Raw genomic sequence first — 72,089 nt, 5'->3', positions numbered from 1 at the left:
GGTTGAGAGACATAAAAATATAGAGAGGGATAGAGATTTTGAGTGAGAGAGAGGTTGAGAGAGAAAGATCATGAGTGAGGGGTTGTGGGACAAAAAGAGAGAGGGGGAGATAAAGTTAGAGAGAGAGTGTTTGTCAAAGACAAAGATAGAGACAGAGAGGGGGGTTGAGGAGAGCAATAGGGAGAGATAAAGAGAGAGGTTGAGAAAGGGAGGTTGAGAGAGAGCTCAAGAGAAAGTGATAGGGAGGGGGAGAGAGAGAGAGCGAGGTCGAGAAGAGAAAGAGGGGAGATAAAAGTATAGGGTGGAAAGAGAGGTAGGTAGAGAGAGGGAGAGAGGAGATAAAGAGAGTAGGAGGGAAGATGAATGGGTAGAGATAAAGGAGATAAATAAATAAAGGGAAAGGGGAGATACAGAGTATAGATAGATGGGTAAGTAGAAAAGTGGAGAGAAGGAGGGAGGGATGCATGAATAGAGAGAGAGGGTGAGATAAAGATTTATTTAGAGGAATAAAGATCGATAGGAAAGGAGGGAGATGTATGTATAAATCTCTTTCCATCACTATCTACTTTTATCTCCCCTAACTCTCTACCTCCTTCCCTCCATTATACTATTTATCTCACCTCACTCTCTCTCAAGATCACCCTTTATCTCTCTCCATACCTCCTTCCATCTCCATACTCTCTCTCTCTAGATACTTATCTCTATGTACCTGAGCTCTCTTTGAATACTTCTCCTTCTTTTCCTCAATCCAAGTCTCCCCTCCACTTTTGTATATCTCACCTATCTCTTTCTCTCTCCTTCCCTCTCCACCTCTCTCTATCTTTTTCCCCCTTCTCAACTTATCATTATCTCCCATCTTCCTCTCTCTCTTTCTCTCTCTATATATATCCCTCCCTACAAGACCTCTATTTCTATCTTTTCTTCCATCTCCCAAACCTTCCCTTACCACTTCTATCAATATCACTTTGTCCCCACTCTCTCTCACTATCACCTTTGTCTCAACCTACATCTCTCTCCCTCCCTCCCTATATCTCTACCTCTCTCTCTTTTTGTTTCTCTCTAATTATCTATGTCTACCTACCTTTTTTGCACTCCCCTTGTAAACAATTTATCTAAATACCTAGATAGAGAGAGAGAGAGAGGTGCAAAGAGAAGGAGAGAGATATAGAGAGGTTAGATAGATAGAAGTGGAGGAAATATTTAGGGCAAGGGAGGGATGGAGAGAGAGAGTATGAAGTGAAGGAGGTAGAGAGTTAGGGGAGTTAAAAGTAGAGAGGGATGAAAAGAGAGGTAGGTAGAGAGGAGGGGGGAGATAAAGAGTGTGAGATAAAGAAACATAAATAGGGAAGGAGGGAGGGATGAAGTGATAAATATAGAAGTAGAGAGATATTTATTAAGATGAATAGAGGTAGGGAGGAAGGGAAGTAGAGGTATGTGGAGAGAGGGAGAGGGGAGATAGGGAAGTAGAGAGAGAGAGAGAGAGAGAGAGAGAGAGAGAGAGAGAGAGAGAGAGAGAGAGAGAGAGAGAGAGAGAGAGAGAGAGAGAGAGAATGTGTGTTACGCATTTAGAGAACAAAGGGGAGACATAAAGAAGGGTGAGAGAGTGAGATAGAGATATGGGGAAGAGGGGGAGTGATAGGAAGAGAGATAGGTCTAGAGATGGAGGAAGATAAAGAGAGTGAAATGGAGAGAGAAAGAGAGAATGATAATAAGAGCATAGTGATTACTGGAATTTGATTATGTTTGAGAAATTATAAGATCTAGAGCTTGGGGAGAGAGGAGAGAGTGAGATAGAGAGAGGTGAAGAGGGGAGGAGAGAGATAGGAAAATAGATAGGTCTAGAGCTTAGTGCAGACAAAGAGCGTGAGATAGAGAGATAGCAAGTGAATGATGATATAAGCCCATTGATTACTGAAATTTGACTAAGTTTAAAAAATTATAAGATATGTTAAAATCTAGAATTTGCATTTTGACTCCTAGAGATTTGAAACCACTCTCAAACATCCTTACAATATATACATAAAATATAACTTAGAGTATAAGAAAGATAAAAGACAAAGAGAAAATATGACATAATTTATGTATATATATTGCTAAAAAAACTAAGGGAATGCTAAATGAAATGCATATAAGTTCATGTTACTAATCTAACTTTATGTAAGCAAAACGTGTACGCATTTTCCTTACTAAACATAACGTGTACACACTTTTCTTATTAAATGCATGTTTTTTCCTTTTTAAAATGTGTATGATTTTTTAATTTTATTTTTAAAAAAATATGTGTTTTTTATTTTTTTAAATGCATACGCAGTTTGGCTTGGATTTGAGCTCAGTAATGTGAGCCTTAATGTGAACGGGTTATTTAAATTTAAAAATAGCCCGTTCGCATTAGTAGTTTTTAGAAGTTTTTTTTGAGAGGGTGTCCATTTTTTTGCACAACAACTTTGTGCATTTACCCCTTGAACTAAATTATTTTTTATTAAGTCTCAGGACAAGAAGTAGTTAGAAGACTAAAGCAGACCCCAACACTAAATCCTAACCTTTTTAAATTTACTTCGCTTCTTCTTCTTTCTTCTTTATTTCAATGATGGTTCATAAAAACATGATAAAAGCATTTGCAGACATCACCATTAGATCCTAACCAACTTGCATACTCTACCACCCCATCCTAACCAAGTTAGGAAATACTGTCAGACTCTGCCATCTCATCCTAACTAAGCGAACTTCAAAATCACTTTCAACACTTTGTCTTGAACCTGATGCTCAACTTCCAAAGATAAAGGTGGACACTATGATGAGTTATAGAACTCATGTTAGACTTCGACGCCACAACCTAACTATTGAAGCAACTCATAAAACTTGTGGCCAACTCCACTGCTCCATCCTAATTGAGTGTAACATTGCCATGTCAGACCGAGAGGCCACTTTCAAAACCAAGTTTGGAACCTAATTTCGGACTCCAATGCCTCATCCTATCTCATATTAACATTAATGTGTCAAGCCATAATGAAGTTAGAAAACTATGGCATACTCTGGCGCCACGTCCTAACTAGGTTGGGAAACCTTGTAATAATCTAAACTAACTTTCCACACCAACTTTAAAATCTGCTTGATGCCTTAATAATTTGTCTAATTGTTGAATTACTAAAGGCAAGGGCATGTCTCTAAACCTTTGACATTGTTAGGTCCCAGGGACAACTGAGAGGGGGGGGGGGAGGGGGGGTGAATCAATTGTCCAACAAATTCAAACCAAAAGGACTTAACCAACTTTAATGCTTAATACCGGTAAACCAATCTTTTATGTCGATAGATAGTTTTATCAATTAATTATAGTATCGATAAAGATTAATGCATGAAATAGAAAGACAATAACATCCACGACACATAGCACCAATATTTGTACGTGGAAACCCTGTAAGGGGAAAAACCACAGTGGGAAACCTTACCCACAATCAGATGATACTACTGCAGATAGTACGTGTATACAAATGGGGTCTGCACATGCAGAAAGGCCAAGCACCTAGAGCTCACTGCTCAAACACAAATAGGAGTCACACTGACTACAATTGGATGGTTAAATCCAATAAGGATGTACTGCTCAAATTAGCATCTTTCTATGCTAGATTCAATACCAGTGTAGTTCTGATTGTCTTCACAAAAAACCCTCCTTCAATCTTCAAATGATGTCTATGTGTATAGCTCTGCTTATTCTCGCATATACCTTCACACAATTCTTTTTCGCATTCCACATCCGATCTTACAAATAAGATCATACATTTATATCATAACCTAAGACCAATTTTAGTAGGTCGACTCTAAAAGATATTACAATAAAATCAATTTACAAATAAAACAATGCCTGATGCAATAACCAATTCAACATGTTGGCTTGATGTATTTAAAACAATAATAAGACATCTCCATAGCGTGTTGTGCTCATCTGGAAAAGATAAACATGTCGGTGTATAACCTGGACCTATTTGTCGGTAGTAGAAAATATGCAAATACAAATATGCCAATGAACAAATCTTAAAGATAAAGTGTCCAAACGATGTCTTCGACATAACCAGGTGTTTTCCATGCCATTCCAAGTGTCGATGAACATTATATCATGTCGGTGTACCAGATACCAATGACTGTGCATAAGTCACTTGCTTGCCGATGAATGTTATTGATTCTCCAAAGTGCCAGAGTTGGTAAGTGTTAGTAGGTGTTGACATCAATGACAAAACCATACCAAAATACCAACAATCTCCCCCTTTGGCATTGATGGCAACACAAGATGGAAAAACCATCAAAGTGTCAAAACAGAAATGCCAAATACCAAAAACCAACAATCTCCCCAAAGTAACAATCTCTCCCCCTGGGAGTGACATGTGTTTTTCTTGTGTTTTTCCATACCAATCTCTCCCCCTTTGACATCAAATGCCAAAGCAATATAAAGACCAATTTTTCAGATACAATATACCAACCAATTCACTATACCAACTACTCCCCCTAAGAAGTAGCTTTCTCATCTAAGCCGAAGTAAAAGATTTTTCTGTTAATTCTGTCGGTTGATGGCTATCATCAACTGTCTAAGTCTCTATCGGGGGGGGTATGATGCCAAGATGGTCTCTGAGATATTCAAAAGTCTCCTTAGGTAGAGGTTTAGTGAAAATATCTGCAATCTGCTCTTTAGTATTCACATAAACCAGTTTTATTTCTTTTCCATCAACATTTTCCCTTAGAAAATTAAATTTGATAGAAACGTGTTTGGTTTGAAAATGTAATACTGGATTCTTAGATATATCAATTGTTGCAGTGTTATCACAATAGATAGTAATAGGTTCCTTGCATTTTACTTTTATATCCTTCAACATTTTCTTAAGCCATAGTATCTGTGTACAGTTAGTTGTTGCTGCAACATATTCTGATTCTGTTGTTGATAAAGATGTACAACTTTGTTTCTTACTCAACCAAGAAATTAATCTGCTTCCAAGAAAAAATGCTCCGTTGGTTGTGCTTTTTCTATCATCCACATCTCCTGCCCAATTTGCATGTGTATGCACATAATTCAAAGTTTTCATCTCTAGGATACCATAATCCAAGATTTGTAGTGCCTTGTAAGTACCAGAAAATCCTTTTTACTGTTGATTCGTGATTTTCTCTAGGATTACCCTGAAATCTTGAAACAATACATACTGCATTCATGATATCAGGTCTTGTTTGTGTCAAATACAGTAAACCTCCTATCATAGATTTGTACCTAGTCAGATTAACAGGCGTAGATTCATCCCTTAGTGATAATTTGTCATTTGTAGTCATATGTGTGCTTACCGGTTTAGAGTTCTCCATCCCAAATTTCTTCAATAACTCCTTCAAGTACTTGGATTGACTCAATAATATACCTTTATCAGTCTATGAAATCTGTAATCCTAAAAAGAATTTTATTTCTCCAATTATAGACATTTCAAACTCTTGTTGCATTTCAATAGATAAGTCTTTACATAATCCATCTTCTCCTCCAAAGATTATATCATCAACAAAAACTTCTATAACCAAGATGTCATCATTAGTCACTTTGTAATATAAGTTGTTGTCTGCATTACCTTTAGAAAATCCAATCTTCAAAAGATACTTATCCAATCTTGCATACCAAGCTCTTGGAGCTTGTTTCAACCCATACAAAGCTTTCCTTAACCTGCAAGCCATATCTTTGTTATCTGTCAAAGAAAATCCATCAAGTTGTTCAATGTAAACTTCTTCTTCAAGATCTCCATTTAGAAATGCACATTTAATATCCATTTGATATACTTAGTAGTTCTTGTGTGTTGCAAAAGCCAAGAATAATCTGACTGCCTCAATCCTAGCTACCAATGCAAAGGTCTCATTATAATCGATTCCTTCTTTCTGAGAATATCCCTTACACACTAGTCTTACTTTATTTCTGATTACCTTACCATCTTCATTAAGTTTGTTTCTGAATACCCATTTTGTTCCAATCACATTTTTGTCTTTAGGCCGAGGAACTAATATCCAAGTGTTGTTTTTCTCAATTTGTTCTAGTTCCTCTTCCATAGCTTTAATCAAGTGTTTATCTTCACATGACTCATTAATTGATGATGGTTCAATTTGAGAAATAAGACATACCTCTTCATTTGCCAGTCTTCCTCTTGTCATGACTCCTTTATACTTGTTTCCAATTATATGATCTTCGGAGTGATTCAGTCTTACATACCGAGGTGTCTTTGTTTGTTGCATTTCCTCAGTTACAGTGGAATTTTCAGATGATACCAGTGTAACTAAATCTTCATTCTGTACCGGTGGATTGAATGTAGATTCATTTGTTAGAATTTCTATTGCCGGTTCAGAGTCTATATACCTTGAAGTTCCTTTGAATTGTTCATCAATCTTTACATTTGTACTCTTGACAATTTTCTGCAATCTTTTGTTAAAATATCTATATGCCTTACTCTTAGATGAATAACGAAGAAATATTCCTTCATCACTTCTAGGATCAAATTTGCCAATATACTCATCTCTTCTAATATAGCATTTACTTCCAAATATTCTAAAATATTTAAGAGTAGGAGTAATACCAAACCATAGTTCAAGAGGGGTCTTACCGGTTTCTCCTTTGATGTGAACTTCCTTGAATGTATAGATCGTTGTACTTATTTCCTCTCTCCAATACATATGTGGTAGATTTGCTTCTGATAACATACTTCTAGCTGCATCCAAGATAGTTTTGTTTTTCCTCTCTACAACTCCATTCTGCTATGGTGTCCGGGGTGCTATTAGTTGTCTTCTGATTCCATTCACTTCATAGAATGCATTAAATTCCATAGATATAACTTATCCTCCTTGATCTGATCTCAAACATTTGATTTTCTTACCAGTTTCATTCTCTACCATTGCTTTGAACAGTTTAAACTTCGAAGTGCTTCTGATTTTTCTCCGAGAAAAGTAACCCAACACATTCTAGAGTAGTCATCAATGATTAGCATGAAATATCTATCACCTTGTAAACTTTTAGTTCTAACTGGACCACATAAATCAATATGAATTAAGTCAAGAGCATTATTTGATTTTTCTGGAATACTTTTAAAAGTAGCTCTAACTTGTTTTCCAAATTGACATTCCTTACATATTGGATTGTGAGGTTTGACAATCTTAGGTAAATCTCTAACTGCCTTAGTAGTACTGATTTTTACCATGCAATCAAAATTTACATGACAAAGTCTCTTATGCCATAACCAACTTTCATCAATATGTGCAATCAAGCATGTATTTTCACTATTATTGAAATGAAAGATATTACCTCTAGTTTGATTACCGGTTGCAATTTCCAAACCAGTTCTATTCATTATTTTGCATTTTCCATTCTTGAATTGTAACTGAAATCCTTTCTCAACTAATTGACCAACACTCAAAAGATTATGCTTTAAACCTTCCACATAGTAAACATTGTTAGTATTATGCTTACCATCAAGAGATATTTTACCTTTTCCTTTGATCAAACAAGCTTTATCATCTCCAAATCTCACTAAGCCTCCATTATATTCCTGAAAGTTCAAGTATTTTCTTTTATCACCAGTCATGTGATGTGAGCATCCTGAATCAATGATCCATTCATCCTTAACTTCAATTTTAGCTATCAAGGCTTGTTCTACTGGTTGAATAGTAGGTGTTGGTTGATCTTCTATTATAGCAACAAAAACCCATCCATTGTCTGTCAGATCTTCATCAGAATCATTAGTGACTCCTTCATCAACAAGATAACAAGATTTGTCTTTATTCTTCTTAAATCTGTATCTCTGATATTCAGGATTAGGCTTGTATGTTCTCCTAGCTTCTCCTCTTAGTCTAGCATGTCTATCAAGGCATCTGGAAGCCATATGACCAATCTTATTATAGTTGAAACATTTAAAGGGTTCTTTACCTTCATACTTACTTCCAACTGGACCTTTAGGCATTTTTCTTGCAAATAGTGCTTCAAGTTCTTCAAGTCCTTCATTTTCTCTCCTGCTTTCCTCAAGTTCTCTTGCATAAAAGGCTTTCCAATCAGACTTGTCAAATGATGTTGATTCTTTAAAAGCTAAATTTGTCTTTATAGTAGCAACAAGACCAAATTCCTCAATTTCAAAAGCTGAAAGTTTTCCAATCAATGTATCCCTAGTTACTGATGTATTAGGCATTGTTCTTAACTCATAGCAGTAACCTTCATTTTATATGTCGGTGGCAATCCTCTTAATACTTTTGAAACAATTTCATCTTCACTTAAGGTTCCTCCACAACATTTAATACCCAAAACAATTTCATTAACTCTTTCCATAAAAGCAGAAATCCTTTCATCTTCTTCCATTTTCAGATTTTCATACCTAACCCGGAAGGTTTCAAGTTTTGCAATTTTGACTGTGGAATCTCCTTCATTCAGTGTTTCCAAATGATCCCAAATAGCTTTAGCAGTTGATCTATCTGATAATCCCATGATTTGTTGATCTGATAATGCGCTCAAAAGTGCTTCTCTTGCTTTGCAATCATTTTCTTCATCTTTAGCCAAGTTAGGTGGATTAGGTTGATTCTGAGTAGGAGTAGTATAGCCATTCTTTGTAACATCCCATATGTCCTTTTCAATGCAATTCAAATGTGTCTCCATTCTGATCTTCCATATGCCATAGTTGGTTCCATCAAGTTTAGGACTGTCCTTCCTAAAATAGTTAGTAGACATTGGATCTCCTCAAGCTGTTAAACTTCTACAAAAAGAGGACTAAGCTCTGATACCAATTGTTAGGTCTTGGGGACAACTGAGAGGTGGGGGGGGAATCAGTTGTCCAACAAATTCAAACCAAAAGGACTTAACCAAATTTAATGCTTAATACCGGTAAACCAATCTTTTATGTCGGTAGACAGTTTTATCAGTTAATTACAATACCGATAAAGATTAATGCATGAAATAGAAATACAATAACATCCACAACACATAACATCAATATTTGTACGTGGAAACCCTGTAAGGGGAAAAACCACGGTGGGAAACCTTACCCACAATCAGATGATGCTACTAGAGATAGTATGTGTATACAAATGGGGTCTGCACATGCAAAAAGGCCAAGCGCTTAGAGCTCACTGCTCAAACACAAATAGGAGTCACACTGACTACAATTGGATGGTTAAATCCAATAAGGATGTACTGCTCAAATTAGCATCTTTCTATGTTGGATTCAGTACCGGTGTAGTTCTGATTGTCTTCACAAAAAACCCCTTCAACCTTCAAATGATGTCTGTGTGTATAGCTCTGCTTATTCTTGCATATACCTTCACACAATTCTTTTTCGTATTCCACATCCAATCTTACAAATAAGATCTTACATTTATATCATAACCTAAGACCAATTTTTGTAGGTCGACTCTAAAAGATATTACAGTAAAATCAATTTACAAATAAAACAATGTCTGATGCAATAATCGATTCAACATGTCGGCTTGATGTATTTATAACAATAATAAGACATCTCCATAGCATGTCATGCTCATCTGGAAAAGATAAACATGTCGGTGTATAACCTAGACCTATTTGCCAGTAATAGCAAATATGAATATGCCAATGAACAAATCTTAAAGATAAAGTGTCCAAACGATGTCTTCGACATAACTAGGTGTTTTCCATGCAATTCCAAGTGTCGGCAAACATTATATCTTGTCGGTGTACCAGATACCGGTGACTGTGCATATGTCACTTGCTTGCCGGTGAATGTCACTGATTCTCCAAAGTGCCAGAGTTGATAAGTGTTAGTAGGTGTTGACATCAAAGACAAAACCATACCAAAATACCAATAGACATAAGTGAAAAAACTAATCAATGTCAGAAAGTGACATTCTCCCCCTTTTTCATTGATGGCAAAACTCGTTGCTTGGCAAACCTCTCTGCAAACCAATAGAAAAACCAAACTCATGTCTCTGTATAACACTCCCCCTATGAGCAACAATTATATTTTGCACGATATTTTTGCATTAGAAGCTATCAACTCTTTTCCATCACTCCCCATTTCTACTGTCAATTTAGCTCCCTTTGACATCAACGAGAAAGGGTGGTTGGATATTATACTCGTAGGGTATAAAAAAAAAGAAAGCATTGTCTTACCCCCCCCCCGAGAAGATGCTCCTAGTTGAAAAATTTAAATGAAAGAAATATACCCCCAACTTTCCTCTTAGAAGCTCAAATTTTGCTTTGGGAAGAGGCTTTGTAAATATGTTTGCAAGTTGGTCTTTTCTAGACACATATTCAAGCCTAACCTCTTTATTGGAAACCTTTCCCCTTAAGAAGTGATATTTCATGGATATATGCTTTGTTCTAGAATGCATCATTAGATTCTTTAATATGTTAATGGCATTGCTATTGTCACAGAGAATAGAAATTGGTTTCTTATACTCTTCCTTGATGTCATCCAAGGTCGATTTCATCCAAAGTAGTTGTGTTCAACATGAAACAATGGCTATATATTCATCTTATGCAATGGAAAGTCACACAAATTATTGCTTCTTGCTATGTCGTGAGACCAATTTGTTTCCTAGAAATAATACTTCACCATATTACTCTTCCTATCATCAACACAACCTACCCAATCAACATTTTTATATGCATGCAAACTAAAATCATTGCCTCTAGGTGTAGCGTCCTAAAATTGTGACACTTGCAATTTCGACTACATTTTGGTCTTCACGATGGCGACGCAACACACAACCTGAATGGAGACCCCGAAACCTGATTATGACACTGAAAACTGCATTTTCTTGCACCCTGGCCTGAACCTCCTTTGCACCCTGCTGTCCCGGGAGGTGGGACCAGAGCGCCCAATGCCCTGGTCCTGAAGGACCAAGGCGCCCAGCGCCCTGGTCCCTGGGTCCTATTTTGGGCCTGGTCTCTTTTGGACTTCGGGTCTTTTTGTTTGCAAATTGGAAATTACATTCCCTGGGCGGCCTAAGGTCGGGAAAATCAGTCTATCAGCCCTAAATGACAAGTATATAAACTACATTTTCCTCTTTCATTCGATATGATGGAAAAAGCGTGGAAACTATACTCAAGCATTCCTTCAAGCAATTGATCATTTCAAGTCTCCATTCAAGGCTAAGTGTTGCATTCAAGACAAGGATTCAACCATTGAAGAGGAGATCACATACTACATGCTACATACAACATACTACAACAACATACAACATCTATACCTTCGCACATAAGGATACAAACATCCTTAGAACAAGGTATTAGTACTTGTTTTACAGTCATTTACATTTACAGCACTTGCTCATTTCTTGGTTAATTCCAAAACCGGGGTTTGACCTAAAGGCAAACCCCTAATCCCTAACCCCCCAATCGTCTTCGCTTTTCTGTGTGTAGGTTGCAGGTACGCGGCTGAAATTGAAGATCTGGAATCCTTGTGCAGAGACGAATAGATCCCCCTTCGTTTCGCGGATTTTTCGGAGGACCGTGGCGTCGGGCGCCATCGTCCCGACAACTTTCGCTCAAATTTGCAAGACAGCGTCGTATCGACATTTCACTGCTAATTCCAGGTCCACAGCTTCATACTGTATCCCTATCTCAGTTTATAAGCGAATCTTTCTCACTTTCTATGCATTTCTAGCTTAATTCTTCTATGCACATTCTTTACAAAAGAGGGTAGCCTTGCTGTCATAACCCTTGAAACTCATTTAGCATCCAATCTTGCATTGTGTGGGATTGGATCTTGTGGGTTTCAACCCCTCTTTTGAATGTAAAGTCTCTCCCCTAAGTGAAAACCATCAACCCTAGCGAATCTCCCTTCTCTCTCCTCGGAGTTGGAAGAGGGGAGAGCAACTAGGGTTCGATCGCGATTTTTCGCTTTACATTTTGGTGAACCCGACGTGAACATCCTTTCTGATTATTCATGGTTAGATCTGAAAATTGGATTCCTTGATTACATTTCCATGTTTGATCTTTTGCAAAATTTTAGAGGTGATTGCATAAAAAACCCTAAATTTTCTTTTTAGTAATTAAACTTGTGAAATGTTTAATTGATAATGCTTGTTTCAGATCTACCCTTCTATTACAAATTATCAATTCATATTTGTGCCTTAATTTTGAAAATTAAGTGGTTAAGTGTTAAAACCCTAATTTTTAAAACCCTCTTGAGTCAACCTTTGTCCGACAATTTCACTGATCAAAACATCTCCAAATCAGCTGTAACTTTGGATTCCGCAATAAAATCACAATATCTTTCATCCCTGAAAATTTGGAAAAAAGTTGCGAGGACCGTGTGCACTCCGAGCGCCATCGTCCCCGACATTTTTTCCGAAATTTCGGGAGCTAGATCTTACTGTATTTTCCTGCTAAAATCCAGAATTTTGGCTGATTTTATCAATTATAACACTTTCAAAATTACAGTCAAAGTTGGTCTTGTGATTGCTTGGATTAAGGCTTTTAAACATTCAAAAATCATTGAAACTGGAATTTTGTGTCAAAATTGTGTTCTTACTATCCTAAATCTAAAAAGTGTGTTTGCATTCATTCGAAATTTCAGTGCTTTATTCAAATTCTTGCAATTCGTGACTTTTGAAATTAAGTGCTTAATTACAACAACTTTAATTTCCGCTTTCAAAATTGAATTTTGCGTGAAATTGAGTCAACTTTTGAGTTTCAAAACTTGCATTGCTTTTGACATTCCCTCTAAAATCATAAAATTCAAAATTTCAGTTTCCCTCTCTTTTTCAAAATTCAAATTTTGCATTTTTCGACAATCTTGGTAGGGTTCAATTTCGACATTGCAACTTTAATTTGGCCTACCTACAGATCGTAAAATCACTCAATTTTTTCAGATTAGCTTTAAAATCATCATACCTTTCATCCCTGCAAATTTTGAAAAAAGTTGCAAGGACCGTGTTGCACTCTGAGCGCCACGGTCCCAGACATTTTTTCCGAAATTTCGGGAGACTGTCGTGATTGCATTTAACAGCTTAAATCCAGAAGATTGGCTGATTTTACTGAAAATTGCTACCTCTAAAATCAAAATTTTCTCTCCCTCTCTAGTGCATGAGTTTTACAACGATAAGCCCTACCTACACTATTCCCGTTAGACGAAGCCTTAGAATTAAGTCTTTCCAAGGTTTAATTACTGAGGAGATGGAACCTAATTTGAATGGTCTTTTTAACGAGGACATGGGTAATTCCTCTAATCCTCCTAATGATGAAGAAGCTCTCCATGAGGTTTCTGAAGAACAACTTTCAAAATTGGATAACCAATTTGACGATTTTCGACAATGGATGTCTCAAGAATACCCTGATAGTCAAGCTCTTCCTTTAATTGAGGGTCTAAAACGTATGCTTCAAAGTGATAAGAATGGAATTGATATTTTGCGTGGTATTGCACACATTGTGGATTCGAATGTGATGCCTATGAAGAGTTGTGCTGAAAATTTGGGTTATACACAACCTCCTACCCAAGTCAATCATTCTATTCCTTTGATGACTTCTATTGCTAGCATACCTACCTTTACATCAAACATAATGGCTACTTCTACACAAGACATTCCTCCTATGATCACTAGTCATGGGGGCAATCCCTCTTCTTCAATCAACCCTCTTCCTTCATTTAATCCGACTTCTTCATTCACTCCTTCAATGAGTGTTCCTATTACATCTTCACAAATGAACATGACGCAAGGGGGCAATTCATTCAATCATTCCATTCCTCCTTGTAGTGTTCCTCCTGTCCAATCATCTCGTATGACTAATTATCATAGAGTCCCACCACCTTACTCTTTACCTTCTTTCAATAACATAACACCTCCATCACAATCTAACACGTCTAATATGAAATCTTCGACTGAAGCGACCGTTAACAATCTTGCACAAACTGTCTCTTCTTTACAGCAACAAATTGCTTCTATGAATCAATCTAAGTTTAGTGTGCCCACATTTGATGTTGCGAGCCCACTTTCTCTTGACATTGTTCGAGCTATTCCTCCTAAACATGTTGAAATTCCACATTTGGAACTTTATAATGGTAAAGGAGATCCTCTAACACATGTTAAGACATTTCAAACAATATGTACTGATTTTGCTTATGACCAAAGGTTGCTTGCAAAATTGTTTACTAGAACATTAAGAGACAAAGCCCTACAATGGTATTGCTCGTTGCCTTCCTATTCTATTACTTCTTTCGAACAACTTGCAAATGTTTTCATTCAACAATTTCAAAACAATATAAGTCCTAAAGTTACTTTGATTGATTTAATGCATTGTAAACAAGGTGTTAAAGAAAAAGTGACTAATTTCATTGGTAGATATAAGCATTTGTATGCTCAAATTTCTTTTCCAGTGCCTGACAATGATATTCAAAGAATCTTTATTTCTAATTTACAAAAAGATATTCGAGACAGACTTCTGTTTTCTGAGTTTACTTCTTTCCAACAGTTGTGTGCAACTCTTCACAATTATCAACTGACTGTGAGTCAAATGGAACAATCACATCCTATGGCTCCGAGTGATAAGGGTGATAGCAGTCAACAACCATTTGGGAAGTTTAAACCGAATAGAGATTCCATCAAATTCAATGAAAACATCATCAACAACAATGTGAATGCAGCATCAGGTGTGCCTCCTATTTCTAAATTTTTCAAGAAAGAAAGAAAGTATACTCCTTTGAATGAATCATTGCATAGTATTATGAATAAGTTATTGGAACAAAATGTGCTTACTCTTCCTCCTATAAGGCAAATTGATCCTGCAAAGATTACTTCACCTTATTTTGATAACAAAGCTTTTTGTCAATTTCATCGTCAGCCTGGGCATGATACTGAAAAATGTTTTTCTTTAAAGGGTAAAATTCAAGATTTGATTGATAATAATACTATTTCTGTTTCTGGAGTGAATGATAAAGGCAATACATCTGTAGCTCCTCCTAACCAAAATCTTCAGATTTTCACTGATCCATTACCTTCTCATACCTCTAATGCAATTGAGGCTAATGATTCCTCTCTCTCATCTGATGGTCTTGTGTCTATGACTCCGAATGTGATTAACTTTGTAGAGCAGCAAGAAATCCCTAAAGAACCTTCCATCACATTTGATTCCAGTGAAACCATCAGGGCACCTGATGGTCCTTTATACATAGTTGCAAAAGTCAAGAATACACCTTGCCGTGGAGTGCTTATTGATCCTTCATGCATGGTTAATGTTATTACTGAAGAATTTCTTTTTACTTTGCAATTGAATCAAGTGATATATGACAAAACAGATGTGATTGTGAAACTATTTGATACATTTTCTTCTCCTGCAATTGGTTCTGTTACATTGCCTATTGAGGTCCATAACAAATCCCTTGATGTGAACTTTGCTATTATTCCATCTTCCGAACAATTTTGTGTGAATCTTGGCTATCCTTGGCTATCTTCCATGAAAGCTATTGCTTCTCCTATTCATAAGTGTTTGAAATTTCCCCATAATGGTGAAGTTGTTACTGTCAATCATAGTCTCTTTAAACCAGCTGAAAGAACTTCTAGCGTTCCTATTGATTACTTTTGGCCTAAACAATTCCAATCTCTTCCTCCGCGAAGTGATCATCTTTTCAAATCTTATCAAAAATGGAAAACAGATATGATCCTATCTTTAAGTGAACCTAGAACACCCAAACTTGACATTCCTATCATTCTTGAGAAGGAAGTTCTTCCTTTGAAAGATAAAACTAATGTCTTTCCTCAAGAAGATTCCCAACCCATCCCTATGGATGTGACTATGTCTATATCTAATAAACTTCCTAAAAGTAGACCTATACCTCCTCGTCATGATGGACTTGGTCTCCTTCCTAAACCAAATATTCCTCCCTTATATGGAGCAGTTCCTCCTCCTTCTTTTTATAGAGAGAAGAGACCTTCTTCTTCTCCTATTATTTAGCCTAAGAGACCACAACCTAAACACCCAAGTGATAAAGATGAGAACATTCCTCCTCCTCAATCTTCTTCACTTCCTACTAAGACTAGACGAAATCGTTCTACACGTGAATGCCGACGAAAGCGTCGTCTTAGAGCTCAAGCAGCTGCTTCTCAAACTTTGCAATCTCCAAAAACACCTTCAACAAGCATTATTCCATTTTCTCCAAAATCTCCTAAACATAAGATGCATGATGGTCTTGATCCTGTGCGAGTTAAAGATACTATTTTTATAAATCTTGATGATGATATAGATGAAAATGTTATTCATGATGAAAATGTTACTCCTCTTGCTTTTGGTAGTGAATATGAACTTGTTGATATTGATAACCATTTATCTAATGAATTTTCTAAAGCACTTATCCTAGCTCCTAGACAAGAACAATGTGGCTTGGAACATGAACATAGCCCTTGTTTGGATCTTGTGATAGCTCCATCTGCTGTGTTGGATGTTCCTCCTCTAGCGTGTTCCCTGCCTTCCCGAAACATTGATCAGCAAGATCGGGAGGTAGATGACGTGCTAGACTAGTTACATTAGCATAGCAGATTCTCTCCTCCTCTCTTTTGTTACTTTGTCTATATGTTATTCTCATTCTTCTATTTGTTGTCCTTAGTGTTGTCTACTTGAGGACGATGCAAAGCATTGAGATCTCTTTTGGTCTCTCTCATGTTGACTCAAAAGACACATGTGTTCCCTTCTTCTAGGTCACCTTCCTTGATTGGGGAATGAAGAACCTGCATACATACATATGATACACATGAATTATCATACAGCATACTGACCCCGAGGAAAGCGAAGTCACCTTGTGCTTTGTGTTTTGTGTCTATTATCCTTGGGTTTATCTCACACTTGGGGGCTAAATCCTTGCGATAACGTGCTCCTTTCCCTTCTCATTCTTATATGTATCACTACCTTAAAGCAATCACCCCCGGTGAGGCATGTGTGATCGCTTTAACGTAGGGGGGCATACATCCCATCCATATCTTTTCAAGATACTTGAAAATTTCTTGACAAATTTAGCTTTGCCTTGAAAATTTTTGATATCTTTCTTGCATGACTCATAGTGAGGGAACCTTACTACTGACAGTCATGGTTCTCCCTCGTGATCTTCCCTTTTACTTTGTCAATCGAAGTCGTAAGATCCTTAGTCCACTGGGGGCTTGGTGTGTCTTGCCTCCTTGACGTGGTGAAAGTCTTTCAATGATTGTTCCTTGTACTTTACCGGAAGTATGAGCATACATACTCCCGCTAAAGTGGGGGCTAAATGTAGCATCCTAAAATTGTGACACTTGCAATTTCGACTGCATTTCGGTCTTCACGATGGCGACGCAACACACAACCTGAATGGAGACCCCGAAACCTAATTATGACACTGAAAACTGCATTTTCTTGCACCCTGGCCTGAACCTCCTTTGCACCCTGCTGTCCTGGGAGGTGGGACCAGAGCGCCCAACGCCCTGGTCCTGGAGGACCAAGGCGCCCAGTGCCCTGGTCCCTGGGTCCTATTTTGGGCCCGATCTCTTTTGGACTTCGGGTCTTTTTGTTTGCAAATTGGAAATTACATTCCCTGGTCGGCCTAAGGTCGGGAAAATCAGTCTATCAGCCCTAAATGACAAGTATATAAACTACATTTTCCTCTTTCATTCGATATGATGGAAAAAGCATGGAAACTATACTCAAGCATTCAAGCATTCAAGCATTCAAGCATTCCTTCAAGCAATTGATCATTTCAAGTCTCCATTCAAGGCTAAGTGTTGCATTCAAGACAAGGATTCAACCATTGAAGAGGAGATCACATACTACATGCTACATACAACATACTACAACAACATACAACATCTATACCTTCGCACATAAGGATACAAACATCCTTAGAACAAGGTATTAGTACTTGTTTTACAGTCATTTACATTTACAGCACTTGCTCATTTCTTGGTTAATTCCAAAACCGGGGTTTGACCTAAAGGCAAACCCCTAATCCCTAACCCCCCAATCGTCTTCGCTTTTCTGTGTGTAGGTTGTAGGTACGCGGCTGAAATTGAAGATCTGGAATCCTTGTGCAGAGACGAATAGATCCCCCTTCGTTTCGCAGATTTTTCGGAGGACCGTGGCGTCGGGCGCCATCGTCCCGACAACTTTCGCTCAAATTTGCAGGACAGCGCCGTATCGACATTTCACTGCTAATTCCAGGTCCGCAGCTTCATACTGTATCCCTATCTCAGTTTATAAGCGAATCTTTCTCACTTTCTATGCATTTCTAGCTTAATTCTTCTATGCACATTCTTTACAAAAGAGGGTAGCCTTGCTGTCATAACCCTTGAAACTCATTTAGCATCCAATCTTGCATTGTGTGGGATTGGATCTTGTGGGTTTCAACCCCTCTTTTGAATGTAAAGTCTCTCCCCTAAGTGAAAACCATCAACCCTAGCGAATCTCCCTTCTCTCTCCTCGGAGTTGGAAGAGGGGAGAGCAACTAGGGTTCGATCGCGATTTTCCGCTTTACACTGGGATACCACATATCATAATCCATTGTCTGCTTCAGATATTTGAATATCCTCTTGACTACCTTCACATGTGTTTTCTTTCAAGCAACTTGAAATATTGCTACCATACATATTGCTTGCATAATTTCAGGCCTAGAAGCAGTCACATATAAAAAAACTCTCAATCATGGATCTATACTTTGTTTGATCAGTCAATGGGGATACATATTCTTTTCTAAGCTTACACCCTATCACCATGGGTGTATCAACTAGCTTGCAATCTTCCATCTCAAAAAAAATTCATCACCTTCACATACTTGGTTTGACAAATGAAAATACATTTATTAGACAATGTGATCTGCAAACCAAAGAAAAATGATAGCTCACCTAGCATGGACATCTCAAATTCATTTTGCATTGCCTCGACAAAAAGCTTGCACATCTTATGACTACTCCCTCCAAAGATAGTGTCATCGATATATAGAACCATAATTAACTAATGATATTCTTTACAATTTTAATGTATAAGTTACTATCTAGAACACCTATTCTAAATCCTTGTTATTGTAGGTATGGATCCAATTTGGCATACCAGACTCTAGGGGCTTGTTTCAACCCATACAACACCTTCTTCAGTTTACATATAAAATTCTAATCTTTTGCTAATGTTAGACCTTCTAGTTATTCAATATATACTTCCTCTTCAAGATTGTCATTTAGGAATGCATATTTGACATCCATTTGATATACTTTGAAGTTCTTATAAATTTAGAATGCGAGAAAAAATTTAATTGCCTCTAATCATGCCACATGTGCACATGTATCTTCAAAATCAATGTCTTATACTTGTGCATAGCCCTTACAAACAAGTGTCACCTTGTTCTTCATTACTTCTCCATCATCATTCAGTTTGTTCTTGAACAACCATTTAGTTCAAATAACATTCTTATCCTTAGGTCTAGGGACAAGCTCTCATGTCTTAATGTTGATTTTGATGTTGATGTTGATGTATTATTCACAATCTATTTGATCTCTTCTTGCATAGCTTCAACCCATTTGTCATCTTGACAAATCTTCTGAGAAATTATTGGGTTCAACCATGAAAAGTAGAGAGAAAATTTCAAGTTGTTAATCTTGTGAGTTCTTTGCAATTTTTCTCCTAGTCTAAACTCGAACATCTTTGCCATTCATAATTTGTTCTTCTGGATGGTTTCTGTAAACACTCTTTGAAGGTTCCTTTGTGTCATTCCTTTATGTTTCCTCTTCTACAAAATCAGGTATGAATTAGTTTGGGTTCATCTGAGTAATCATCAGATGTTGAGACACAAAGTGAGTCCCATTCAAATTTCACATGTATGCTCTCAACAATCCTACACAACAGCATATTATAGAATTTGCATCCCTTGCTCCTTAAATAGTATCCAACAAAGTATCATTCATTTGATCTTGCATAAAATTTGCCAAGATTGTCATCATCGCGTGTTATGTAACACTTTCTTCCAAAAACCTTGAAGTGACTAGCAGACGTTATCCTTCCCGACCATAGCTCATATAGAGTTTTGGAATTGTTTGTTCTTAGACATTCCCTATTTTGAATATAAATAGTAGTATGAACTACATCCTTCCAAAACCTATTAGTAAATTTGGACTCATTCAACATGGTTTTTTCCATTTCTTGTGTTGTTTTATTTTTCCTTTCAACCATCCTATTTCGTTGAGGTGTTCTTGTTGTAGAACACTATCTCTTTATGCAAAGTTTTTCACAATATTCTTTGTTGTCACAAAAGTCTACACTCTTGGTCATCAACCTTGTGACACATTGAAACAACCTCCAAGTGTGGGACCTTTCATATTGTGAGGTTGAGTCTTTGGAGAAGGTCGAATTCCTTATCAATCAGATGCAGGTGTTTGTCTAACCTGACACTAATGAATCCTAATCTTTTTATCTGAGGGGGAAAATGGAGAAATAATGGTTGAAGGGGAAAATGAGGTTTGCACGTAGATTTAATTATGATCTTCCCTACCTATAACTGCACAAAACATCAATAAGACTACCCAAGGATGCACAAAATCCTATCCTTATTAGTATCCTAAGGATGAGTGAAGGTTGGAATTCGATAGAATGAAGAGAGAGATTGTATCAATACACATACAACAATCATAGAGGTATCAACACAATCACTAAATCTTAAATAAATAAATGAGAATGCATTCAAACAATAAGTCAACACATTATACAACTTGTCCAAACTGAATGAAGACAAAAGGAGTAGATTTTATTAATGCAAGGCAAGGCAAATTTACATATGTAGAGAAAAAATAATCTTCTATAAAAGAAATAAAGAAGATGATAAAAAAAATTACAAAATTTGCCTTTGTAGTTTGGGCGTAACTTAGGTCGGATTGCAGTTTAGAAACACTAACCCTACCTAGGGTTAGGTTACAAAATATCAGTGGGGAAATCCAATCAAGAAATGATTTGATCTTTCATGTATATCATCTCTGCAAATGTCCTCTTCTACTAGGAAGTAGGAAGAAGAAAAAAATCTTTGCAGATGGAGAAGGTTATGTGTTTATGCATCTGAGTAAGCTTGCAGAGATAAAAATTCTTCAAAATGCATTGAAGAGTTGTAGGTGGCAGTCAAAATTGGTTTGCACATCAAGTCTGGAGTTATGGTGGAGGTCTGAGAGTGGTTGACTGAATTATGGTTGGATACCAAGTGTCGACTAAGAGAAGAAAGAGATTTCAACCATCCAATCAACCATCACCCATGACAAGGATTTAAATACTAATGACTCCTACAAGTTTGAATCTCGATTGTTTGACCCGCCATGTCGCGGATAGATGGTCGCACAAGATATCACCACATAATCATCCAAGGGGCCAAAATGAGTTTAAAACATAGTCATTAGATGCCCTCTTTATGAAAATCCAAGCGTCACCATCGCACCACGTATCGGACCCAACCCAATGAACCAATCACTACTCATGGAAGGGACCCCACCATGGACTATGGCCCTTTCTACAAAACAAGCCATTTCACCAAGATGTTTTTTCGCTTTGTCTCCCATAGGAGGTCTAACCGAAAAGGCCCTCGTCACTCAAGGCCCACCAATCCAAGTATCCACCGAGACCACTTGGCAGTCACTGACTTGTCCACCTGGGATGACATATCATGTAGGACCCTCTACACCCTTCGACCCTTTCGACAAGACATGGATTTTCGGCCAAACACATTTTCACCTTTGTCGCCCTCAATAGTCTAGTTGAAAAGGCTCTTCGCTATCTCTTGTAGGCCAGGTCTCACCATGATCGATGACATGGCCATGACATGTCGTTGGGTCCCGCCATGGACTTCAACCTTTTTGCCAAGACTGAACCTTCAGCAAGACACATTTTCACCTTTATCGCCCTTGGTAAGCTATGCCAAAAAGCCTTGGAGTTCGCCAAGAGGAGGTCATTGTCCTCCCAAAAGACCTAAAGTTTGCCAAGGCAAGGCCTATCGATAAAACTAAAATCTTGCTCTTCCAGCCTTGGAAGCTTTGCCAAAAAGGCCAAGGACCCCGCTTTTCGGTAGGAGGAAAAGAAAAAACCATCCCCGTCATGGAATTAAACTCTCCAGCTGATGGAACTTTAGTGACTTGACCACCTGGGCCAGTCAACGCTCAATTAGAATTTAGAGCCCAAAAAGAATTAAAATCGCTTAAAAGCCTTAACACTTAGGGTTTAGGGTTTTAGGGCTCAAAAAGAGGTTTTCCCTCAGGGTTTTGGCTAATCTGAAATGTCTTAGATCGATAATCTTCAGGGCTAAGGATGACATGAAATTAGTCAACATTCTTCAAATTCATCTGATGTGAATTCTTTACCTCTATCAAACCTTTAACATTTTAATCTTATACAAGTCTCATTCTCAACCATAGGTCTGAAAGTTCTGAATTTTTTAAATGCTTCTAATTTTTCCTTCAAGAAACAAACCTAAGTCATCCTAGAAAAATCATCCATGAAGAGCATGAAGTATCTTTCACCATTCCAATCTTTTGTCCTTATAGAATCACATAACTCAATATGTACCATCTCTAATGCCCTTGTAGTTGAATGTTCTGTGGTCTTGAAACTCATCTTTATCTAATTTCCAAATTAACAATGTTAATACAAGGTGTTCGAAGGCTTTATAATGATAGGCATACCTCTTACCGCATTCTTAGAGCTTAATTTGACAAGACTGACAAAATTCATATGGCCTATCATTTTATGCCATAGCCAACTTTCATCCTTTTGACTCATGAGACACCAAGTCCATTCTTTCCTTTTATCTCATTAAGTATAAACATATGTTCTTTGTGCATCCACAATCACTTTGTCAACCTTCTTAATATCACAACCTTTCTTATGAAATACAACGTTGTATCCATTATCACACACTTAACTAACACTAAGTAGATTATATTTGAGTCCTTCAACAAACAATGCATTTTGTGCAATTGTTCTTCCATTGTCAAAACTAATTGAACCCTTTCCTACTATAGTTGCAAAATCATTTGATCAAAATCTCATTGTTCCTTTACTATTCTCCTTCAATGAAATAAACTTACCATTGTCTCGTGCCATATGATTTGAGCACCCATTGTCAACTTACCAAGTACTATTCTCATTTTGTGTGTGAAATGTTGTTTGGACAAGAAGAGACTTCTCTTCCTTAATGTATTACCTTTTCCTATTCTCATTTCATAGGAAAAAAGAGAACGAAACAATTCATCCATATAAAATATTTAAATATTTAGCTTCATCAATAGCAAAGACTTTTGAGTCTATCTTGAGAGTAGAGACCTTAGTACTTTCTTCACAATCAAAACATCTTTAACTTCTTCACTGGGTCCTCTGATCGCATTGACAACTTCATACACTCAAAGTAGTTAATTTACAATCTGTTCATCTTCTTTCATCTTGAAACCCTCAAATTGAGCTTTGTAATTTTGCAACTTAGCTTACTTTACCTTGTCATCTTCTTCATAGATACTCTGCAATTTTTCCCAAATTTCTTTTGTATAAATTTTGAATTTGATAGTCCACACAATACGACATTCCCTACCTCTGCATTGTTCTCATATTCCTTCTTTTCATCTAGAGTTGTTGGTGATGTAGTAGGAGGTGTGTATCCAATTACAACTGATTGCCAAATATCAAATCCTAATGAGAAAATATAGGATTCCATCCTAATTTTCCCAAAAGCATAATCTGTTCCATTGAACAGTGGTGCCTTGTTAGATAAAGCTCCTTCATTACTAGTCATGTGTTCAAGTCCAAGATCTACCTTTAATGGTTAAGATTATACCTAAGGAACCTTTCTCTGATACCAATTGTTGAACACACAAATATATTAAGAGGGGGGTGAATTAGTATACCATAAAATTCCTTTCTTCTTCTCACTTTTTAATCAGCCACAAATTAGTGATCTTAATATAAAACCATGCAAATGATGAAATCAATCAAACAACCACATAACACTAGGATATACATAAAAAACCCAAGATGGGAAAAAACACAATGAGAAAAACTCCTTGGAGCTACTGTTTGAATCCATCCTCACAGGCAAATCAAATGATTACATTCAATTTGAATGCACCAACCTTTGGGAGACACCAATCCCCACTTATAAGATGATTCAAATTTAGAACACCAATTCTAGGAGAAGACCAATTCTCTTTTACATCAAATAGGAGACCAACCCAATTAGAAAGCAAAAGGCTCATTCAAAATGGAACTTTCTAATTCTACTTTGTCATTTTAGAAATTTGGTTCACACACTTTTAGCTCAACTTTGCAATTTTCTTCCAACCCTACTTAAAAAGATATCATAATTTGTACATGTTGCACTCTTTATTTTGTTTTGCAACTTTCAACTCTTCACATTATACATGCATGCTTAATTCATCATCACCAAAACACCATTACACAATTGACGTATTTATACAATTTTATAGATTCCACTGCTTAGAGGTTGGCCTATATAATTGTATACTCCAACACAGAAGAAAATAAAAATTAGTTACACTGGAATCATACATTGTCAATTCTGGTTCAATTTTGGTTCATTCATTATATCGGCCTACACCAATTTCTTACCTATAGCTAAGCATATCCTCAACTCCCCATAAATCAACTCAATTGGCCCATTCAAAATTAACATATTTTATCATGTTGGCCTATGTAAGTTCTCATAATATATTTTTTGTGCCAACAAGAATTCTTAATCTTAGCCATTTTACCACATTTAATTTGAGCCATCAATATATATTTGACACTGGACATATGTCAACATTTGGTATTGGGCTTAGTTTGATCAATACACTTCATCAATTTCATCCTATGTGGTGGTTGCAAGCGTCACATCATCGTCTTCCTATTTTTCTTTATTTTGTTCCTTATTGACAACCTTGTTAGACTTCTAGCTTCAAATCACACCCACTTTTGAATTTTCATCGGGATTCATTATTAGTTCTCAAACTTGTGATGAACTTCGACATTACTTTTAAAACTTGTGTCAAACTCCATCATTACTTTTAAAACCATTATCAGACCTCGTTGATGCTTTTCAAACTTCTATTGGATTTCAACACCCTTTTTCATACTTGAACACCTTTGCTAAAACATCTTCACTCCAACTTCAAAATAATCTATAAGACTCCACCATCTAACCTCAAACTAAATTATTTTTTATTAAGTGTCGGGACAAGAAGTAGTTAGAAAACTAAGTTGGACTTTACCACCAAATCCTAACCTTGTTCACTTTATTCCCCTTCTTCTTCTTTCTTCTTTTTTTTGATGACGATTCATAAAAACATGATAAAAGCATTTGTGGACATCGCCATTAGATCTTAACCAAGTTAGGAAGTACTTGTGCACTCTGTTGCTGCATCCTAACTAAGCAAACTCCAAAATCACTTTCAACGTGCTAAGTCTGGAACCCAATGCTCAACTTTCAAAGCTAAAGGTAGTCATTATGATGAGTTATAAAACTTGTATAAGACTTCAATGCCACAACGTAATTGTCGAACCAACTTATAAAACTTGTAGTTGTTGTAGACTTTGTCGCTCCATCCTAAATGAGTGTAACATTGCCAAGTCAGACCATGAGGCCACTTTCAAAACCAGGTTTAGAACCTGATGTTATGCTTTGATGCCTCATCCTTTCTTAGGTTAACATTAATGTGTCGAGCCAAAACAAAGCTAGAAAACTATGGTGGACTCTAACACCACATCCTAGCTAGGTTGGGAAACCTTTCTGGAACCCAAAACAACTCCAAACTCTGCCCAATGCCTTAATAATTTGTCTTGTGTTGAATTGATAAAGGCAAGGGCATGTCTATAAACCTTTGACATCAATAAAAAACTAATCAATGCCAAAAATGAACGTTACTTTCATCTGCATTGAAATTATAACTATGACATCCTTGGTGACAATGATTTCCTCCATTCTAGATTGGAGGTTGCTAATCTAACCAATTCTCAGTTAGGTGGGTATTCCATTATCTACAAATAGCACAATAAGTTGAATTGGCCTTTATGGTTTTGACTTCTACATGTAGGGTGGCAATGGTTCTTTATCCTTGTGCTTTATGATAGCCATTTCAAACATGTCCCTCTCGAGAATAGTATGTACACTATATCTTCTTTGCCTTCTTTTGTTGTCCTTTTGCTATGATTTCACTTTGAATGATCAGTTTTTGAATTTGTAATTGGAGGTCCTTGAGAGCTTCTTTGGTTTCATCATTTTTTATCTTCCTTTAGGGTTTTTCTTTAATCTAGTAGGCTATTGTAATTAGGTCTATGTAGGAGTCAAATATTCTTCCATCAAAAAGCTACTCTAATGCCTTTTTGTAACTTGAAAGTAAACCATTCAATTTTTTGTTTCTTTGAGAGTGGTTCTTCTAGTTTGTGACAAAACTAGATTAGAACCTTTTATTATATCAATCTAATTTGTACCACCAATTTTTTTTAAATTACCAAGATAAAATATAAATTAGATCTCTTTAATAGGACATGTCAAGTAATGAACCATCTTTAGTTGATATGAAAATAATCTCTAGATGGGGTTCTTCCCATAATGTTTTGGTTAAGTGGTGGTGTTCTTGTTAGGACCACTAAGATTCAAATTCCCGTTGGGTCATAGTAGTCACACCCACTTAACCTACAATTAATTTCTAGATTGAACTACTTTTTTTACAATCAAGAATTTCAATTAATTTCTAAATTGAACTACTTTTCTACAATAAAAAAATTTCAATTACTTTCTAGATTGAACTACTTTTCTAAGGTAAAAAAATATGCTAACCAAAAATTCATCTTAGTTGTCAAACCAAACAAATTTTAGATGAGAATTCAAACCATTCATACGAAATCCACAATAAAAATTTACACACCATTCATAATATGTGATATTAAAACCATGGTAAAATTTTCTATGCCCTCATATTCTCAACCTGCAGCTTCCTCTTTGAATTCCTGCAGTCTGGTTAGACAAGAGCCTCATTACACTGAGGTCACATCGGACCTTGAAATCAAATTTCATGGATTTTAAGATGCCCATTTTGATTGTCACGGGAAAATCCATCCCTACATTCAAATGCACATCTCCATCATTCTGCTGATCCTTTATACTGGAACTAAGCTCCTTAGGAAAATGTAGCCCATTTGCTGTAAGTCTTGCCTCTAAAGTACTAGTATTCATATGACCCTGGTGAAATCCAGGAAGACTGCCCCTGCACATAACTGTCTCATAGTGGGAGACCCACAAACGATTGCTATTTTTGTAGTCAATACCAATCCTTTTGTTCGGATTTTTCGCTCTGATTATAACATCCATAACAACTAACTCTCTGCTCAAATTGAATTCATGTACTTTAATATCCTCCACAGAGTATTTGGGTATTCTTGGCTGGAAAACTAAGAATAGAATGGCCACAAGGATAACCACTAATACAATTAAGAAGAGAAGAAACCGTAATATCCAGGGCAGGCAAGATGAATGCTTTTTACACCTAATTGGCAGAGAGGCATCTTCAATCTTTCTAGTCCTGGGCCCTGGAAGTCTAAGAACTTGATCCTTAGGTAATTCTATTACATAAACACCTGGTTTTAGGTTATCCTTATGTGATGTATATAATCTTTCGTAACGAGCCATTGATCTTATTTGATCTTATACCAGAGGCAGATTTCCAGCATCAGAAGCCCGTTAAACTAGATTGGGCTTTAGGTGATTCTTATCTTCTGTCGTTCCTGCTCTATCTCCCCACCATTCAGTTGAAGTCCAAGGTCATAAGAATGAATACAATCTGGTAAAGTACGAAGTCACGAGGTCCAGTTTCCATTCAGTTCATATAGTATCAAAGAGCATGTCGTGCTAGTGTCATCAATCACGTTAAAAAGTTTATCTGACACACTGAAAAAAAAAAAAAATCAATTTTATTCCTACGACAACACGTAAATTCAGATTGCTCTGTTACCCAAACAAAATCAAGAGAATAAGATATTATTAACACTAATAAAACTGTACTTTTTTATGTAACAATTAATTTCTGAAGAACTAATGTTTATTTCGAAACAATCCGGACAGGACCAGAAAAAACCCATTATCCTAGTGTTTCTAGTGAAGCCCCAGTAGATGAGAATTACAATCCATCCTTCTAAAATTACCAAGTCTAACTGAAACCCCCAAAATTACAGCAAACAGGCAGGGGTGATGAAATGTTTTGTTGATTTGAATTTGGCTCATCTTCTCCCTACATTGATTTGTTAAATCATGATAATAGTTGTCTCTTCTCTTTCTTTTTAAGATTTTGTATGTGATCATCTTCCTCTTTCTGATGATGGATTGTTAAATGCAATCCAAAACATCATTAAAAAACATAATCTTCAAAAATTGCAGGAAGCAGTGATCAGATGTTTTGGCGATCGGGTTTATCTTTTTTCTTAAATTGATTTATCGAATCATGATAACATCTATCCTTTGTTTTCCAATCCTCTTGTCACTTCCTCCACTACCCTTATTTCATAATTCTAAGATTATGTCTGCAATTCAATTCTTCATATTCCTTTCTGATAATAGATCTTTGAATGTAATCCAAACCATTGATACAAAAGACATATACATAATTGATTACAGCACTGCGAAAAAATTATGCCAACTAATTCAGACCAGCAAATGATCTACAATAATTATTCAAGACAATCTATAAGAATTAGGAAAACAGAAGTTCAAAACCAATTACCAGTTATAGCAATCTTGCAAAGAAGACGTAGTGCTCCAATGTGCTCAAGTCGAGTGCAAGAGCAAGAACAGGAAATTTAGTTAGATGAGAATGAATAAAAGCTTATAAAGAAGAGATTTTGTTGCAAGATGTGTTCCAAGCGTGGATAATGGACGCGGTTTCTTGTTGATATTGTCCATTGCGTGTGTGCTTATCTCTTGACTTATTCTCATGGACTTATTCATTTCATTTATCTTTGAAATAACAAAGAACACACCAATTTCAATTTCTTATGTACATGAAATGACATTAATATGACTGGATCAGCTCTTCCATGCAAGAACCTAAACAAAAACCCATTTTTTTAATATAAAGAAGTCATTTGCCTGCCATCTGCTGTGTTGAACCAAACAGACTTGCTCTTCCTTAAGACCTGCTCTTCTGAAAAATAAAAGACTTGGTTCTGCTATACCATTTTAGGTGGAACTCAAAATTTTTAATGATAGTTTGGTAAGTGTGCTTCGGAGTTTTCATTGAAGTAGCATTTAATAAGGACTTTTATGTACTTGTAGAAAATTATAAAAAAATTCATGACATATTTTGTATGAGTTAATATAAACCTGGTCCACAGTCTTACCTCAACTACCCTATATTTATATCCACTTTTATGAACAGATACGCTCGTGCTTTCAAATATCCAACTTCACAAAAGAATGAATGTGAATCTAGTCCAAGCCATGGAAACTTGCACTTTTATGGATGAATAAGTGTATAAACAAGTATTTTTTTAATGGTATATTAATAAAATATGGTTAGTCAGTACAATGGTATTATATTTTAAGGTAAAGTCTTAAACTAAAGTATTAAAATAAGGAAAATGATGTTAGATATTATATTGTTTATACTATGTAAAAGTTGTTATGATAGAATATTATTTAGTATATGCTAATATTAAAATTAAAAAAATATATAAAAAAATATATGGAAAACATAAAATTTACAAAGCGTGTATACATTATTAAAACCTCGATTATGATTACGAAGGGGTTCTATAACTTTTTTCCGTTTCTGTAATCGTTTGAATTTGAATTGGCTATATGACCACCCTCTCTGGGGAGGTCCTGTCCTCCCTGCAACCAGACGCCCCTCTTGATACCACGATCGGTTCACATGCCCCCGGTTCCGCTTCCTGGGACCCCACTATCTACGAGTCTTACAAAAAAGACTGTCAAGATCAATATTCCTTCTTGCTCTTCATCTTTGGTGCCGACGGAATCTGGTCAGAGAGATGAGGACAATAGATTGGATAACCTTGAAGCAAACAAGAAGAATACACCTCCTCTCAGATCGGAAATTGCTTCCGGTCAGAAGAATGTGGAGAATGACAAAAAAGATTCCAAATCCAACTGGAAAAGTGCTCTAGTAGGGTCCACTTATACGATTATGGAAGCGGCTTTGGCTAACTTTACCCAAACTGACGAAGGAACAAAGATCAAGCTCCCTGATAGTCTCATGGATAAAATCGCTTCATCCCTTCACCTGGCGATAGTTGGATGTTTCTTCTCCTTCAGACCATCTATCGACATGGTTAGGCGATGGGCTAAGGCAAGATGGAAATTAAAGGGAAGCATGGATATCTCAGCTATGCCAGGAGGTCTCTTCCTTTTCAAGTTTATTACGGAGGAAGACCCAATCTTTGTCCTCTCAGGCTCTTGGGCCTATGGAAAAAATATTCTAACTCTTGCTAAATGGAAGCCTGGGTTTGACCCCTCAACCAAACTCAATCGCATGGCTCATGTTTGGGTTAGGCTCCTTGGCCTCCCGCTGGAATTCTGGGATGAATAGATCTTCCGTTGGATTGGGAACTCGTTCAACAATTATGTTACTGCAGACTCGATCACTCTTGCTAAATCTAGGTTGGTTTATGCTCATTTTTTTATTAATGTTGGTATTAACAAAGCGCTTCCCAACTTTTTTTCTCTAAACTCAAAGTGGGGAAAATGGTCCCAAGCCATTGTCTATGAAAATACTACTCTTTTTTGTCAGTAATGTGCTAAAAAGGGCATACGTATGCTGAGTGTAAGACCCCGGTGACTGCAGAACCCAAGCTAAAAGAGAAGGCTATTGTGGATGATCCCATTAGCCCAAGTGCTCCCTCTTCTTCAACCCCTTTGGGGCTACTTAATGTGTGTGAGATCTTTGATGATTACCCCCACACTGATAAGATCCTTGACATTATAAAAACCCATGTTGATCCAGTGAAGAAATCTAGCCCAGTAGCGCCTCTGGAAGATGGAGAAATTCCCCCGGTGATTAGCCTACGGTTATCCCTTGGTCCTTCTGCCTCCCCCTCATTGGCTACGAGTGATGACTACCTCTCCCCTAAGCCTCCTTCTATAACTATGCCCATGACCCCACAACCCCCCTTTAACCTCTGTGGTGTTAAGACCCCCTCGGGTGGATATAAAATGTTAATCACAGCCCCTCTCTATCCCCCTAACAGTTCGGAGATTTCAGAGGGAGTGGCTAAATCTCCCCAGTCGACTCCTAGTGTGAAGTTATCACCACCCTGTTCTCCCTCTGCGGATAATGAAGACTAGTTGACTCAAAAGAAAAAAACTAGATCTAAAAAGACAGATATGGGTATTGATAGTAAAGTTGGAAGACCGACTGAGAGGGTGCTGAGACATAAAGTTATGACAAGGGATATTGCAAGGGGTAGACAACTGACCCTTGATGGAATCAACAGGAATAAGAAATGAAGTTCCTCTCCTGGAAAATAAGGGGACTCAACAACCCCCATAAGAAATTTGCTATAAAACAATATATCTTGGAAATGAAACTAGATATTTGTCTTCTTCGGGAGGTAAAAATGTCCTACCAAACTTTTGCAACCACTGCTAGTAAAATTTGGTCGGGGGCTTCCTTTTTGTGTGTTAAGGCCTTGGGGGTGTCTGGTGGAATTGCTACCCTTTGGGACCGCTTCAAATTCCAAGGAAAGGTCTATGTAAGCACTCAGAACTTCCTAGCGGTTACTTTTCAATATGGTGATCTCTGTTGGCACTTGTTCAATATATATGCCCCCAATTTCAAAGTGGGAAGGCGTTTGGTGTGGGAGGAAATTTTTTAGCTCATCCTTGCCGACCAGAATTCTCATTACATGTTGCCAAGTGATTTCAACACCCCTCTCTACCCCTCTGAGAAATGTGGAGGTCTTGTGGATTTTTCTAATAGCATGGGAGATCTTGCTAATCTTATCAATGCTACTAGCCTCTTTGATCTAGATCTTCAGGGTGTCCCCTACACTTGGTCGAATAATAGAAAAGAGAACCACCTAATTCAAGTCAGACTAGATAGATTTCTTGTCTCTTTCAATTGGGATATTGGTCACAACTCCTATCTAAAGACCCTCCCAAGGACTGCTTCTGAACACAGCCCTCTCCTCCTCCATTGGACTAATAGACCCCCCTGGGTCCCCCCACCCCCCCCTTTCAGCTATGAGATCATGTGGACCTCCCCACATGGATTTCAGAGATCTGGTCAAGGGTTGGTGATCCACCCCGGTCCAAGGGACTACATTGTTCAGAATTGTTGAGAAATTGAACCTCATCCGAAGAGAAGTGAAAGGATGGAATAAGGTGACCTTTGGTGACATCTTCAAAAAGAAGAAGGAACTATTCTCCAGACTTAAACAATTCCAAAGCAGTATGGCCGCAGGTGACCCCCCTCACTCTCTTTTTGTTGAAGAGGAAGAATGTCGAAAGAATTGGAAGGAAACCCTTTCTAAGGAGGAAATCTATTGGAAGCAAAGATCCAAAATTCAGTGGCTGAAAGAGGGCAACAAAAACTCAGATTTCTTCCACCGCTCAGCTAGCATTCACAAAAGGAGAAACTTTATCAAATGTCTAAAAGACGACTCTGGTAAGGAGATCACTGGTGAGTCCCAAATTGGTCAAACTCCACTAACTTTTGCATCCATATGTATTTTGAATCTGGAAGAGGTAATGAGTCCCTCCAGGACAAGCTCTTTAGTAAGCTCCCTAATGCCATTGGGGAGGTCTTCTTGGTTGTCTTTGCGATGGGTGCTTTCAAGACCCCGAATTCAGATGGATTCCCTCTGACGTTCTTCCAGGATTACTTGGACATTGTTAGTTATGATGTCACTAAAGTGGTGAAGGATTTCTTCAAGATTGGTAAATTACTAAAAAAACTTAACAACACCTACATTGTTCTCATCCCCAAGTCTCTGAACCCCAATTGCATGAAGGATTTTTGGCCCATAAGCCTCTGCAATTCTATCTACAAGTTAATCTCCAAGGTCTTGGTGAATAGAATTAAGCCGCTTATAGCTAAGATTATCAGTCTCTCCCAAAAAGGCTTTGTCCCTGATCATCAAATACTGGATGCGGCCATTGCTACTCATGAAATTATCCATTTTTATGGATAGAAGTAGAATTCTAGGTATGGATTTCAAACTCGACATCTCAAAATCTTATGATAAAGTCAACTGGTGCTTCCTATTTAAAACTCTCTCAAAACTGGGCTTCAACCAAAAACTTGTTGATATGATACAAGAAAGTGTTTCTACGGTTCAGTTCTCGGTCTTGATCAATAGGACTCCTAGGGGCTACTTTAAAGCTGGAAAAGGTATTCGATAAGGAGACCCCCTATCCCCTTATTTTTTTATTATGATTGCAAAAGTCTTGGGTAGGAATGTGGTTGATCTGATGGTCAATGGGAGATTGCAGGGATTCAAAGTGGCTTCTATTATTCCCCCCTCGGTGATTCAACAATTTCTTGATGATACCTTTATTTTTGGTATATCCTTCGTGATTGAGGCTAAACTCTAGAAGAATTTACTTGTGGACTATGCCTCTGCTTCAAGGCAATGTATCAACTATGATAAAATTAATCTCTTCTTCTTCAACACCCCTGTGGACCTTCAGACTAAAATCCTTTCTATCCTTGGGTGTAAGTCTAATGCTCTTCCTAGGAGTTACCTGGGTCTCCCCCTCACTGTTAAAGAGGTTACCCCTGCATTATGGAATACTATCCTTGAATGAATACATAAGAAACTTGTTGGTTAGAAGGGAAAATTCCTTAGTAGTGCGGGGAAGCTCCAACTCCTTGCTTCTTCCCTCCAAGGCATCCCTATGTACTTCCTTTCCCTGTTCAAAATATCTAGTGCTATGGGGGACAAGCTTGAGAGGATCCAAATAAATTTTCTTTGGACGGGCATGGAGGAAAAGAAACGCCTCTCTTTGGTAAACTAGGACATTGTTTGCTTACCCAAGACCATGGGGGGTCTCGGTATCAAAAAGATAAATGCCTTGAACAAAGCATTAATTGCTAAAGTGGGTTGGACCCTAATTAAAGGTGAGGTGGACTGGCGTAACATTATCAAGGCTAAGTATTTGGAAAGGGAGCAATTTTGCTTTAATTTGAGTTTCGGTGATCTACCTCATGGGTCAAAATTATGGAACAACATCCTAAAACTTAGACCTGTTATCAGAGAAGGACTGAAGTGGCAGATTAGAAATGGAAGGAAGATTAGGTTCTGGGAGGACTCTTGGTTGGATGACAAACCTTTGGTTGAATCTTGATTCTGCCAAATAATGAATTCCCTAAAGGATCACTTTGTTGATTACATTGTTGACTACATGGTGTGGGGAAGAGGAAGATGGAAGAACGTATCCTTGATCTTTTCTAATCGACATAACCTATTACCCACTGCCCTTGATCTGCAGGATCTTATGCTTGATTACAAGGCACCTTTATCTCCCCAGGAGGACAAATTCATCTGGAAAGGGACCTGGTTGGGGGAGTTCTCGGTCAAGTCTTCTTACAGATAGCTCTTAAGACCCATTGGTGATGTTGAAAGCTGGAGGAAGATATGGAACCCACAACTTATTCCAAAAATTAACTTCTTCTGGTGGTCCCTTATGCATGGAAAAATCTTGACTCGGGACAATTTGAAAAAGAGGGGATTCCAACTTTCCAATAGATGCATCTTATGTAAAGGCGAGAAGGAATATATCGACCATCTTTTCATCCACTGCCCCTTCGTAGGACACTTGTGGACCATTACCCTTTAAAAATGTGGTATTCAATGGGTTTTTCATGATAACATTCATTAGTTTGTTAATGGATGGCCACCTCTCTCCCACCACCCCCTAATTATTCAGCTATGGAGGCAGACCCCTCCCCATATCTGTTGGTGTGTTTGGAAAGAAAGAAATAACAAAATCTTCAGAGATGTTGAAACCGCCCTTGATAATGTTTTTTCTAGTTGTTTCAAAATGCTTATGGATAATATATCAGTGACTAGGTGGAAACCCTCCCCCCCCAATCCTCCCAACCTGGTTGATAAAAGAACTGTTGAACTCTGAAAGCTCCCCCCAGAGTTTAAACTCTTCAATAACACTTCAAATATCAACAGCAAAAGGACCAAATAATTAGCCACAAACCCCTCTTGGCATAAACTCAATTTTGATGGGTCAGCTCAAAATACCTATCAAGCAGGTGGTGGAGTCATCCATGACCATCAAGGGAATACTATAACAGCCTATGCGGGTAGCCTGAAGAACCATACTACCACTCAAGTTGAGGGAATGGCTCTCTTATGGGGTCTGAAATTCACTATTGCTATAGGTATTAGACAACTGGAAATTGAAGGTGATTCTAAAGTTATTGTGGAAGCTATCAGTGTTAGCTCTGTAGCGAGTTGGAAAGTGGATTCTATTTTGAGGGATGCTAATATGTTTCTGGCTAACCTTGACTGTTTCACTATCTACCACATTTTCAGAGAAGGGAATGTGGCTGCTGACTCTATGGCTGATGTGGGTAGGCTGCAAAACAGCTTACGATTCTGGAGGAACACTGATCTGCTGTCAATGACCACTAAGGAGATCTTGGAGAAAGAAAAAACCAAGTCTTATGATGAATCTTTATAATTGTTATTGGATGAAGAGAACAAATTTTTAAATTTTGAATTTGGAGAGGAAACCCGCCCATCATGGGTTGGGATTTTCATGTAGCTACATATGGCCTTGTCATCAACTTCAAGGGAGTTTAGATAATGATGATATTTATTGGTGTAGTACCGATATTGGGAAAGGCAATTTTCTATTTATCATCTGGACGAAAGTCATTGACAGCGATAAAGGCAACAGTTGGGCTCGGCTAAATCACATTGGTTGGATTGATGGTTCACACGAGTGTAATAGATTTCATGATGGGGAAATCTATTTAAACACAACTTGCAATAATCACGACAATTATTGCATGATTTTATTCCAGAATTGGTTGAGTTTTCTTCTTGACTATGCTTCTGCTCTGTATCTTTGTTGCCCTTTTTTTCATTTTCTCTTTTAAGCTGGAAGAAATGACCATGGGGGGTGACGGACTAAGACTGGAACCCAACAAAATGGATGAATTCAAAGTCAGGCCGATGGTTTGGTTTGTTTGCTCAGAAGGTGGCATTGATAAATTCATGGAGAGCATGAAAGGAAATGATGAGAGACTGACAAAGTAGTTTGTGGCCTCCTGGGAGGACAGAAGGGTCACCATGGGTGGTATCTCATTTGAAGTCAATGATGATGTGATTGCTCAGTTGACGGGACTATCCATGGAGGGTAGTAAATGGAAGAAACAAAGCCGCATTTTGGACACCATCAGCCTAAACCAGTTTTTCTGTGATTGGGAAAACCTTGTGAAGAGGGTTGGCGGCTTCAATCGGGAAGAGCTTCCTCCACCTTGGGACGAGGTCTGCTACATCATCATGAAATATTTCACCCTTGAAGGACGGTATGGGGTCTTCTACTACTATCACCTTCCTTTCGTTAACCATCTTAGGAATAACGATCTTATCTCCATTCCTTTTTTTCTGTTGCACTCTATGGATTCTAATGTGAGAGATATTGCGGAAGCCAAGAAGAAAGGCAAGGAATTTACTATTCTCCACCGAGGCCTTATTCTTTGCCTTTACAATTTCCACTTGGCCCTATGCCCCCCTCGCACAATTTTTGTTCAGAATGTGCCTGAAAGCCAATCCCTGGTCGTAGTTGTTAATAAACCTAACAGAAGCCCTCCTCAACTCCCTGAACTTGTATCCTCTAGTAAGAAGAATAAAAAGCACCATTCAAAGGATGTAAAACCCCTCAAGAAAGTGAGAATCCAATAAATTGACTCTGATGTGGAGATTACAGATGAAGCTAACACTCTCCACCGCTCTATGAGATTGGCATCCAAGCCCCCTGAGAATTCCTTAAGGGACCCCTCCTCATCCCATGAAACTGGGAATTCCATCCCCTTTGACAATGTGGCCCCATTTCAATCCACCTCGACCCCCCACTCTGTCAACTCCACCCATGCTTCTAAGAGTCCAAAAAATTCCATGAGCCCAGATGTTGACCTCAAATCCCGAGCAAACTCTCCGTCCCCTACTTTCATGTTTGATAAGATGATGGTGGTGGAGGAAGTGAGCAGCATCAAGGAGGAAGCGAATGACAAACTAGCGGACTTGGAAAGGAAAGTGGAGGGCATGTTTGAAAACCTACAGAAAATTACCAGAGGAATGAAGGCTATTGAGAACAAGCTATAGGACATCTCCAGATTTGCTCTGAATGTAATGCACAGTTCAGCGACCACTCTTTGTCTCCTGCAGGAAAACACACTCAAAGGTAAAGTAAAGGAGGACGAGGACTACAGGGACCTCTTTAAATTCCTCACCAAGGAATGGGCAAGGAAGCTCCTCCCCAAGAGGAGCCATGGCAAAAATAAATAGTTGTGTTTTATATGGTTTGGGTTTCTGGTTTTTTTAATGGCCCTAATGGTCTGTTGGCTTATAGTTACGGTTTCTGGTTATGCTTCGACTTAACTATCTTTTGCCCTGCATGGCATATTTTAATTAAGACTTTTATTTGCTCGGTTAATATACGTAGCATGTTTAAATATTTTGATAGAGGAATGTTTAGGAGGCTGTGATTTTGTTGCTTCTTTGCTGACAGTTGGCTAGCCATTGTTTTCTTATCTGTACCTGGGACAACCCCCTTGTTTTGGTTGTTTTAATATCAAAAATAAAAAAATTAAAATTAAATATGTTGTTACTCTTCTCGATGTGTTTTAAAATTGTGTCTACAACTTAAAAATGAAGAAAAAATCAAGCCTTGCAATATTATGTTTCAACTAAGTCTTTAGTTAGATCACCTACTTCATAAGTTCTTAGCATGCGAGACTTCAATTCTGTTAGGATAACTGGTGAACAACTGAGAGGGGGGTGAATCAGTTATCAACGGATTATAACTTTTAATCCACTTAATAATCTTTAAACATATCAAGTACCGGTAAAGCACATACAGATACCAGTAAACAATACAACTTAACAATTAAACAAATAATCAATGCAAATCAACCATACCACATAACACCATGATTTGTACATGGAAAACTCGGAAAGGGAAAAACTACGGTGGGAAGCCTAACCACAGTCAGATGATACTTCTACATAAAGTATGTGTTACAATGAAGGGCCTGCATATGCAGGAAGGCATACTGCCTAGAGTGTACTGCTCATTACAAAAGAATCTCACTGACTAAATAGAGGCTACAACCATCTCAAGATAAATGGACAACAATCCAATAGAGTGAACTGCCAGAAATAGCATCTACCATGCCTGATTACAGTCCCGGTTAAGCTCAATACTGGAGGCCTTTGACCTCTTCCTTAATCCCAATCCGATCACCTATGCTCAACCAAATATCCTTCGCATATGATATTGCACTCCAAGACCACAAACACTTATTCCATTTCCATAACACACATGCCACAATCTACAATGAGATCTTACATCATTTAATACAAACCCTAAGGCCTAAACCAATTAGGTCGGCCACCTAAAAGATATTACAATAAGATCATTACATAAATCCATATTACAATGATATGCCATGTCAACTTAAGACCAAAACAACAATAAAAAATCCATAAATCGTCTCAAAACATCTCGGTAACGTGTAGAGTACACGTTATCATGATACCAGTCCATAACCTACATAGGTACCAGACCTATTTTGGGTCCACTAAACCAAAGCAATGTCTTCAAGCAGTTAAAGCACGATAAAAGAACATCTTCAACATCCTGAAATCCATGTAGAAGTTGTACCAACACCAATTATGCATCCTGTCAAGATTCCTCAATGAAAGCTTTGTCGGTAAAGCCTTAAACCAATGTCGTTAAGAGTTTACCAGAATGTATGATAGCATCCGATTACCAAGTCAATACCAACTGACCAAAACATGTTCCAAAAGCATGTACCACATGTAACCAAACATATTCCATAGATCCAAACATGTTGGAAGTGTCCAACAGATAGTCTCTTCTGTCGGTAACACTAGATCTTCTATCAATAACCAAAACCTGTCTATCGGTAACCAATCATAACAGCTAATGTTGACATCAATGACAAAACATCAATGCAACACATAATAAAATCATCCAATAATGCCAACAAATTCATGTCTCTTCTCTTGTCCTTCCCACTATCTTGACTCTTGATCCCCAAAAAATAGCTTTTCGTAAAACAAAAAATCTGTTTCAATTTATATATGGTGAAAGTTGTCTACATTTCATTTTTTATATTGGATTATGAATAAAATCTTTAAAGACTATATAATATTGCAAACCAACATCTCATTGCACTTGTTTGAAAATATAGGAATGAATAAGAAAAAAACATCTCACTTTTTCTATGACTCTAAGTAAAGTTAGTGTATGCACGTATATGTTAGAAATATGTCAACAATGAGAAATGCAAGAAAATAAAAATAAAAAGTTTTTTTGTATTATATAAAATTTTAGTACATATTTTACATGAAAAACAAGATTTCAACACATGACTTTGCATACACAAAATACACTTAAACGCACCTAAAGAGTTAAATTACAATAAATATCTCTTAAGTGAAAGGACATAGCTAAAAGGGTACAGTTACATACACTCAAATGTGCAATAAGCTTTCCTCTCAATTGTGCACCCTTGTAATTGAACCTATACTATAAAAAAATATGTAGTAGATGAGAAGATAAAAAATAATCTAGTTGACATGGATTATTGGTTATGATAATTGATCAATTATGCATAATAATAAATTATTTTTAAATTTTGGGTCATGTAAACACAAAACAAAATTTAATATGCTAAATAAATTATCTTAACTTAGAGAAAGACCTAATAGACTTATGTAGAAACTCAATGTGCATTATCTATACTAAAATTTCCTTTTAAGATTAAATGCAAAACTAAGGGAAGCGAAGAAGGAATCAAATACTATCTCATTAATGTAAAGTTTATTTACCTCTCAAAGACATTAAAGTTATCAAATTTTAGATTATTGTAATTTTTTTGTAAAGATTGATTAGAAATTTAAAAAATGTGCAATTTAATGACTATGTCGTGAATGATCTTTTGGATACAATACAAGAATATATCAATATGTTTTAGGAATCAGTGTTGCATCTAATTGGAATTGAAATGAATAACATTTTAGCTATCTCAATTAAGTGTAGTAATTACATCAATCTATAGATCTATCCAAATTATGAAGTAGTTAGCATATATCCATAAAAAATCCTTAATTACGTAAACAACACCGTGATATTATGAACTTGTCATTTGTAAAAAAAATTACAATCTATTTCTTGTTCAACCAAATGATAGATCTAGAATCAAAATAAAAATGTACCACATACATGAATTTAGATTGTCAATACCACCTACCTAACAAAAGTCATTAATCTCACCAAAGAAGAACTTGGAATATACCCAATGTTGAATTAGTTACCATCTTTCCTTCTTTTAATTACCAAAATAAATTTAACGACAGGTTGGTCCGTGTGCTTTGGAGTACCATCTACCGATGACCTTTATGAAAATTATTCAAAATTTCATGCTATATTTTATATCGGTTAATTATAAACCTGGTCCACAGCTCTGTCCCAACTGCACTATATTTCTATTGACTTTTATGAACAAAAAACCTCGTGCTTTCAAAATTCAATCTTAACAAACTAATGAATGTGAATCCTGTCTAAGCCATTGAAACTGGTATTTTATTGATGAATAAGTGTATAAAGAAGTATTGTTTATATTATATTAGTAAAAGAATAGTTAGTAAGTAGAGTGGTATTGTATTTTAAGACAAAGTTTTAAATTGAAGTATTGAATTAAGGGAAATGAAATATATTATTAGGTTGTTTATATTATGTAAAAGATTTCACAATAAAAAAATATGAATTGGGTATATATAATCAAAATGAAGATATTACAGTATAGATCATTGTCTTAGGGGTCAAAAAGAGGAGATAATATATATCAAAGATCAGTTACATTTTCAATATATAAAACATATCTAACAAATTAACATCAAGTCTTAGAACGGAAGGAGAATTAAGAACAATTTAGCAAGCTATTAGTTATTTCCACTTTCGGTGCCTCTATCCCATGCGAAGAAACCAACTTGAGGATTAATATCTGAAATATTGTCATTAGATTTTATCACATCACACTCAATACCAAGAACTGGAAAATCGGGTCTCTCTTTAAGGCTCGTATCTTTGAGCAGCATCCCATAGGTGTTATTATTGCAATGTCTTTTCTAGTAATTCATGTAGCTCTTAGTAAACTCTTCATTACCATCCTTAGGATATGACCAAATCTTGCTTCTTTAAATCAAACTTGTTTACCATTGCCTAGCCAATATCAAGTAGCTCTCTAAACTTGGCATTAGATATCTCTAATGTAAGGACAACTTACATAGCCACATTAAATTAAACGAGTCTCTTAAAACACTTAGCAATTTGCCTTCTCTTCCCCTAAAATACATTTCCATTCCTCTTTTTCCATAAAAAACATAGAACCTTAGCAATATAAATGAGCCAAAATAAGATATAATCAACATTTAAACCTTTAACATGACCAAATAAAACTTCAAATTGTAAGGTATGAAAATCCAGGGATCCACAAATTTAGGTATGAATTCACTTATTTCCACACAAAACATTAAAAGGAGAATGAAATCAAGGGATTCAACCTCAATTCTATTAGGAAAAGGGTTCAATGCAAATTGAGTTTTGTTCCCGTTTGATTGAGTTGAAAATGCAATTGAAAGGATGTAATTTGAATGCTAGGTCTAGGGAAAATGATGGAAAATTGGCATAAAATAACATATACAATAAGTTACAGATGTAGTATGCAAACATGAATCTAGATTTGAGGTGAGGCAACAGCGAAGAACCTGTGCCTAAAAATTCGGCTCAAAAGTATCAGACAGTGTGGCTCTGGGTGTCCTGATCCAACTATTAGACGCAAACAAGTAGGAAACTTTCAAAATCAGAATGTCACTTAGAATATGTTCCTAAAGTTCATCAGAAATTTGCGAGACTGTGTGGCTCTAGGCGACTTGGTCCTTCGCTTTTTGCTCATACAAAAGTTAGATTCAGTTATCTTTTTCTACTCTGCTTAATTTTGTAATTGTGGCTCCTAAACTTGTTTGCACACAGAAATAGAGGAAATGATGTTCTTGATAGAGGTTTTCCTAGATCGAACCTCGAGTTTGAAATTAACCCTTGAAATGAATTTGATATGCTTGAATTGAGATGATTGATTGAATTGATTATACCTTCAATTGATGTAGCACTGTCCTTAGAATAAGTCCTCTATGTGTTGATGCAATAACATGGTAAATCACTTAAAATCTATCATGAAGTCATAATTAGAGATACCTTGATATAGCTTGTTGCTCCTTGGACCAGATCTTCACTTGAAGTGTTGCTCTTGAATTAGAAAAATGATAGCATAATGATGAAACACAATAATGAGATAATAATATGATGATGAAATGAATTGAGAGAGATGTCTTATATAGAGATTTCATAATAAAATTGTCTTTAGGCCAACTTAGAATTATGATATTTTTGCATCGAGCTAGATTTGAATAGGATAGGACTACCTTATTATCCTCCCGATATTCAAGGAAAAAAGTGTGGGACCATGTGGCTTTGGGCGACCTGGTCTCGAATCGTGTTAGTTAGGGTGACCTAGTCCCAACAATTTCAGCACGACCTTTTAGGGATGCGAGATTTTATGGTTCTAATGCCAAAAATAGCTTGGCATGAAAATATATAATATTTAGATGGGTGAAACATGTCTTCAAATTTGAAATGGGGTAGGATTTATAGTAAATCAAGATAATAAAGGATAAAGGGCACACCTAAAAATAAGGACCCAAATAAGATTGTGATGATGTATTAAAGTGGAATAAGACTCATAATATTGAATTTGAATGCATGCAAATGTAACAAACGGAATACGCATATAACTTAGCCTATTCAAATAAGAACATGCAAACCTCAAAATGATAAGTAGCTTGATATGTTGATGATGGGTTGGATGCGGTTGCTCATTGATCCAGCAACATGATGGTGTGATAAGGATGATTGAGTGATGAAATAGATATTATATCAATAGCATATGAAGAGATGATTGAAATGAGAGAAGAGGCCTAAATAATAAGATTTTTCATGAGGAAAATCAAGGGCCAAGATTCAAAGATAAATGGATGGTTGGGATTGAGTGGAGTGTGGTCCCCAAATTTGGAGACTTAACCTTGTGATAAGTGTCACAAGGAGAAGTGAGATGCAAGGGTAAGTGTGCTCACATTGGGAAGAACATGCAAGGGACGTGTCTATGACATGTGTAAGAGGTAAGTTGACTTCTGAGTCACATGTCTAAAAAGTAGAGGCTTGTGAAAGTGACATGTGTAAGAGGTACAGTGGCTATGATGTGACCTTTCATGCTCACACATGTGTGAGCAATAAGAGGGTAGGGAGAATTGTCACATTATGACAAGTTTAGATCTTGATCCATGTAGATGGATTCAAGGGCTAGGTTTTACTGGACAATGATTGAGGATGTGGTTGAATAAAATAATAAGAAAAATGATAATGGAGATTAATTTGCCTAATCAATTAATTAAGTAGGAATTAATTAATTGATTTAGTAGGAGGATTTTTAGGATAAGGTTAGACATAATTAAATAAATGTAAATTTATTTAATTAATGGTGAAGACCTTGAATTTAATTAAATGAATGTAAAATTATTTAATTAAGGGTAAAGGATAAACTTAATTAAATAGATGCAAATTTATTTAATTAAGGGAGAAGGATAAATTTAATTAAATAAATGTAAATTTATTTAATTAAAGGTGGTTAGTTAAGATAAAGGATTAATTAAATAAATGTAAATTTATTTAATTAATGGTGAAGACCTTGAATTTAATTAAATGAATGTAAATTTATTTAATTAAGGGTAAAGGATAAACTTAATTAAATAGATGCAAATTTATTTAATTAAGGGAGAAGGCTAAATTTAATTAAATAAATGTAAATTTATTTAATTAAAGGTGGTGAGTTAAGATAAAGGATTAATTAAATAAATAACCAGTATTTATTTAATTGGCTAGAATGGGATAAGGTCAAGTGTAGTTGGGTATGGACAAATTTAGATGTCTACATTTTGTCCCTCTTTGATATAGCATCATGAAATGATGTTATATCAAAGAAGAATAAAATATAGTGGATAGAAAAGGATAAGGACTAGTAGCATGATGCCCCAGTCATAGGTGGGTTAGGAAGGATGAGGAAGAGGTAGTGGTATGCCCCCTCGAGAGGACATGTAGGTTCCAAGAATATGATTGTGCTCTCGAAATGGATAGGACTATAGGATGAAAGGTGAAAGGGAATATGATCAGGATGATGAAGGGAAGGATAAGAAGAAAAATGGAGGAGAATCATGTTGTAGTGGTATGAGAAACCTAGATTTGATATTGTACTTGAGGTTATGCACCAAGGTATCAAGAACCGGGATGACAATGTGTCAAGTACGTGATCAAAAAGGTCAAGTGCAAACATGTGCCTTATGACACCATGATATAGAAGACCATGATGTCTTTGTGGCAATGGGATGCAAATACCATTGTAAATGCAAACAATGATAACACACAGAAGCAACAAGCAAGCATGCACAACAAACCAAAAGAAAACCAAAATTTTGCCCCTCATCAAGCTGAAAACCAAGTGACTAATTGATTGATTGGATTGATTAAGAGGATAGAAAAGTTAATGATAAGAACAATGCATACTCCAAGGATTGGGAAGGATACATCCCATTATAATGATTGGATTAAAGATTGATTAATGGATTATTAGTTGATTTGGATCAATATAATGTATTTATTAAGGATGATAGGCTAGATTGCAATATTGAATTGTATGGATTAGGATTGATTGCACTTGATTGGACTGATTTGGGATTTTTGGATTATAGGGTAAAGGAATTGGATGGGAAGAGGATTATATGGATTTGTAGGATGGATTGGACATGATGGGATTGAATGGAGGATAAATCGATTGGATAAGATATGATTGGATGGTGGATAAAGGATAAATGGATTGGGACCAATAACAAGGAAGAACCAAAGCTTGGTAAAAGGATGGATGGATGGATGGAGATATTTATTGGATAGGAGATGGATTGAGTGGATGGAAATGGATAGGATATGGGGGACTAAATGATGGAGGGTAAGATAATGGAGATCCAAGAGATATGTTGCAAAGTAGTGAAATGCCCCACACAAGAGGTAGTGGAATTAAGGATGGAAGGATGGTGGATAAAGATGTATGAGATGGAAGGATAATGTATAAGGGATATGGATGGTTGAGAAGTTAAGGCTTGGATTTTCCAAAGCATACATTTCCGTTTTTCTTTGCTTCTAACTTGAAAAATATCAAAGGTAGGACCAAATGAGGGATTTGGATATAATGATGGATATGAGATGAAGGATAGCATAGGATAGTCAAGATCAAAGATAGGAAATGGGGAGTGACTTAGATAGGGTGATGGATATGAAGGATGAGAGATATGGAAGATTTGGATGGTAGGATGGCATGGATGAAGCTTGCCCCTAAGTGTAGAGTGAAAGAGGATGAGGGGATTGCACATGACGCTTGTTTACCAAGTTTTCATCATGGTAATTACCCAAGGTGCCACAAGAAGTAGTTTTCACCATTGGATGGGTTTTTTTCTCTTTACTTTTTTTTTTCTTTTTTTTCTTTGGGAATAGTGTGGATGGATAAGGATGAGGATAAGTGGATGTGGAAGATAGAGGATGTGTTAAAGGGAAATGGAGGGGGGACTCAAGTATCTATTTCCATGGATAGTATCCCTTAAAGATGTTCTATATTGAACAAAGATAACTAGAGGTATGCTACTAGATGTCGGTAGAAATAGATGGGGAGATGGAATGGATGGAAGATGGAGGGGGATAAGGATTTATACAAAAGTTTGGACTAAAGGAATGGGATTATGGAAAATGGATGCTAAATCATGGATGGGGTTTTGGAAGACTTGTGGATAAATGGATGAGGATGTTGGGGGAAGATCAACATTAGCACACACCTTGAAGGGTGGTGGAGTTGGAGAGGAGGGGTTTTTGAATTAGATGGAGGATCAAATGTGGATTTTGGGACATGAGGACCCAAAATAGATGAAGGGGATGATGGACGTGAGATATTGGATTTTAGGGCATAAGGACATAAAATGGATTTTGAAGATGAGGGACTTTTAGATGGAGGATTGGAGGACTTATGAGTGGAGGAAGATTTTGGATTAGCAAGTTTGGATGTCAATTTGGATTTCTCTTTGTGATGCATTTCTTCTATGAGTAGTTTGGGAATCCACATGGTTTTTAATTTTTGCTTTGTGGGCTTTTGGATTTTTCTTTCTTCTTTTGGATCATACTTTTCTTTTCTTGAGCTTGTCTTTTTGGTGGGACATGTTGAACCTTGGATTTTTGTGGATTTCTAGCTTTAAGAATTTTAGATTTGGCATCCAAATTGCTTCCAATAGTAATGGTATGAGTGCATGAGGATGGATGACTTGGAGGTTTTATGGATGGGATGATGGAAGGATAATGTTGGAAGGGAATTCAAGGATGTGTGCCTTTGTTGATCTTGCTTAGGGATCATTTGACGTGATGGAGTGGTGGATGGAGGTATGTAAGGACCCAAGATGGATGGAAGGGATGAATGGTTTATCTTTGGAGCATAAAGACCCAAAATGGATGTAGATGAGGAAGAGATGGGCTTTTGGATGTAAGGGCCTAAAATGGATGTGGAAGATGGGGGGTGGTGTTATTTTAATTTATACAAAGGGACTTTGGATTTAGGAGGGATGCAAGATATACCAACATCTTGAGCATGAGCGTTGTAGCCAAGGCTATATACCTTGTTCATGGAGGCCTAACCCTTTTCCTTGATAATTCATTTTTTCACAAATTCTTTTTCCAATAGGATACTTATTATTTTGGAAACAAGATGTGAGTCCATTTTGAGTGAGATGCAAGGTGGAAGGAATTGTAAGCTCTTGGAGAAAACCATAATGGATGAAGGTAGAAGAGCCAAGTTGATACATATTGGATTCATGGATATCTTGGATAGGGGTGATGGGATCTTGTGGAGGATTAGGATTATGTGTGGGATTAGGAATAATATTAGGATCATGAGATGGATTGGTATCATGACATGGAGATGGTGGAATACTTTGATCTTGACTTGGGATGAGATCCTGCGATGGAGTGGAAGGGATGATTGGATCTTGAGATGAAAGGGGATCATGCAATGGAGTAGCATCATGAGATGGAGGGTTTCTTTGATCTTGAATTGGAGAGGAATCTATGCTAGCATGCTTTGAAAAAGGTCTTGGCATGTTTGGAATTGTGGGAATTATGTGATGGAGGAGGATATGGATTCTTCAACTTGGGTAGATGGAGGGATGGTAGTATCATGAAGCTTAGCAAATTGAGGGTTGTCTTGATTTGGATGGGATGAAGGTGGATGTATGACTTGGGGAGTTAAGGCAACTTTGGTTTGAGGTGGGGATTTTGTCTTCTTTGCTAGTATTTCTTGGATAAAATTATGGAGGAAGGACTTGGAGGATGGGGATGGTGTGGATATTGGAGGATGGGGATTATGTGGAGGTTTAGTGTTAGATGGAGGATTGGGATTATGGATTGGGGGATTGGGATTAAGGCTTGGAGAATTATGGTGTAAAGGATTTGGATGGTGTGTGGGTATGATGGAGGTGTTATGAAAAGATGGGGATTGGGATGTGGATGGGAGGGGAGATGGAGGTATACATATTGGATGGGAGGGACATGTGGATGAGGGATAATATGGAGCCATGGATGGGGAATAAGATGGATTTCCCTTCTCAAAGGTAGAGGAAGGATAAGGAATATGAGATGGATTGGGATTGAATATAATTTGGTGAGATGGAATGGATGAAGATATGGTAGATGGATTGGGGGTTATGGGATTGACTTGGTAAGTGGGTTGGGGTGAGGGACATGAATAGGTGGAAGTTGGATAGTTTTGAGGCATGCATGAATTGGGTGAACATGATTTATAGGGTGATCCTTGAACTTCCATAACCATTTGTTCAAACCAATCCATGATGTTTGGTTATTGGTTTTGGATCTGAATTAGATGAGGTATTTTATGAGGATTGGGATCAAGTATGGATGAAAATTACAAGATAGATGATGGATGGTTAGGGATGATTTTAGATGGAGTTTAGATTAGAAGAATATGATGATGGAGGAAAGTTTGGTTGATATAGTTAAATTTTGATTTGAAGGATGGAGGAGGTTTGAAATGTGACGGATGTTAGATGCTTGGATATGATTTCAAATGATGATTGGAGATTGGAGGTTTGATTGATATAAGTGAATGGTTAATAGGTGATTGGTTTTGGATGAAAGGGTAGATGGATTGGATTAGGATTTGGTTAAAACATGGTATTAAGTTGACAAGGGGATTGGATTAAGATGAAGGATGAGATTAAGGATGATAATAGATAGAGGATGATTGGGGAAAAGATGAATGGTGAGATTGAATCAAGAGAAGTGGATTTTGACGTGGATTATGGAAGATGATTAGGATAAGAATCAGGACCTTAATTGGATTAAGAAATTGATTAGGATTAGGTTCCTAATGGATGGATTAAGATAAGAAGAATGATTAGGAGATGGTTGATTGGAGTGATTAGGGATTATTGGGATTGGATGGGTGATTAGGACGATTAAGAGGTGATTAGGATGAGGCTTAAGGATGGAATATTTGACTTGGGGATAATGTAGAAAGCTTGACTTGGAGGACACCTAGAATTAAACAAAGATGCCTTCTCTTTTCTTTTCTTTTTTGATATGTTTTGATTTTTATGGGTTTTTTATTTATTTTTATTTTTTTGAACTTTTGAGTTTTATAATTTTGGGGGGGTTTTATAATTTTATTTTTTTATTTAATATGAAAACACACAATGAAATGATGAAAAATACAAAATCCTATGGCTCAATTTGGATTTTTGTCCCCTTTTGGTTTCAAGTGGGGAAAGTGGTCTAAACATTCAAACACATAAGACATACCAACAAGCCTACACAAGTGGGATTATCAATCCTTGTATGCACAAAGCACCATAAGGAAAGATGGCTAAAAAGTATTAACTATGATTCACAAGATCAACTAAGGGATGTCCTCTATATACGCAAGGTACGTGAGCCCAAATCCGTAAATGAAAGAGAATAATGCCAAACAACTGAGAGGAGACAATAACCCAATCTCCACCTTCACTTCCCAAAGGTATAAAGTTCTTTGGGGCTTAGACAAGATGGACAAGATTCTACTTCCAAGAGGGGTGTCTTTAGATTCACCTCCCATTCTTTATACTCTGTCGGAACACAAGAGTTGAGGTCGTCCCTTAGGGTGATGAAATCCCCAAGTAGGCCTCCTAAAAAATGAAAATAAAACTACTTATTTCTAGTGCACTCAAGTTCATCACTAGGATGTGAGAGGAGAGCATACGTAAGTGTTCTTAGGTTAAAAGACACTCATTCGTTTTTTAGATCCAAATCCAAATGTGAAGAGTTCATTATAAGCCCATTTTGCAAATGTGAGTAAAACACACAAGATAGATTGTCTAAAGCAGAAATCAATTGCAAAAGTGGATTCCTTATAATTTTCTGATAAATTTGAAAAAAACGTTGCTCAAAAATGATTTTATATGACAAAGATATGAGCATTTGAAGTTTCAAAGGAAAGGCTGAGTTTGGACATGTACACCTGATTTTTGAAGCAGAATCTAGAAAATTCATTTATACCACAGAATAGAGCTCTTAGTTATCTTTCCAACGCTTTTTGAAAATTGAAAATCTGAATTGTGAGCGAAAAGTTATACCCAATTTAGTGGAAGTGCTATTTTATGTGTTTGCAAAGAAAAGGGAGTTAAATTAAAGCCCCTAAATGCTATTATTCTACTTCCATATAACCAACAGCTGGCTAGAAGGTTTTCTTGGACTTTTTATTGGGCCTCTGGTCTACAATATGACCAGGGGTTGACTTGCAAGAAAAATGAAAAAAAAAATGAAAAAAATTAATTTTTTAATTTATTTTAATAACAACTAAAACAAAGTAATACTAATTTTAAGAAGTGAATTCCAAAAATATTAGAAAAAGTACAGCCACGATTTCAAAAGAGAATGCAAAAGATTCTAAGTTCATATTAAAGTAGCTTAAGGTTTCACGTATTTTAGTTGTTTCGTGCGATTAGAAAGGACGGCAAGAGTATGTACAAGTATTACTGTGCGTCTACATACACCCGTGATATGATATATTCAGTGATTATACACAGAATATGGTATGATATACATATAAGCACTGGAAAAAGATCTTGCCATGTACATAGTTCTTATACCCAATGAAACCTTTATGATGGATACGCATTACAGTACGTACCTGTGACGACTGAGCATATACCTTTAAGGTCACGATTCATCATGTTTATACCTCAAAAATTAGTCAAAAATCTGCATGTCAAGAGTTCAAAATAGGTTGTATTTTTGTATTGTACCATATGATATGGATCTTTATACGCTATGGCCAAAACAAAATTCAACAAAATGACAGTGAGCAAACTATATCAAATTATATGTCAAAAGTTATCTGTTGGTTCTTTCAGAGAGAACCATGAGATTATTTTTTTGATTCGGGGTTGTGTATAAAAGTCAACCTCTTAGATCCCTTTAAAGAAGACTTTTTAACCTACAAGCTTAAGACTCCCAAAAAAATTAAAAGCACACATGTTAGTAGAATCGATTCACGTCAAGGTCACCAAAATGAATGCATGCAAATATAACAAACGGAATATGCATATAACTTAAGCCTATTCAAACAAGAACATGCAAACCTCAAAATGATAAGTAGCTTGATATGTTGAAGATGAGTTGGATGTGGTTGCTCATTGATCCAATAGCATGATGGCATGACAAGGATGATTGAGTGATGAAATGGATATTATAACGATAGCATGTAAAGAGATGATTGAAATGAGAGAAGAGGTCTAAATTTATAGATTTTTCATGAGGAAAATCAAGGGCCAAGATTCAAAGATAAATGGATGGTTAGGATTGAGTGGAGTGTGGTCCCTAAATTTGGAGACTTAACCTTGTGACAAGTGTCACAAGGAGAAGTGAGATGCAAGGGTAAGTTGATCGCACATTAGGAAGAACGTGCAAGGGACATGTCTATGACGTGTAAAAGGTAAGTTGACTTGTGAGTCACATGTCTAAAAGTAAAGGCTTGTGAAAGTGACATATTTATGATGTGTAAGAGGTAGAGTGGTTATGATGTGACCTTTCATGCTCACACGTGTGAGCAAGAGGAGGGTAGGGACACTTGTCACATTATGACAAGTTTAGATCTTGATCCATGTAGATGCATTCAAGGGCTAGGATTTAATGGACAAGGATTGAGGATGAAGTTGAATAAAATAATAAGAAAAATGATAATGAAAATTAATTAGCCTAATGAATTAATTAAGTAGGAATTAATTAATTAATTTAGTAGGGAGGGTTTGTAGGATAAGGTTAGACATAATTAAATAAATGTAAATTTATTTAATTAAGGGTAAAGGATAAACTTAATTAAAATAAAAGAAAATTTGTTTAATTAAGGGAGAAGGCTAAATTTAATTAAATAAATGTAAATTTATTTAATTAAAAATGATGGATTAAGATAAAGGATTAATTAAATAAATAATAAATATTTATTTAATTGGCTAGAATGGGATAAGGTCAAGTGTAGTTGGATATGGACAAATTTAGATGTCTACAAAATTAAATATTAATTAATTACAATAAAGGTCCTATAATTCATAGAGGAATTGTAAATACTAAAATGGATGCTAGAAGAGTGTGAAATTGGACAACCTAATCAAAGGTGTACAATTTACGATGTTACACAAACCAAGAGAAGGTACTAGACATATCCCACCCTCCCAAATTACTAGTAATACTATTCCAAACATCTTTAGCAAAACAACATAAAAAAAAAGCTCAATGGTTTTAAGAATATGACAAACAATATAGTATTTAGATTCACTATTACTCAAAAATTTCAAATCAACAACCCATTTCAATAAGAGCAACCACCTAAAACAAGATTTGTTTTTTTTCAAGGACAAGTGACCAACATTGTTTAGATATATTAGACCACAAGGACTGAAGAGGTTCTAGCTAAAATTGAGGTGACATAAAAGGTCTAGGGGGTTGAGAGTTTGATAATTTTTTCTAGAGTTCACTTTCTCGGGAACAATTTTGTCATACCTTTATATTTATAAATTGAAGTTGCACTGAATAGGAGATCTCAAGCATTGTTAGGCTTTATGAATCATGGATATTGTCCTCTTTTCAAAGTTAGGAATCTCAAATCTGAAACTAATACATTCCAATCTTTAACTTTATTATTATGTAAATGATAGCAAAGTAACAAATACCTCTATTAAACTAGGCTTTAGCAAAACAATTGAATGAGTAGCATAGGTTTATTTTTATATTGAAAATGCCACCATATGAATTGATAGCTATAAATCTAATTATAACAAATTCCAATTTGATAATCACATTTGACATAGATCCTTACAAGATCCCAAGCCTTCCAAAAAATTTCTTAAAAAATTTGATCCAAATGGTCTAATAGGGAGCTTACAAAAGAGAAGTTTGTGTGGTTGTAAGCCTCTCCATTTTTTTGCCTATTTAGGAAATATGAGTTGAATATTATTCCTGACCAACACTTTCCATGGTTGATTGCTAGAGAGTGATTTTAACACATATTTAACAACAAGAGAAATTTCTTTAATTTTTAGGTCCTTGAGACCTAGCCCTCCTCCAAGATTTATCCATGCAACACCACTTGCATTTAACAATAGATATTTTTCTAGCACAGGTTTTCCATTTGATTAGAGGAAGTCTTTAATATTTTTTTGAATTTCACTCGCTTGATAGCTACTAAAAAACAAAACAAAATAGATTCTATAGGAAGAAAGAATCTTTTGAAAGACCTGAATTCTAATAACCAATTATAAGTATTGGGTATTCCATTTAGAAAATTTTCTCTCATTTTTTAACTAAAATCCAACACCACATATATTTTAAGAGGGTCTAACAAGAAAGGGGATAACAATATATCTTATATGTTTATGAGGTTTTGCCCATTAGAAACCAAACTTAACCAAACTAGATGAGATTCTTTCCAATTGAGGATAATGGGTTTAGCGTTTTTTTTATTTTAACACCAAAGGCACTACAAGATATTATTCAAGGAATCTATTATATTTCTAAATTTTCTTTCTTCTAATATTATAACCTAATTTGTGTCATTAGAAAATGGAGTATTCAAAAGATTGTCATTATTAGGGAGAGATATTCTCTTAATACTTATCAAACTATTGAAAGGCCTTAATAAATTGTGAACAACATCAACTGAAATTACAAATAAGGTTGGAGAAAAGGGGCAACATTGTTTGATGGACCTTTGTAAGAGTATTGGTTCAAACAGGGAACCATTAATGTCAATCTAAGCATTAGCATCTCTAAACAATGTATTTGCCATTTCACAAAATTTCATAGAAAACCAAAGGCTTTCATAAAGTTATGAAAATAAAGGACCCTTTAACCCTATCGTATATTTTATCAAAGTCAATTAGTTCAGTGTACCCACATTTGACTAGTATGTTTGGCCCACTCCTTAACCTCCTAATTAATAATTAGATTCTCTAGAATGTATCTACCTTTGATAAAAATTATTTAGAAATATTTAATAAACTTGGGGAGAATATTTTTATGCTTGTTAGCTAAGATTTTTTCCAAGATCTAATAAGAAACATTGAGAATGGCAATAGGTGTTTGATTCTTGATGAGAGTCTTATCACCTTCCTTAGGTAGTAATTTCATGATGCCCGTATTCATATCACACCTGGAAGAAAGCTTACTGATTGCATTTTTATACACAATCATTAGGTCTTTACTAGTCAAGTTAACATGTTTATTATAGAATTATGCATGTAGAAAATCACATCTTCAAGATAAATATCATTTTAGAATAAGTTAACAATCCAAAAAATCTCTTCCTCACTGATATCTTTGCTCAAGTATTCAACACCAGGTTCTTCTCAATATTTTTTAGAATAAAATTTTACAGACCTCTTGCTACCATTCTCAACAAAGAAAATATTCTTATAGAAATTTAAAAATTCTTCCTTTATGCTAACCATGACCAGAAGTGGTTTAGAACCATTGTTAAGAGGCAAAATAGATTTCTTAGCATTTTTGGCTTTGATATAGTTACAAGAGAACCTAGAGCCTTTATCATCTCCTTAATTCCTCTCAGATTAGCTCTAATTTTAAGCCCCTAAATTTTCTTGGTTTAAAGATTCCTTAACTCATGTTTGACCATTACCAACTTTTCCACCAATATATCATTATTAGAGTCTTCTTGAATTTCCCTTTCACACCTCATGAACTTCTCTTGTAGTTTATTCTCCTTAAGCCTGCAATCCATGGCAAGCTTTTTTTTCTATAGTCTAAAAATACACCCTTTAACTTTATATGTTATTATTCCATTACTAAATAGGATTCAAGTTTTTCAAATTTCTCTTATTTCTCTAATGGTAAAACTATTATCATTACATACATTATTCTTAAAAATGCTAACAAAATTTGTTTAAACACATTGTCTATTAACATTCCTAGAATTTGTGCTCCCTAGCCATGTAATCCTAGCTTCAATAGGGTGATGGTTGTATAAAATTCTATTATGAACTTTAATATTGTTACCATTAGTAGGGATCTCAAAATAGAAGTGATCCCTACTGGTATAAAACATGTCAAGTCATTCATCTTGCCACTCAAGCATACACGGTGTCTCAAGCATACAAGAATGCAATGCATAATGTAATGCTCACCAAAAAACCCTAGAGAAATTAACCAACTAATATGCAAATAGAGATAAAAAATATTTTTAAAAACATCATCTAATGCAACACATATAGCTTAAATAAACATATGCACTAAAAGATCATCTACAAGAATTACACTTAATCATCTTAAAGCATAATCATAAGAACAACCATACGCAAGCGGAAATAAGTACAACTCAACAACATCTTTCCCTAGGGTATCTCAACGCCATTACTTAAATATCATCAAGAACATACATCATATCCAATACCATAGAACCAAAATCCTAACACTTTCAACATTTACTCTTTTCAATAGCATAAGGTAAATCCATCAATTACCTATCAAGGTTACATTCCTTAATAACAAAAATGCCATAGAACCCCCTTTAGGTTCATTTTAAGAGCACCAATCCAAATGTTCCTAATACCCATTCTCTTCTCCATTATCATAACATCATTCATCCGTTCACAATAATAACTACCACATGTCTATACCAATTCCTCTAAGATTAAGCATACACTCAATTCTCATTAAAGACTAGCTAATGACAACTTATTAACCATAAATAATTCCTCTTTTCCATTAATGAACAATATCCAAGATACAATAAGGATTTCAACATTATATCCTATACAAAAATCATAATCATAATTCATTGCATCATCTATTTTTACATATGAATATAAGACCTTAATACATCAAGATGCATAGTTCTCTCTACAAATACATCCATCTTAAAATATCTACTAATACAAATTATGCCATATGAATCATATTACATAAATCTGCTACGTGATTTCATCCAAAAGCTGAAGAGATAAGAATCCACATCCATGCACAAGAGCTTCCAACAAAGTGCATCCCAATGGAAGAAGGCACCAAACCACCCAGCCATGTGGAACCAAAGGAACCACCCCCCCGTGCTAGGAGATGACACAAGGTCACACACACTCTCTAGACATAGGATAACACCTAACAATTAAAGGGATGTAACAACACCAAAACCAATAATAAAAAGTAACCACATATACAATAAGCCAAATCACAACATATGGCTAAACCAAAAGCATAAACTCCCATAGGCATATCAACAATCCATGGCATAAGGAACAAGGACACATGTAGGGAAGAGTGTCATCACATGTTATCCTCACAAAGAAGGGTAAATATATATAAACATTGGGTTCTCCACTTGGCACTACGAGATCTTCACCCATTCCCCTGATAGACATGTGGAACTGTCTCAAACTATGAGAGAATCAAGGGAGTTCATTTTACTATCTTCACAGTCTTCCCAAGCACATATTGAGTCTTCACTCATGGGCTATGAGGTGGGGCACCAAAATCCATTTAATTATCTTATTTAGGTGAGTCCTAATTACCCAACCCAACTAATTAATTATTATTGTTATCATGTGTTTAGATCAAGGAAAACTTCCAATGTGTTCCCAATGGTCTAGACTTCAAGCATCCTTACAAGGATCCTCTTGATAGCCTATTCTCTTGTGACCATGGCCATCACATGGAAACTCACTCCCCCTAACCATGTTCCAAGACCTTATGATAAACAACAATAACACCAAGATAATAGGGAGGCTCGACCATAATATCATAAATTATCCACATGAACATAAGAAACAAGAACAAAAGGCAATGCCACAATGCCAACAAGAATGAATCAAGAGCCTCAACAGTTAACCAATAAACAAGAGAAAGGAAAAATCCTCTTACTCAGCCCAAACAATATAATCCTCTATAGCGATGCATACATCATCTCACTAGAGCTATCATAAATCAATCCTCTACAACAAGGAATGAACCATCTTGTTAGAGCTAACACAATACATCCTCAACAACAAGGCACAATACATCTTGTCGAAGCCAAAACACAATCATATATCCAAATTTGAATAATATCCAACTTGGGAAATCACAAAGATACTGAAAATAGACTCTGGTACAAAGAACAAAATCAAAAAAGTCATCTCAAACTGAGAAAAAGACCACAAAACAATAAATAGGGCAGTTTAGTGCATTTGCTTTATCCTATAGCGCATATGATTAATTATGTGGAACATATGATCAATTTTGTGGTGCATATGATCAATTCTATGGTGCATATGATTAATTAAATGTGGTGCATATGATCAATTCTATGGCACATATGATCAATTTTGTGGTGCATACGATTAATTTTGTGGCACATATGATTAATTTTGTGGTGCATATAAAACAAAGACAAGAGATACACTAAGACGGAAATAAAAATTCATGACAATGCCTAGATATACATAAGTAGTCAAATTCAACTCCAAGACAACTAAAATGAGTGCAATACAAAATATAATCAAGGAGCCATACCATAAATAAGTAAACAAACAAACTTAAGACATAGCAAATGATTCTGAATCGTTCACAGGATTTACTCCCAACAAGGCCAAACACAGGGAACAAACTCCCAACAATAGATGAAGGTATGAAACTTCCAACACTCACAGAGATACTAAGATTCCAACAAATCAAATTAACATATATAGAACAATATGGTAGGAGTGAACTCCAAATCCTCTCAAAACATATACCATATAGTGAACAGGAATCTCATGACAATCATGGGGAATAAATACAAAAACCATTCACGGGAAAGCTCGACAATAATTTGCATAGAAACATATTAAAGCTCCATACATTACATTATAAATTAATAAATAATATTCTCACAACTATCCTCAAAGCCCTCCCATGTACAATCTTTTGTCACACACAAGGAAGACAATCTTTTTGTAAACAAAATGCAAAAGGATAAAATCCAACCAACTTGGAAAACTAGAAGTTATGGCAATGAAATTCGATGTAGGGCAATTCCAAACCAAAGCCTAGCCAAGCCAAATCCAAGCCTCAAGCAATCAAATCTCCAAGAACACAACAAAATCTCTAGGAAGCCAACCCCGACAAAATCTCAGAAAACATATTTATAAAAATGCATTCAAAAACTATGCAATAAAATCGCCAATCAAAATAATTGAAAATACTATATTTCATACCAACCCTTTCTCAAATTTGAGGTAAGAAATATAAAATAATATTATTTACTTACCCAATTCTCACAGTCAATAAAATAATAGGGTAGGTAGAAGATAGAATATTTAATTAATCAAATAACCTAAAAGGGTAAAAGAGAATTTAAATAACCCAAATAGTAAAAAGGAAATATTGTGAGATTTTGCCAAGATCAAGAGCTCGATGAAAAGTACAAAATAGAGAGACAAAATATAGGAAAAGAATAAATTGTATTCTCATCAATAGATAGATGATCAAAAGATCAATAGTTCTTATTCATACAATGAATATGAGCTTGCATATATAGGCAATGCTATATGGATATGTGAGCACACAAACATGACATGTGGCTAAATAAGAAACAAGGGTAGGTAGGAAATAGGTGTGGTATGTAGAAGAAACAATAAAATATTCCACATGAGGTGGATCACCCACCGAAGGTGGAATTATCACTCCACAATAAGTGGATATGATCAAGTAGTAACAATATCACACCATAAAAGATGAAAATTCTCCTACACACACTATCCCAATGTGGCACAAACACCCAAGTGTCTCATACCCAAACTACTATGAAATGCATTACCTAAGTAAACTTCAGCAAGGTGTAATAATATCCAACGTGAATAATTATTTACACCAACACCCCCCCTTAAGTGCAACTTAGGGGAATGTCCTTAAGTCTACAATGAAACTAAGCAATGCAAGATGGGTTCCAGCTACGAGGCCATGTTAGGTACCCATGTACAAATGCAAATGCATGCAAACCAATGCAATGAAATCTCTCACAAAGCGGGGAAAGAGAGAAAAAACCAATGGGAAAAAACCCTCCCCCAAAAGAGAGATGAAAACTATACAAGAGAAATCTCATAGAAGTATGTGAAAAACAAAACCCCATGAGAGGAAAAAGTCCCCCCATATGAGAGAAGAAGAGAAGCTAGGAAGCCTCCCCTCAATGTAGAATCTGCACCAATGATAGAAGCTCAATGATGTATGAAGAAATTGCTCCATGAACATCAAACAACATTCCTCCCCTTAGGAAGAAACAAAACCAAATGTGTATCCATGAAGTATCCCCAATCATGAAGGGAAGATGTATGAAAAAAACTCATGATGAATGAAGTCTCTGAAAACTACTCTCAAGTGTCCCCATGTTGATGCTGAAAGATACCCCCTCCAAAGGTGGTGAACTACTCCACACTGCTGAAAGAGGCACTCCAAGATCTAGTGGAGATGAATGTAGAACATGTACCAAAGACTCACATGTCTCCTCTAAACATAAAGAGACCTCCTCCAACTATTGTACATAAGTATCCACAATCATGTCAACCTCGAAAGAATGATCATGTAGAGAATGAACAAGAGGGTCAGAGTGTGCCCTCGCAACAATCGAAGAAGGATCATCTTCATCAAAGAGAAGATGAATATCATCAATGATGTCTCCAAATCTGGAATGTAGGATTACACAAACAAACCTGCAATGTCTTTCAAGTACTCATCCCATGAAACTAAAGCTGTAAGACATGAAATATCCTGTTGCACTGAATCACATGAAGGCAAAATTGTCGCACTATCTGCATCATCAAGTGCAATAAATGATGTGATATCAATAGGAGGAGATGAAACATAAGGCTCAAGAACGTGGTCACATGTGAGAATCCCCAAGTTCAAGTACCCAAAGTTCTCCTCAAAATTTGAACCATCACAAGAAGTGTGATCATCATGTGTAGAATCATCATATGTGAAATCATTATCATCAACAAAATCTGAAAAGGAATATAACCGAGATGCATGATCAACCACCCCAGTCGCAATGATAGCTCTAGTCTCCAAGTCTCTAATGAAAACTGACTCAGGTGTGAACTCCACAATTATCTTAGTTGTGCCATGTGTGATTTGATAGATGGAAAGGAGATTATTTGTCAAATAGGGTACACACAACACATCATTGAAGGAGTTATCCCAAAAGGCAATAGATCCTTTCCCAATCACATCCATATATGTATGATTGCCCATCAAAATCTGCGGCATGGTGCAAGGCTCAAATGAAGAGAACATAGAGTGTGAAGATGCCATATGATGAGAAGCCCCTGAATCTAGAAGTCATCTCCCCGACTCATGACTTGTAGTAGCACAAAGAGATTTTCCTTTTCTTGTCCCAAAAGAATGAGTCTTCCCACTTGTAGAAGCCATGAATACTTTCCCTTTTCCTTTTGAATGTGTGGAAGTGGAAGTTGATGAATCATCCTTCTTATAGACATTAGGCGAATCAATGTTATGATTTTTGAGGATGTGTGTGAGCTCATCAATCTTCTTAGAATGTTAATGATGCTCCTCATGACCAAACTTTTTACAATAGGCACAAGTAAGTCTCTCTCTCTTTGCTGAATTGTCCCTCTTGGAAGAGGATGAACTCCTTGTTGTGGAGAAGGTGGTGCTTTGTTCTTAGGCTTTGATTGTCATTTCTTCTTGTTTGAGTTGTCCTTTCCTTGATTTCCTTTGTTTCATTGATTTTCCACTAATGCTTGAGACTTAGAAGCCTTAAGAATGCCCATGCTTATCAACTTAGCTTTTTCCATCATCAATATTTCAGCGAAAGCATCAAATGTAGGCATTGTGTAGCTTGAACCCATTGTCATCTTATGGGTTTGGAAACTAGAAACAAATGCTACATATTATTCTGGAAGCTTTCCCATCAAATTGAAGATCAATTGAATATCCTTCTTATCAATGCCACTATCCTTGAGTTGTGCCCTCAACTCTTTTTCCTTAGTGACATAATCTTGTATAGTATCAAAGTTCTTGGGATCCAACATGGTGAGATCCTTTGAGATCCTTGATTAGAGTACATTTCTCAATATGAAAAATGAGATCCTTTGTTACATACTTTCTTAAGGTACGAATTGCCATGATATTTTTAGTGAGCCAATCCAAGTGACCAACAGGATCAGCGGGAGCAACAATAGTTCCATCAATATAATGAGTTAGTCATTTTTTCCATAAGTTTACTTCATGCATCAATTTTCCAAGTAGCATAATTATGAAGAGTTAAGAAAGGAAAGTTAGAAGAACCCATTGCAGCAAAAAGGAAGGAACACAAGAGCACAAAATCACAAGAGAAACTCCCCCAAATTTAATCAATCAAAGTACCCCCCCCCCCCCCCCCCCCGAAAAAAAATGATGATTTTGACACTTTATATGTAGTGCGTGTACAATAGGCCACTTGCAAACAATGGCAAGGTGGACTTCTGATTTTGTTTTACAACTGCCCCAATAGGATGAGAACTACAAAGTAAAAGACCAGCAAGATAGATCTATGCAATACAAGTGCCAAATTGGCCAAAAAAGACCATATGATGAAAGTAAAATTTCTATGAAAAATCGTTGAATAATGATAGCATATTATGAGAGTAGAGGAAAAATAATGCACTTTCAAAAAAAATGGCACCTGAAAAGGAGTTCATATGAGCCCAAACAGAGTCTTGGAAGTTGTAGAAACGGGGATTGGATGGGTGCAGTCACCAAAAACTAATATTTTTGAAAACTCTATCCATCAAAATCAGAAAATAATTCCACCACAAGAAATTACATGAAATTATAGCCCATTTCAAAAAAAAATTGTACTAAAAAAGGAGCAAAAATGAGCAAGATATGGCCATTTGAAGTTGAACTGCAAAATCAAAAAGCTCAACGAAGGGGGCCTGCTAATTTTTCAAAAAAATGATGCCATCATCAAAACATGAGGTTAAATTTGACGGTCGTATGATCATCACAAAAACTTCACCACCCCTATTGACTGGGCGTCTGTACTGTACGGAGTGCTGATGTGGCAAAAAATGATTCATTGAAAAAGATGACGTGGTAGGATGATATGGCACAGGTTGCTGATGGGTTAGATGACGTGGTGCCAACTGGGCGCTTATGTGGCAGGTACAACTGACAGGTAGGGGGCCCACGTGGCGGATGTTGACTTGGCTGCTAACTTGGCCGAGGTGGCAACATGGCGGAAGCTGACGTGGGGGTGAGGTCCACATGGTGGAGGGGCCCAGCAGGTGGCTGGTTGGCATCGGAGTTGGCCATCGGTAGTGTAGAGGTCGATACCGACAGGCGAGGTCACCAGAAGGCAGTCGTGCAAGTCGTTGGCGGAGCCGGCCGGGAGGGTTGTCGAGAGATCACTGGGAGATTGCGAAGGTTGTCGAGAGATCATTGGAAATGGAGCCGCTGGAGGGACCTGCGATGGTAGGTTTGACAATACAGATCAGGGGGTGGGGTAATGCCCCCCCCGACAATAATACAAAAAAAATAATTTTGACTTTAATTTTCCAACATTTTTTTTTCTGCAGATAAAGGGAAAAAAATTTTGCAGAAAAAATTAAAAAAGAAAAAATTGAAAAAAAATTCAAAATTCGTATCGTACCACCTAAATTGGGCAAAAAATTTCCTCCAAGCCCAAAATTTGACTTTCACCAAAATAGGTCGAATTTATACTCAAAATTCATGGAAACGACCACCCGGATGCAATGGCGATGTCAGATCTGATCTAGGATTCCTCCAAAAGATTCTCCTCCTCAAATCTACCTCTCTCAAAGATGAATCAATTACACTCCAATGGCTCTGATACCATGTGATATTTTGCCAAGATCAAGAGCTCAATGAAAAGTACAAAATAGAGAGACAAAATATAGGACAAGAATAAATTGTATTCTCATCAATAGATAGATGATCAAAAGCAATAGTTCTTGTTCATACAATGAATATGAACTTGCATATATAGGCAAGGCTATATGGATATGTGAGCACACAAACATGACATGTGGCTCAATAAGAAACAAGGGTAGGTAGGAGAAACAATAAAATATTCCACATGAGGTGGATCACCCACCGAAGGTGGAATTATCACTCCACAATAAGTGGATATGATTGAGTAGTAACAAGATCACACCATAAAAGGTGGAAATTCTCCTACACACACTATCCCAATGTGGCACAAACACCCAAGTGTCTCATACCCAAACTACTATGAAATGCATTACCTAAGTAATCTTAAGTAAGGTGTAATAATATCCAACATGAATAATTATTTACACAACAAATATAATAATATAACAATATATAATGACCAATAATAAATAAACTATGGGCACAATAAAATATAAAAACCCAATTAATATAAAGTCACAAACCAAATAAATAAAATAATAAATCCAAATTCTCATATATAATAAAATAAGTAAACAATAAATAACAAATAACCAATAATCAACCAATAATCAAGGCTTAATAAATATTAAATAAAATAACATTAATCCTCAATAAAAAATTAATAATAATTAAATATCCAAACTATAAACTAAATTAATTTTAACATTAATAAATTATATAAATCAATTATTAATTAACTGATTAAATAATCATAACACCACAAGGCAACCTGACACAGGGTCAAACAACTCAACACAAAAACGCCAACCACAACTCAAACTGAGACACCAACTGACACAAGTATCAACTTAAACGTAAAGTGTGTGGTAGGAACTCATGCCCTCTCCATTCAACTTGCCATTGGGATAAGACATGCTCAGACCTATGAGACTAGGTGGAGTTGATGTCTAGTACCTGCAAACTTGCAACCACCAATAACCACGAGACAACATATACCATAATATACATCATAAATAATTAGGCAAGTGAGAGAGAATCGCAACGTCACATCATGCTCGTAATGAGTGGTATGGCATTGTCTCTATCATGAATAAAGTAGTAAGACAATCACAACCATCATAACATCATCTCATCCAATACAACCATGAAGTGGGGTTAACATAATTTAGATGCCATCATAACCTTATAAGCAATATAATTGATCCATCATAATAACCAAAGATATGTCATCATCTATATGTCATCATAAATCAAATGTTCATATAAATGTCTAGCATCATTAATAAGCATATGAGATATAGATAAAGTCTTAAATATCAATCCAAAATATCACATAAGAGTCTAGATAAGTCTATCGATTCATAAATCAAAAGATAAATTAGGGAGGGACACTACACATAATCAAGGATAAGGATGATACTAGGTTATGAATCCACCAAGGTTACCACTTAATCTAGATGGGGTTGAATAATATAGACCAATAAACAAGACTGTTATCGCATAGCTTGAAGGGATGGCTCATGTGGAACTGAATAGTCCCTTCAAGAAGACGGGGAGACTTGATCTTGCCAAATCAACACCCCACAGATGGCCAAGCCTTACCAATACATTTGTAGCCTTTATAAGAACTCATGGCCTGCAAGGGGCATCCAATTTTTTTGGCAACAATGCAACAAACTGAGAGGGGGGGTGAATTAGTTTGCTGAAAAACTCAACACAACTCAAACTTAAATTCGAATCTGATTATCAACAATTAAAACATAAACCATCACCACATCAATAACACACATAACACCAAAATTTTGAGATGGAAAACCTGGTTAAGGGGAAAAAACACGGTGGGAACCTACCCACAATGAGATAATGCCCTGTTAGGAGTAAGTGTAAATATTACAATGGGGAATACACATGCATTTAGGCACACTTCCTAGAGCTCACTGCTCAAATACAAGAAGGGTGCTCCTCATTCCACCATTTGTCAACCTTATCTTAAATCTTTATCTTGAAACCACATATTTTTGAACTTAAAGGGGCACTTTCTAGGCTTCTTTTCCTCTGACATCTCTAGCTCAATTGGAAAATGATCAAAGCCTACCATTGTTAAAATGAAAGACCTTATAGTGTGTTGAAATGTTGTTAAATCTCCCTTGAAGAGAAAACTATCCAGTTTCTCTGCTATATAATGTGTTCCTATCCTCCTATTGCTCCATGTAAAGGAGCCATTAGTCATCCTAATATCCATCATATTATTATTATTGACCCACTCCCCAAACTCTATTTGTGCGAGTGATATGTTTTGCAGTCCCCCTTTTTTCTTTGTACTTAAAATTGTATTAAAATCCCCCCCAAGTATATAATTATTGTCTAAATTTTGTGTCATAAAGGTATCTAATTCTACCCAAACATTCCTTTTGCCTATAGTTCTAATGGGCCCATATATATTAATAAGAAGGAAGCTAATAGAATTATGTAGGCTATTAACTCTACCACACTGCCAATACAAATTATTAGCATTTGGCTCATACCAAATCCTTTTAGGGTCCCACAGAACTACCAATCCTCCTACAACCCCTGTAATTAAATTATTCTCCACTTTCCACAACCCTAATCTTATTTTAAGAGAATTTCACTCCTCACCCCTTAATTTAGTTTTCTGAATCATCACAATATCTAAGTGGAAAAGAGTTAAACTGTACTTGCACAAGTGCTACTTGTTAGGGGCATTTAATCCCCTAACATTCCACGTAGTAATCTTCATTTCTCATTGGGAAGGCACTTCCCCTTCCCAGCTTGAAAAAGTTTAGTAATTTTTGTCTAATCCTCTGCTTCCCCTGCCTTTGTCCTTAGTTCCATAAGTGACTTTTTGCCTTTCCTCTTAGGGGCAATCCCAAAGTTTGGGTTCTCTTTATTAGGACAGGTTAAAGCTAGTCCTAACTTAACTGGATTACCCTTACCCACTTCATCAATCAGATTATTGACCTAGAACTCACCATTAGTTTCCTCATCATTACTAGATTCTAACTCCAAGATTTTCAAAATAATCTCTTGCTTCTTTTTAGCAACTTATGCACTATTCTCATCCTTTGATTCATATTCTAACTCGGATACATTATTTATACCCATAAGATCATAAACCACTTCCAAATTAGCAGGAATTTGTTCCGAGCTTCCAAATCCGAGTTAGCCTGATCCATCTCCCTACCATTCATATTCAAATCCATGAAATCCTTCTCATCCTTATTCTCCAAACCTCCAGACAGCATAGTAATCAGACCCATTATTTTTGCTTCAGTCATTTCCTATGGAAGTTGTGAAGCAACCGGGTTGTGTGATATCTCAAGCGCACCCTTATTTTCCATATTTTCCTAACTAGTCGTCTCAACCGTAAAACCTTTTCTCTCATTATTGAATTTGATATTGACTCCTGGGTCAATCAGGGGGGACTTGATTAGCGCATCCTTATTCACCAAATCTCCTTGTACGAAATCACATTGCCAAAAATAGCTCCATCATAAAATTGTACTTTAGTGTTGTAAGCCATCTTGGATGTAACTAACGCCAAAGGCTCCATGAATTTATCATTACAGTCCATATCTATGAGCAATTTCACATGTGTTGAGCTCATGAATTTTTCCTCCAACCCTATAAAAGGCCCTAGCTCGTTCACTATCTCTACTAGGGCATCAAAATTTAACAGTTTTAAGGGCAAATAAGAAATTTTAACCCATCTAAGAAATTTTTTAGGTTTGTATTCAAAGGGATTGAAATTCAAGTGTCAATCTATGAAGTGAAAATTGTATCCTTTGAAAACAATAGGTTTCCCATATAGTAGTTCATTTTTTAAATCCTTGGATTTACATTTAATAAAGATGAAATAATTAGGTAGGATAGATATACTTACCTATTGGAGGTATGCCCAATACCACCATTTATTACTCTGCTTGTGAATAGGCACCTTGTTAGGGTAAGATTTCTCATTTTTATTGTTATGTTTGAAAGGTCATGCGCTAGGTTTCTTGGTGGGCATGGGATTAGGGCCAGGGTGTGTGTATGATTTTTTGGTGTTGCCTCTCCAACCCTTGTTGGCCCTGACCGTATTGTTAAATTTGGACTGCGAAGGGATGAGTTCAGATTTCTCTGCTCACCTTGTTTTCCTAGATTTGACAATTTGCCATTCATTATTGTTTTTCTTTTCATTGTGATTTTGGGGTTGCCAGCATTTATCCACCCACTTGTCATTTGTAAATACCCACTGAGGCTTGTAATTATGTATTATTCCTTAAATCCAGTTGCCCACCATTGAACATGTGGGGATGCATTTCTACTCCTCTACCCAAAATCGGTCGCATTACTTTAGGTTATTTTTAATTTACTTTTATTTTATTCTCATAATATATGTTCATTAATTTTAAATTTTATTATTATTTTAGGTGTACTTGACAATATCAGATTTTATTGTTTGAATTTCTGTTGTGAAAGATAATATTTCTTCGCACTCAAGGTGATATGTGAGGATAAACCTTACCTATCAAACAAAATTTAAACTATATTAAATATTTCATTTTATTTAATATAATATTCTCAAGAATTTAATCATATTTTAAAATAAGATTTAAATATAATCATACAATCATGAATATCATTACAACATGTATCTATTAACCTTTCCAACTATTAAAAAATTAGATTAATTTATTTTTTCAATGAGTACTGATTATTGATTGCTTTATTTTTATTATTATTATTTAAAAATCTCAAAAAATATTTTTCTATTAAATATCAATTATGAATAAAAACAAATTAATTTTACTAAATAATATTTATAGAATTTATTATTGATAGACTTTTTTTTTTAAATCAAAAATATTTTTTAATTATTTTTAATAATATTAATTATTAAATGAAATAATAATCATAAATATGAAAGAGTAAATTTAATTATTTATTTTTAAAAAAATATTCATTTTTTGTTTAATCGATAACCAGGATAATAAATTGCTAGAAAAAGGAAATATTTACATCCAAAATGCAGATAAATAGTCTGCCATTACATGGGGTCTCGCCCCTACAAAACCTGAAAAAAATGACTACAGCCCTACATAAGCAGTCATTTCAAAAAACCAACCGTTCATACATAAACCCCATCAAAAAACCGACCCACTCTAGAAACCCGCCTATTGAAACTATCCTAGAGCCTCTTCCCTAGAAAAGTTTGGAATGCCCTTGCTGGGCCCTGCATCCTACACCTCACCTCCTCCACCTGGTAGTGTTCCCGGCCTACCACCACAGAGTGACTCACGCTCCACCACCTTCACGTGCTTCCATGGAATCTGATGGCGGGTCATAGGCCTCCCATCCTTGCCCAGTGGAGCTTCAGACCAAACTGGGGTCTTCTTCCCACGGATCTTCCATCTCTTAGTCAGCCCCAAGCCTCGCAAAAATTGCACAACATCCCTCCAACCCTTCCGTGCATTCTCAAGCTGGATTTCAATGGGTCGAGAAGCCGACCAGATAACAAATGATTGCAGCTCCCCTGCAACTACTCCAATCCTCTGCCATGGATCTTCCACCGTCTTCAGCCCTTTCCCTACAACAGCTCGAGCCACCACATCATTTAAACCTCCCACCCACTTTGGACACAACACCAATGCTGCCACTCGCAACACCTCCTCCGTCGACATTCCCACCGACAAAGCCAGAGCAAAAAATAGTGATGAGATGTCGAGGTTGGTTCGAGGCCGACAGTTAGACACCAGAAATTCCTTCCCGATCATCAACCGTAATGCCTTCCAAAACTCCTCCCCATATACCCTAAAGACATTCATCAGTCTGTTGCTCGAGATCAGCCCACAAAAAGCTGGCATTTGATCGTCCGTTGTCAAGGAAAAGTTTGCCTCCATCGCCTCTTCACTAAAACCTGCATGCGCAGCAAAAGCCAGAAACCAACTACCACGAAATGTCAGGGAACCAAAGACCCAGGCCTTTAAAAAAGCCACCACCATCACATGGCATGAATGCATCACACGAATCACCTCAAACAAAGCATCATCAACAAGACAACTCACTGATGGCCTCCATCATCACTCCAGAGTCGTCAAGGCCACTTGCAACAAAATCGTAGATCACAATCTATGAGGGCCATAATTTCCACAAGTCCAATGTCAATCAACCACATCAAGACCAACTCGGGTTCAGTTCCCTTAATAAAATCAATTCAACCAAAATCAAGAGGACTAATAGTTCGAAAGTCCTCAAATAGTCTAAAGTTATTTCCCAAAGAGCCATTCGCCCCCACATTTGAAAGCTTGTTAGCCTCCACATTAGCTTCTCTGAGAACATGAGTCACCTTATAATCTTCAAAGCCTCCCAAAAGAAATTTCATTCTTCAAACATGTTTTTCTAAATGCCACGCCTCCATACAACCTCTAGCTATCTCATTCACCACAATCTAAGAGTCGCCTTCCAGATGGATTTTCCTCACTCCCAAATTCTTAGCCATAAGAACGGCTTCTAAATCCCCTTGGCACTCCGCATCATTATTTGATCCATCCACCAACCTTTTAGCTCTTGTGGCTAGAATGTTGCCACAAGCATCCCGGGCAACTACTCCAGCTCCAGAGACCCCTGGATTTCCCCTTGAGGCGCCATCAAAATTGACCTTGATCTAACCCTTATCAACAAGATAGTGCGAAACAATGATATTTTGAACTAGACGCAGGCGCGGGCGAATGACAGCGATGTGGAGCTCAACATTCGGCAAGATCAATAGGTAAAGGAGCAAGATTGTGGGCACGAGAAGCAAAAGAGGCCATTTCAATGGAGGCTATCTGAGACCACATGGCCAAGGAGAAGTGGTGGATCTTGAATTTTGAAGGACAACAATATCTTGTGTTGAGCATGGGAGGTTTTCAACATGATCAAAACCCTAACTGCTTCCACTAGGCATCGTATATCCCGCAATGGGTTTTTGAAGGTGGTAGGTGGATCAACAAATTCCTACCCCATTATCAAAATTGGTAGCGAGAAGATCCACGGATGGAAAATGGACAATTTAAGGCACCATGGTTGAAGAAGCGATCGAGTCCTCCATGGATCCACCAATGGGTCAACTCACATCTCAGACCTAGGATGGAAGGAAAGCTCCCCACGACAAGTGTTGTAGAGCATCTTCAAAAACATAGATTCAAAAAAGGAAAGAATGGGCGGTTCAGACAAACAAAAATACCTAGAGAAAATTTGCTCAGCAATTGGCAATCCAATAGTCATGAACACCCTTCTCGATCCAATAAAGAATGGAAAAGAAAAGCGAGCATCATGGAGGTGAGTGAGTAGTCAAGAATACCCACAAGGCTCCAAAATGAGGTATGTGATACACCCCCCACTTTAGTTCATTTGGAAGATGATAAAATCAAAATAGTTAGGGATAGTCTTCAAAGTAAAGGTCTATTTGTCAAATGGGGCAAGGGTTCATGGAGTAGTCAAAGTTTTGCGAATTGGTGCATAGAGCAATGGAGACATGGAATTAAGATCAATTTCCTCCCAAATAGATATTATTTGATTGAATTTATCAATGAAGAAGATTAGTGGAGAGCCATAAACAGTGGTCCTTATATTTTGGATGGAATCGGTGTCCATTTAATCAATTGGAGCCCTAACTTTAACCCATGAACTCACACTTTTCCTGAGAGCCTGACATAGGTAAGGATGTACAATATTCCAACTCAATATTAGAACTAAGACATGCTCAAATAAATTAGAAAAATCCTTGGATCCTTCATCTCAGCTGATGACATTTTGGAAGACAAAATCTAGAGAAGCTTTGCAAGAGTTTGCATCAATGTACGCTAGGTTTCAACTTTACCAACCAAGGCTAAGATGAATGAAGCAAGGGAGGTCTGGACACAAAGGATCGATAGAGAGGACCAAATGTTTTTTATGCCCTAAATATTTCTCTAGAGAACACATAGGTTTAGAGTGTGAGCTAACTGCAAAAGTTTCAAGGGCATATGAATGCACACAAAGAAAGACTCCAAACCATGTGGATCCTACAGAAGACTCAAGTGTGCTCGATCAAGTCAAAGATCCTTTTATTGAATCTATGGAATAAATAGGGAGGGATGAGGTTGGGAGTTGGTTTGATTCACATAGAGGATTAACTGTGGATGAAATTATGGGGGGGGCCTCTATTGGTTCTACTCTTACTTTGGGCTAGGACTTGGAATCACTAGATCTAATGGTCACAAAGCAAGTAAGCACAGGAGACAGATTAGGGGATTATGCAACTGACCTACAAATTTTATTAAGGGAAGCAAAGCCTTTGCAATTAGAGATATAAATGTAGATCAAGGACCTCCCACGAAGAGTAGGAATGAGAGCCATGGCTAAGGAGGAATGAGATGGGTCTATTAACAAAGGAAAAGCTATGTAGGTAGATCAGATGATTACAAGTGTAGAACATAACCAATCAAATGAGTACTATCCGGAGGCATGTGTGGAGCACCATGACATTGTTGTGAATATGATGGAAGAAACCAAGGAGTTGCCTACCTTTTCAATGGAAACTGATGAAGATGATTATTTGGAGGAAGCATGGGAAGAAGTTGGTGAGAGTGAGGCTGAAGAGTTTGGAGATGATAGCACAAAAGGATTTGAAGTATCTGCTTCTATAATATGCAAGCCTAATATCTAACCAAAGGGGAGGAAAGGGTGAAAGTCGAACAAAGTCAAAGTAGCAATGGCGGCCATGGTCATAGGCCATACCAAACTTACAATAGAGAAGGGCACTCCCCTTCCCCAGGAGCAATGAGGATCACATCCTGAAATGTCATGGGCTTAAATTCCCCTAACAAATGGCACTTAATTAAGCATCAAATAGATGAAGAAAAATGGCATATATGGTTGTTACAAGAAACTAAGTGGAGTAGGGATGGAATTGACAAAAGGATGAGGGTGTGGAGGCAGTGGGTAGGTCAATTTATTGAAGCGGAAGGGGCTTTCGGGGGTATGGGTATCATTTGGAACCCACTAACAGTGAAAGGAGAGGTGATAGGTGAAGGTAGAAATTGGCAACATATAAAGATCACACTATTGAGCAACAATGAAATTTTTTTGTCACTAACGTGTATGGACCAACAGCGACCTCAGAGAAAAGAGAGCTCTGGCAATTGCTTACTAGATTATTGGATGTTAGAACCAATGTAAAGAGAATTATTGCAAGAGATTTCAATGCCATTATGAATGATCAGGAGAATCTAGGTGGAATTCGGAGGCCTAGTGTGGTTC

At 36.6% G+C, this 72,089-nt stretch overlaps 1 protein-coding gene across 1 annotated transcript; it reads right to left on the bottom strand.

The window, feature by feature from the left end:
• Positions 1 to 26,867: 26,867 nt before the first annotated feature.
• On the bottom strand, positions 26,868 to 28,764 carry LOC131052999 (NDR1/HIN1-like protein 6). Its single transcript, XM_057987621.2, has 2 exons — positions 28,699 to 28,764; positions 26,868 to 27,869 (listed from the first exon to the last, which is right to left on the bottom strand). Exon 2 carries the CDS (start codon positions 27,609 to 27,611, stop codon positions 26,898 to 26,900), a length of 714 nt encoding a protein of 237 aa, XP_057843604.2. The 5' UTR covers positions 27,612 to 27,869; positions 28,699 to 28,764; the 3' UTR covers positions 26,868 to 26,897.
• Positions 28,765 to 72,089: the final 43,325 nt, after the last annotated feature.

This window comes from Cryptomeria japonica, chromosome 8, assembly GCF_030272615.1.
Source record: "Cryptomeria japonica chromosome 8, Sugi_1.0, whole genome shotgun sequence".
Lineage (NCBI taxonomy): Eukaryota > Viridiplantae > Streptophyta > Pinopsida > Cupressales > Cupressaceae > Cryptomeria > Cryptomeria japonica.
The sequence above is the reverse complement of the archived record's forward strand: the minus strand, read 5'-3'. Positions and strand labels throughout refer to the sequence as shown.

Coding starts and splice junctions, on each gene's coding strand:
- LOC131052999 (XM_057987621.2), bottom strand. CDS start 27,611: ATGGCTCGTTACGAAAGATTATATACATCACATAAGGATAACCTAAAA.